The sequence below is a fragment of the Pygocentrus nattereri genome, chromosome 17 (genome assembly GCF_015220715.1).
Source record: "Pygocentrus nattereri isolate fPygNat1 chromosome 17, fPygNat1.pri, whole genome shotgun sequence".
Classification (NCBI taxonomy): Eukaryota; Metazoa; Chordata; class Actinopteri; order Characiformes; family Serrasalmidae; genus Pygocentrus; species Pygocentrus nattereri.
The window spans coordinates 9,394,314-9,466,402 of NC_051227.1; positions in this window are offsets into that span (position 1 = coordinate 9,394,314).

Genomic DNA, 72,089 nt, shown 5'->3' on the forward strand with positions numbered 1-72,089 from the left:
TGGGTCACCTGATTTACAAGCTCAGAAACACACACAACGTTGCCCCAATAAATCTCCTTGCTTCCCTTTTATTCCACTGGCTATCAGTTCTGCTCTTGGGTCCGCCTCCCCGCCATCCCGTAACACTTTTACGTTCACATGGCTGGAAGGGTTCAATTTAAATGACGCTTAGTTTCAACATGGCTAGCGGTGGTCAAGCATGGGTGTGTCTAGTTTAATTGATCCCCATTGTTAACTAAATTGGGCTAGTTGTTTGAGTTAATAAAGCGGTCCATTACTTTTTTACACAGGGCCAGCTGTTGTTGAGGAAACCTTATTTATTTATTTATTTATTTTAATATATAAAATGATCATTTAAGTACAGATTTTTTTTGGTTTACTCAGTTCGTCTTTCTCATTAAATTTGGCTGGAATATCTGAAGCAATGATCCAAAAACAGAAGAAATCAGGCAGAGAAAAATACTTTTTACAGCACAGTAATAGTAGAAGCAGTGGGTATAAGTAATTATACACTAATTTCAAAAAGGACATTTGAGGTATGATCAAAAACATTTTTTTTTCTTTTTTCTTCAGGTAAACAGTTGAAAACAGTAGGTCATTTGACAGGTAATAATAATATAGGTGCATAAAGAGCAAGGCCAAAAACTAATTTTGAATGACCTGGTCTCTGATCCATCGCACTGCATTAAAACTACACTCCTGTGAAGAATATAACCACATAAAACAGACCACATAAACCAGAAAGCCCTGCTCAGTAAACCCAGTTCAATACAAGTGTAAGGGTCCAGCCAACCATGCCTGCTGCCAGCAGAGGGTGATGGCAGCAAGGTGCCCAGCCTGCACCGCCTGTTGCCAGCAGAGGCCGATGGCGGCAAGGAGCCACGGACTAATTAGGCTCACTCGATACACCTGTGGCCTCCCCTACTTAAGGCTGTGGCAAACGGCACAGCCCTCCTTGCTGTGAGGCGACAGCGCTACCCACCACGCCACCGTGCCGCCCTCCCAAATCACTCACAACCAACCAAAAAAAAAATCCAAGCCATGTAAAAGTGTTTGCTTCTCAAAGAGCAAACCAGATAAATCTAAAGCTGACTTGTCTTCTCACAACCGCAGAGGAGGTGCATTGTTTTCTGTTTCTCTTATTTCACCTTTCTCTAACTCTGCCTTTGTTTGAACGCACTGCATTTGGCATTTCCTTCCCTGCTGCCTCATTTCTGCCTTCCTTGAGGTGCTTTGCCTGTGCACCCCAGAGGTGCAACGGTAGCACTGCAGACTGCTGGTCATTACAGCAGCGCTTCAAACCTGGGTCCGGGTCTCCTTACTCTTCTTTTTCCTGGGATTCAGTTCTGCACTTGGATCCACTGTCCAGTAACAACAAGTTTATACTCTACTATGCAAAGAGGAAGCCATACATCAACAACATCCAGAAACACTGCCACCTTCTCTGGGCCAAAGCTCGTCTGACATAAAAGACCAGCTTTTCCAATTGATTTGGAAATAATGGACGTCATGTTCTCCTGGACAAAGAGGAAAAGGGCCAACATATGCAACATTTTGGAGCAACATGTGCTGCCATCTAAATGCCATCTTTTTCAGGGACATCCCAGTTTGTTTGCAGGCGTGGCCAAGCCACTTCCATATGTGTTACAACAGTATGTCTTCATAGGAGTGCGACCCATTGCATATTATGAAGCACAATATACAACACTGGAGACCCTGGACTGTTGAGCAGCTGAAGTGTTATCAATGAAGAATGGCAAAAATCCACTTTCACAACATAATTGGTGCCCATGGTTCCTGAACGATTACTAAACATTGGAAGGGTGAAGTCACACTGATAAACATGCCCCCGTCCCAACTTTTGTGGAACATGTTGCAGGTATTAACTTGTATGTACAAACAAAACAGTTAATGAGTTGGAACACTAACTATCTTGTTTTTGCACTGTTTTCAACTGAATACGGGAGGGATTTGATCACCACTGCTGTCTGTTTTTTGCATTTTTCCTACCGTACCAGTGTTTCTGGAATTGGGTTTGTAGACGTACTGATGGCACTCTTGATATATTCAGAAAGGTACATTTTGTAATTTATCACAATGTCATTATATTGTCTGTATCTAATAGAGAAAGCAAGAGAAACAGGGGGACAGAGAGAAGGAAAGGCAGACAAAGAGACAAAGCGAGAGAGGGACCGAGAGATTAGGCAGCTGCCTGGCGTCTCTGCTGTCCTGTGATGCAATTTTACTGCAGGACATGATTCCAATAATCTCTCCATTTAGAGCCAGGTGTTGAGGGTGGTTACCGGACTACAATGCCTACAGACTCCTGCCATTTTGACTTTGCTGAAGGCTTATCCTATTTTTTTGTTCCTGTATTGTATCTCACTGCAGTGACACAGCAAGAAAAGTTAGTGTTTAAGTCTTGGAAATCTAGTTATTGTTTTGCTGTACCAGACTATATGATGTTTCAAGACAACCATTAAAAATTGCTTGTATGATCTTAATCTTCCAAGAAACAAAGACAAATATAATAAAATTCCAGTCCCACTTTATCGTGTGTCTCTAATAACTGTGTAGTTACATGTGATTCTTGGTTGGTGTATCCACTTTATTGTGTACCATAAAATTTGTCAGCACAGGCAACACTGAGCAAAGCCTAGTAAGGTTGATGCTAACTATCACTAGGGCAGTTGTGGGCTGCAGGTGAGGGAACCAGCCTTCAATCCCCTGAGCCAACAGTAAGTGACTGAAGTGCCCTTGGGCAAGGCACCTAACCCCCAACTGCTCCCTGGGCACTGTGGATAGGGCTGCCCACCACTCTGGACAATTGTGCTCACTGCCCCCTAGTGTGTCTTCACTAGTGTGTCTGTGGTGTTTCCCTTGGTGGTGTTCCTTGCTGAAAAATCCCAGACCAGTATACATTCCTATACATTCCATGTTAGTCTAAGTTGGTTTGTGTTGGGTCTGGTACTGGTTTATCTGGTCACCCAGTATGGTCACAATGGAGGATCAGCATCCGAAACACAATATATTGCTGTTGTCAGGGAAAAAAAAAAGTTTTTTAGTTTTTGGTATAATTTGAAAATGCCTGTGTCATGATGAATGGACGAAAAGAAATCACCCAAAGTGACTTGGAAAGACATCTGGTTCCATTGACTTACATTAAAATTAAAATTAAAGTAGATTTTTTTTTTCCTTTTCCTATAAAGTTAACGTTTTGGAGGTTTTCTTCCGACAACAGCGATATGTTGGCTTTGCTGGGGACCAGCTATGCTGGTTTTTCTGGCGAGGTTATCAACGCCGTTCGGACCACGATGGGCAGCAGAGTGACCATGATTAGAGGTCTAAATCCAAACCCAGCACATAATGGGTGATAGCATGACAGAAGTCGTTACCCACTCATGCTATTTATAAGCTGTGGTCACACCACGTCACAAAGCTGTTGACACTAACCGTACACAATCTCCTATCTGTCTCAACTGCCCACTAACAGCTACTCCCTGGTGACAAAGGGAAAAAAATCTCAATGCTAAACAGTGCGTAGGACAAGGCTGATTAGGGAGCAGGGCAAAACTCCTGTCCCACTGACAAGAAGGGGAGGTGTATGATGGGAGAGGCAGGCTATAGAGCAGTCATTAACCAGCGCCATCAGCTCGTCTCGGGCAGGTAATGAATGCGGACAGCAGCATATGGGTTTCTCTTTGATTTGTTTAGCTGAGGGGAAGAAGTCTGTGCAAGAAAGATGAGACGAGTCAGTGCTTGGCACAGTGCGGCCCAGGGCCAGATTGAGTCTGGGAAGCCGACACGTGTAATGACAAACAGGAGCCCAGGACAGCCACTACACTGGAGTCATTAAAGAAAGCGAGAGGCTTCACTGAGAGGCTCAAAATGATGAGGGATGAATAAGCTTAAACTAAACTTTAAAAAAAGTTGTTCTAGGCTGGTTTACAGGTGACTCTCACATTGCATTACATCTCAAAACCTGTGCAAACATTTGAAATTCAAACAAGCTTCACCTCTGGATTATTGTCTGCACTCTATTTCTTAAAAACTTTGAGTCATTGGTTGAGTATTTGTGACATAAAGCATGCTAGTGCAGCTACTAAACAATGAGTCTTTCCCACCCGCATTTACCCCAGAATTTCTTGTGGTTGTTCCCAGATCTTGCTATGAAATCAGATCTGGGCCCTCATGAGATTAGACGCCTCCAGTCATTCCAACCAACGCTGCATGTGATGAGTAGCCTTCGTGTGTGTGTCTGTTATCAATTTTAAACTACAGTTAATTTTCTGAAGAAAAGGCAGAAGTTTTCAGCTTAAGCAGTGGTTTTGTGGTTGTTACTATGTTTTACGTGGTTGCTATTGTGTCCCAGGTGGATGCCAGGGTGTTTCTAGGTGGTTGATATATTATAGGTGGTTTCAATGTTAAGTGGTTGCTATGGTATCCCAGGGGGTTGCTGGCCTTTTTTATAAGATGGGTTGCTATTATATCCCAGGTGGTTGCTAGGTTGTTGCTAGATGGTTGCTATCGTTTCCCACATGGTTAAGTTTTGCTACTGGTCTTGTATCAACATGACGTTGAAGTTAGATGCGCAAATGTTTCTTATGGGGGAAAAATGCATTTAACAATGATTTTCATACAGCCATACTTCTGATCAAAAAGTTTCATACAAGCACACCATTTCTGATCAGACCGAATATTTCAGAGTTGGAACAGTGTCATTATCTCAAACTGTGGGACAAGTGGACAAAAATTCGGCAGAAGAAGGAGACAAAGAAGAACAACATACTGCTGGATAACAATAGTGATAAAGCAGTCTTAACATTAAATTCATAAGCTTTTATAAAGGAATTCATTTCAAAACTGTCCACAACCAAACAGTGGCCTAGTAATTTCAGCAATGTTATAATTTAAGGCCAAAGGGTTTCTGATGTCTTCAAATAACTTTTTTAATTAACCCATGGCATGTGCTTGTGAGGTTTCATAAGCGTGAATATGACGGATAACCCCACCTCTGCAAATATTTGAAAAATTAAATACCATGACAGAGTACAGAAGGCCATTGACACCAGGAAATGATGAGTAAGTTTGACTTCTAAAGTATCACAGCTCAAATTGGAGTTTAGCCAGAGCCAGTGCCGTCTGCCTGGGAGCAGCCTCAGTCTGGTTGCAGGCAGCTCCTGTCGTGGACAATTCAGAAATGATTGGACTCCTTAATCAGGCTGAGACGTGTGGTTCAGCATAACAACTACAGTTCTTTTGTAGAGCTGCATACACGCTAAATGTCAGGTAAATCTAAAATAATTTCTGTTTGCCTGATGACATGATGACTTTTCACTTGCTAATTGCTTACTGACCAGCTGGTTCAGAGATGGGTGAGGAAGCAAGCAATTGATATCTACAAATAGCTTCAATTTCCACAGTGCCCAAAGGTGCTTATCCTTATTTGTAGAACTAACTACAAAATTATACTTACAAACACCCAGTGTACTGAAATGATGCACCAGATTATCTCAAGGAACTTCGAGCATTTTTCAGTTATCATAAAATATCCACCTGTTCTGGAGGCATCCTAACTTCTAACAGTTTTTAGGTGGTTGCTTGGCAGTTGCAAGGGTTGCCATATGGTTACTATAACATTAGGTGGCTGCAAAGGTGTTACTGAGTGGTTGCTATTGTATCCCAGGTGGTTGCCAGGATGTTGTGATAGCAACTTGCAATGGTGGCTGCTAGGGTGTTGCTGAACAGTTTCTATTATGGTTTATGTTGTTGCAAAGATGTTACTAAGTGTTTGCTATGGTGAAACCTTGAAGCCCAGTGTAGCCAAGCGCATGAGGACCAGTTTAGATGCCTCAGTGCACGTGGAGCTGTCAGGGGCCGAGATCAGAAGGTCATCTGCATACTGCAGGAGCACAGCACCCCCGGGGAGGGAAAGGTCAGAAATGAGGTCTCGGAGCGACGCGGCGATCGCCGCAGGCGAGTCGCAGAAACCTTGCGGCAAACGAGACCACGTGTATTGGCGTTGGCGATGAGTGAAAGCGAAAATCGGCTGGGTGTCGGGTTCAACAGGAATGCTGAAAAAAGCAGAACTAACGTCTAAAACAGTAAAAAATGCGTGTTGACACGGAATCGAGGTCAATATCGAAGAGACGTCAGGCACAATTGGGGCGATAGGCACGACGGCGTCATTAAGGCGTAGAAAATCTTGAGTGAATCGCCAAGAACCGTCCGGCTTGGGGACTGGGTTAATCGGTGTGTTATACGCACTTTGACATGGGACGACCACACCTAGAGAAAGAAGTTTCTGTAGAATAGAGTCTATACCACACAGTTTGTGCTCGGGCAAAGGGTATTGTTTAACATAAACAGGAGTGGGGCTTTTTAGAGTAGCCTCATATGGTTTACAATCAACCCTGCCAACATCATCCTTATGTGCAGCCCAAACAGTGTGTGGTATGGAACGCAGAGGCTCAGGAACCTCTGCGGGGTGGAGACAGACAACAGAGCAGACACGGGTGATTTAAAGGATTTATTGGCGATGTTGAGATTGCGATTGAAATCTCCCGTGGACACGGTCATGCGCGAACCAGAAAAGGACAGGGATAGACCAAGTTTACTCATTAAATCCCGCCCCATAAGGTTAAAGGGACAATCTGGCATGAACACGAAAGAATGAGTAAATCGCACTGCGTCGCATACAACCTGAAGTGGGGGCGTATACGGAGATGAGAAGGGCTGTCCTGTAATACCCACAGAGCTAGTGATTCTAGATGATAAAGGCCCCTCATAGCTGGGTGCGAGCGAAGAGAGTGTGGCGCCGGTATCAATGAGAAAATTATAATCAACACCAGATACATTGAGAGACACAACAGGAAGGTCATGATTCAGATGGTTGGCAAGGTGAAGAGCACATTTTGGTAACAACAATACCATCCTAGGTGGTCGCTAGTGTTGCTGTATGGTTGCTATGGTTTCCCATGTGGTTAGAGTGTTGCAATTTTTGGGTGGTTGCTTGGCAGTTGCTAGGGTGTTGCTGAATGGTTACTATAAGATTTTAAGGGGTTGTTAGTAAGTGTTTGCTGTAGTATCCCAAGTGGTTGATAGGGTGTTGCTAGATGGTTGCTATGGTTTCCTCCATGGTTAATAATGGTCTTGTATCAACATGACTAAAGTTGAATGCACAAACTTTTCTTATGAAAAAGAAAATGTCAACAGTGATTACACAAAAACTGCTTCTGATCAAAGATTTATACACGGGCACATCATTCTTGACAAGATTTGAAATGACAAAGCTGAGATATCCCATTAAACAGCAGGGGGGCTTTCTCACAATTCTCCTACTTTGTGGTTAATCACACTCATTTTTAAATCAGTGATGTAAGTTAGTTAGCCAGACAGCTACATTTTTAACATTACTTTTGTTGTGTTTGTTTCAGCTGTGCATGTATCATTGGTTTCTTGGTAGCAGTCGGTTATCAACCCCAACCGAGCCGTTTAGGATGTTTTTAAACTGGCATGAGATTTTCTGTGATATAAATTTGTGCCATCGATAAAAATAATAAAATTGTGACCTGTCAGATCTTAAGAAGTATAGGACATTTCTGTAGCACAGCCTCAAAGCAAACTGGATTTACATTTTCACAGGTGGGTGTGGACCCAAGCATAAGTGGAGGTCAGTAGGTCATCACCAAATAAGGTAGGTATATAGGTGCCCTTACTTAAATGAATAACAGAATTACAAGCAATTGCAGTATGTTGACCTGCATTTTTTACATGCTGTTTCTAATAAAGTGGTGGGCCAGTGGAGTACAAGGTGGGTGTTTCCAATACAGTGGCCAATGAGTGGAAGCACAAGGGGCGTTTCAGGTCACTTGCCACAGCTGACACTAATGTACTTTCCTCTACACCTGAATGCACTGACCTCGGGTGTGCATAAATAAGCGCACCCCTTGCATGCCTCCGTGCATACACAGACATGACGACATCATATCCATCACACACTACGAAACATCATGAGCATTATGCACTCGGTCTGCAGAGCGACCTGAATGTGATTTTGAAATAGAAGCTCATAAGATTACATGGATTTGGCTCTAATAAATGCGTACGATATTCACAAGTGCTAATGGAAATTTCAGGTTCATGCCACAGCCACGATGTAAAGGTGCAGAAAAGGAGTAAAGCTAACATAAATAGAATGTCAGGGTGGATAAGGTTAATCATGTTTTCTCTTGGTGAGAGATTAGTTTTCACCAGAACATTGGCATTGTACAGTATGTATATATTTGATAAGCTGTTCGATGCTTGTAATATTGGATTAGGGGGGCTTTTTTAGCTGTTGAAAGAAATAAATTCCACTGAAATGACTGAAAGCAGTTTGTGAGTCAAATTTGTGGTGGGATGTCTTCTTGATTGTTTATATGATGGTAATCCAATTCTATTTTGGGTCAAAACAGGATGATTGTAGATCCCACGCTATATCCATATCTATCAGGGTCATAAAGATTATCATACTCTGCCAAAATGAATGCGTAATCCAGAATAATCGCATTCTGTCTGGATTTGTTCTTGGATTTCTGTACAGCAGGGCTGTGAGATGTGAGGCCATGCAACCAGATGCAGCCTTCCTAGCATCCATTTATGGCTGAACTATAAGGAAAAATGAATTTTAGGCATGTTCTCAAGTCTACTACTCATATTTCCAACTCAGAATTGGTTGATTTGATAATCGTGATGTGATTTAGCATTGTACACTATAGGGCGAAAAGTACGTGGACACCTGAACATCACAACTCTATCACAACTATATGAGCTGGTTGGGCATCCCATTCCAATACAATGGCCCACTCCCCACCCCACCCACCACAATAGCCCTGACTCAACTGGGAAGGCTTTCCAAGAGTGTGTCTGTGGGAATTTGTGCCCATTCAGGCAAGAGCGTTTGTGAGATCAAGCACTGACCTTGGATGAGAAGGCCCGGCTGGAACCCTTCATTGGAAATAAGGGGCCTAAACTCTGAAAAACAGCCCCAGCTCCATTATCCCTCCTCCTCCAAACTTTACTGGTGGCAGTAATGCATTCTGGTTCAGCAATTATAGTTAAGAGCTAATCATAATGTTTTATGTTTTGAATCCTAAAACGTTGGGACAAAATAAAAACTCATAGCAATGACTGGTCAATCCACTTTGACCTACTTTGTCAGCTTCATTGATTTTTGATCAATATACGATCGTGCTGCATTAAAATCAGCATGATTCTATGATGGACATCACCATAAAGGCTTAGGAATATTTTAATTAACTGTTGTCATCAAACATTGTCACTGCAGCCACAAACAGCTACTAAGTGGATGTACAAGGTGGATGTTTTAGTAAGTTGGCCATTAGTGGAAATACAAGGATGGTATTTTTAATAGAGTGGGCAGTGACTAAAGTACAAGTACTAATAAAGTGGCCGGTGAATGTAACTGCACAATAGATGTTTCTAATAATGTGGCCACTCAGTGGAAGCACAAAGTGTGTGTAACTACTGATTTAGTCAGTGCCACAGATGGATTACAGCAGTACAGCATGTGTAATTACATAAGTGTATCATCTACAGAAGAATGAAGTGTAGTTTAGTGTTAGTTACATTTATAAGTGGGCAGTTCCTGTGTAGTTATTATGTAGGTACTGTGTAATAATGGAGTGGTAATGTAGACGTTGCTTTGGGGTGAATATAACACATTCATTAAATGTCATACAGGCTCTATTTTAAGATAAGGGGCTGTCTGTTGTTCTGTCACATTAGGGTAATTTTACCCCATCTGTGAAGTGAAACATCACAAACACATTAGTGAACACACACACACTAGGGGGCAGTGAGCACACATGCCCAGAGTGGTGGGCATCCCTATCCACGGCGCCCAGGTAGCAGTTGGGGGTTAGTTGTCTTGCTCAAGGACACCTCACTCATGGACTGTCGGTGCTGGGGATAAACCTGTCACCTTCTGGTCATAGGGCCGGTTCCCTAACTTGTTTAATTAGCATTTCACAATGTTTTGGAATTTGTTTGAGGGCCTACTTGATTTTCTTAGGCCCTCTTTTGAAATCAGCCAAATTTTTTGATGCACCACCAAACTCAAGCAAATCAAAACCATTTGCAAAACATGTAATTGATTCAGATTAGAGTGGACGATGGCCTTTGTCTGTTGACCGTTGGTGAAAAAGCTTTCTGTAAACCGCAGCCCTGGAGGGAGAAGTCGCATATGAGTGAATTGGTGGGAGGGGTGGAATTGGTCTCCAGCAGGTGAGTTGTGTGTGTTTTTTTTCGACCGGCTGCCGGAGGCACTATTAAGGAGATTAGGACAGAGCCAGTTATCTGTTCACGCCATGTTTACACCCGCACTGCCGCGGAATTTCAATTGCTGACCTGACAGTGTGGCCCTTTTCTTTTCCTATTCTCCACCTTTTCATTCTTTCATTCCAACACACACACAAACAAACTTGTTTACTTGTTTGCTCTCCTTCTCATTCTCTCTCTCTCACTATCTCTTTCTCCCCACTGGGACAAAAGAGAGCAGAAGAACTCAACAATGTTCTATTTTTTCAGAGGGATTTTGCCTTTGCTGGAAAGAACAAGCTCAAAGAAATGAGATCTAAAACCAAAGTTTAAATAAAAGTAAGAAATGTGTCCAATTTCCCGCTTTGAGGTTTAATACTGTTGTTTATTATACTCACAGACTCACTCTGCCATGCTTGGACCACATCTGTTATCCAGTACAAATGAATGTACTTCCAATTACACAAAGGATTTCATCAGCACAAGCTTGAAGGCAGCAAAAATGGTCCACCTTGGTAGTGGACAAGTCCAAAGCTACTTTATTCTGTACAAATTGGCCAGTCAAAAAAGAACCAGTCAGGTTCTTCCACATCAAACTTACTCAGTCAGGCCTTTATGGAGCTGGGGCTCAGTCATGCTGGAACAGGAAAGGTTCTTCCCCAAACTGTTGCCTCAAAGTTGGGAGCATATAATTGTTCAGAATGTCTTGGTGCTGAAGCATTGAGATTTCCCTTCACTCGAACTAAGAATTCTAGACCAACCCCTGAAAACAACCTCATATCATTATTCCTCCTCAGCCAAACTTTACAGCTGGCACAGTGCAGTCAGGCAGGTAATGTTGTCCTGGCATTCACCAAACCCAGACCCGTCCATCAGATTTCCAGATGGTCACTGAGCTCATCACTATGGCCCATTATACTACCAGTGTTTGTCTATCAAGACTGCTTGGCTTTGTGCTTCATTTTATCCACCTATAAGCAATAAATATGAGTAATTTTGTCTACACAGTGTATTTAAACTTTACACATATCAGTTTCTCTTTATGTTTAATGAGGATTAAAGTTTGCTCATGTTCTTATCCAACCCAGTGAAGTTTTAAATTTGTGGGAGGAGCATGACTAGGTCAATAACACTAGTTCAGTGATTCTGATGCCCTCTAAGCTTTCCCATTTTCCACATCCCATCACAGCCAAGCTCATTATCAGTCACTTAATGAGTTCAAAATAGGGGCAAGAAAAACAGCACTACAGCCAAACATTAGCACTGGGACTGGGAAACACTGCAAGATCTCATTCAAAGCTGAGATTTCATGGTCTCTATTCAGTGTTGGGGCTGGTTAAATGCTAAACACTCAGAATGCCATGAATTCTTCATGCTGCTTTTCCCTTATCCAGTTTGTTTGTAGTGCTTTGGGAGTTGGGAACGCAGCAAGTTTCCTCCCATTACCATTATATCTTCTAATGCTTAATTCATTACAAACGAGAGCTCATCGTTTTGACATAGTGTTGCTTTGTAAAGGCAAGGGCTCACATTGTTTGAGAAAGCATTTAAACTTTAATGCATGGCCTGTGATGAACACAGTGGACTGGACTTCTTAATTCTCGAAAGGGAAGTACTTGGGGTTGAGTTGAGTCCCTGCAAGCACTGTTAAAGCACTACTGCAATCATTCTTTCGTGTTTTTCTTTTTGAGTCAGCTCACAACCATCCTCTCCATTGCACTCCATGTACTATTAGGTACCCATTTGATAGGTCAGACCATGCTGTCAACACAGTAGAAAGAGAGGAGACTCTGGGACTGTAGGAGGGGAGGAAACTCAAGCTGGAGATTTACCTTCTTCCTGCAGGCCCCCTAGTGGCCACTACTGACAAATGTATTTTTTGCTTATATACTAAAATATTTTGTCCTTGTAATTCTCTCAGGTCAAAGTCTTGGGTTCACTACAGAACCTTTAAAGTCTTAACCAATCATAAAAGACTAGGCATCTCACACTATCAGACTGGATTCCTTGGGCGAGTAAAATATTAGGGATCAACACGTACTCAACTTTTAAGGTACTTCTCCTTATTCTCTTCCTTTTCTCCATTTTATCCTCTGTGTCCTTCTGTCCTCCTCTCTTCCTATGTCTTCTTTCCTATCTTACTTTCTACTTTCTATTTTCCTCTTCCTGCCTCCTTATTGTCCACTTGTTCTGTCTGTCCTCCTTTCTTTCTCTCCTTCTCTTCATTCTCTTCTTTCTTCATCTGTCCTGTTTTTACTCTTCTTCCTTCTTCGGTCATCCATTCTTTTTTTCTGTCCTCTTTTCCTCCTCCCTCTTCATCCTTCCTGTTTTTTCTTCTTCTTCCTTCTTCTGTCTCCTCATTCTCTTCATTCTCCTCCTTCTTCATTCATCCTTATTTTGCCTCTCCATTCTTCTTCTATCCTTCTATTCTTGTCTTCATGTCATCCTCTTTGTCCTATTCTTGTGTCTTCAATGCCATCAACACTTGGTTTTTCTTGTCTTCCTTTTTATCCTCTTCTTCCATCTTCTACATCTTTTATTCTCCAGTTTCTTCACAGCGGATCATCTGCCTCCATCTTGCCCTATCCACTGCCTCATCTACTTTTACACCAACCATCTCCATGTCCACCTTCACTACATCCATAAACCTTCTCTGAGGTCTACCTCTTCTCCTTCTACCCGGCAGCTCCATCTCCAACATTCTTTGACCAATATATCCACTATTCCTCCTCAATACATGTCCAAACCATCTCAACCTGGCCTCTCTGGCTTTATCTCCAAACTGCTCCACCTTCACTGTCCCTCTGATCTGCTCTTTTCTAATCTTGTCCAGCCTTGACACTCCCAACGAAAATCTCAGCATCTTCATCTCCGCCACCTCCAGCTCAGCCTCCTGTCTTTTAGACGGAGCCACAGTCTCCAAACCATACATCATAGCAGGACGCACTACTGTCTTGTAAACCTTCCCTTTCACTCTTGCTGCTATCCTTCTGTCACACATCAGCACTGAAACCCGTCTCAACTCACTCCATCCTGCCTGCACCCTCTTCTTCACCTCTTTTCTACAATGTCCATTGCTCTGGATGGTTGACCCAAGAGATTTGAAGTCACCTTTACAACCTCTACTCATTGCATCTTCACCTTTCCACCTTCCTCCCTCTCATTCACACATGTATTCCGTCTTGTCTCTACTGACCTTCATTCCTCTCCTCTGCAGTGCAAACCTCCACCTCTCCAGATTCTCTTCCACCTGCTCTCTACTCTCACCACAGATTACAATGTCATCTGCAAACGTCATGGTCCATGGAGCCTCCTGTCTGACCTCATCTGTCAACCTGTCCATCACCATTGCAAACAAGAAGGGGCTCAAAGCTGACCCCTGATGTAACTCTACCTTCACCTTGAAACCATTTGTCACTCCAACTGCACACCTCACCACTGTCTCACTATCCTCATACATGTCCTGCACCACTCTAACATACTTTTCAGCTACACCTGACTTCCTCATACTTTCTCTAGATCCACAAAGACACAATGTAGCTCCTTCTGACCTTCTCTGTATTTCTCTACCAACACTCTCAACGCAAAAATTGCATCTGTGGTACTCTTTCTGGGCATGAAACCAAACTGCTGCTCACTGATCTGGACCTCTTGCCTTAGCCTTGCTTCAACAACTCTTTCCCATACCTTCATGGTGTAGCTCATCGACTTTATCAACTTTATACCTCTGTATAAACTTCCAACTGTCAATTTAACTGACCCAAAAGTCTGCAGACTAGTGCCAACTAGCATAGACTAGGCCAGACTGAGAATCAGGGCTAAAATCAGGGTAAAATCCATACAGTGTGTCCTCAGCTTTACTACGACTTTGTTGGCTCTCTGTGTGAAATGTTCCAACTCTGTGTTGAGCTGCTAGCGAGCAAGGTTGGGCAGAAGAAGAAGAACCCCCTACTGTGACACTTCGCATCTCTCCACAAAGATGACCATGCCGAGATAAAACAAACTGCTACCTTTTTTGATATTAAAAAAAACTCCCACAAGAAAAAATGTTGCAGAGTTATGGAATAACTGAAGCTTGAGCATAGGACCATGTTTGAAACTTCATCCCTTTCCAATCTAATACCCAATGAATACCATTTCCCTGGACAAAGTTCTCAGTGTCCACCATCTATCTCCCTCCTGTTCCTCAGTCCTAGGTCATCCCTACATTCAAAGAGGTTCCAGGCTTGAAGCCACCTAGAACTCCAGCCCTAGTTCTCAGGTTTACCTCCCTTCCCTCAATCAATGCCCATTCATCCTACCGCCATGCAGAAGGCACGGTCCGAACTTGCAAAATGATGTTTGACCAGATTTCTAAACACCCATGTGCCCATTCTTGCAGACCATTGCAACAAAGAGGTTGATGGGAATCCCTCTAAGGCAAGTTGTCATGAGTAAATTACAGCCACTGCCATAATTTCAGCGTAAGGATCTGTGTTAATCCAACAGTGGAGCATCTTCATTATAATTACCGTATGATTGAGGGCCATGAATAATTGCAGGGGTCTTCCAGGGTTGACAGAAAGGAGATCCAAGATAGGAGAACCTGAGACAGTGACTGTCAGGCTTAGTTGTGTTGATGAGAAGCAAGAGATTAGAAGCAACTTTAACTTTGTTATAATGGCCATGATTTAAATGACCATAACAAGTTTAGGTCTAAACACTATCTTCAGTAACACGTCCAGCTGACTGTTTTGGTGATTGTTCTCTTTTACTTCTTTCTTCTGTCCTCCACTCTGTCCTCTTCTTCCTTCTTCTGTCTTTCTCTGCTGCTCTTCGGTCATCTCATCTGTGCCTTTTCATTTTCTTCAACTCTTCTGTCTTCTCCTCTTTATTATGTACATCTAAATCCTCTTCTTCTGTCCTTGTCTGCTTCATTCTTCTGTCTTCTCTCTTTCTCTTCCTTCCAATGTCTCCCTCTCCTCTTATTCTTCCTTTTCTCCTTTTCATTCCCTTCTTCCTCATTGTCTTCATCAGTCGTCCTCTCCTCCTCTATGTCCTTTTCTACCTTCTGCTGTCCTCCTTCCTCCTTCTGTCTTCATCTTTTCTCCTCCAGCTTCTGTCCTCTCCTTATTCTCGTCCTTTTCTCCACTTCATCCTCTTTTGTCTTCTCTTTTCTTCTGTTATGTCCCCATTTTTTACTCTTCTTTCTTCTGTCCTCTTATTCTCATGCTTGCCTTTCACCTTGTCTTCCATAACTCCTCCTCATTTGCTTCTGCCCACCTCATCTTTGTCCTCTCCTTCTCTTCCTTCCCTCCACTATATCTTCCTCTTCCTTCCCTCCACTATATCCTCTTCTTCTTTCTGTCCTGCTCACTTTCTTTTCATCTTCTTCTGTCTTCTCTGTCCTCTTGTTCTGTCCTCCTTGCTTTGTCTTATCTTCATCTTCCTTCTTGTTCTGCTCTTCATTCTCATCCTTCTTCTTCAGTCCTTTTCTTTTCATCCTTCTTTTTCCTCTTTATTCTTCTTCTGTCCTTTTGATTCTTGTCTTTCTCTTTGTCCTTGTCCTTCTGTCTTCTATATCATCAATTCTCCTTTTTTTATTCATCTTCCTTTTTATCCTCTTCTTCTGTCTTCCACTTATGTTGTTTACTCTCCTCCCTTTATTATCTTTGTCCTTCTGTCATCTTATTGTCTTTCACTTCTGTTTTCCTCTTGTCCTCTGGTTTCATCCAGCCCATCATAGATAAGCATCGAGTCACACCACATCAAAGCTAATACAATGACTGCAACACATGCACAGACGCACACACACACACAGAGACGCACAGACGCAGACACACGTGCACACAGACACAGACGCACGTAGACACACACAGACGCAGACAGACAGACACACCCGCACACACACACGCACACAGACGCACGCGCACACACAGACACACACACACGCGTAAACACACAGACACACACACACAGACGTACACACAGATGCACACACACATGCGTGCGCACACACACACACACACCAAACTCTCACACTCATACTTTCAGGATTGTTGTGAACAAAAAAGGCGACTCTTATAAATGAACCCATGCATAATGAAGGGCCTACATTTTCTCTCTCTTTCATATTTTGTTTCCTAATGATCTGTTTATGATGTTTTACCAAAAATAACCATAATTAATTTTTTAACATCTCTCTGTATCCCTTAAAATGAAAGTACTTTTGATACTGTGCCTTTAAGACATATATATGTAAATGAGCTCTGCTCTGATTGCCCTGTCTTGTGCCTCATTCAATCATTTCAGGGTTGAAACACTCCTTATAACTTCAGTCTAAATGGGCGGGGCTAAAGTGTTGTACTCTAATTAGGTGGTGGATCGTTTTTTTTTTGTGACATCACAGAAACAGTGCTTTTCAAACAGCCTAATTTTGCAGTGTTTGCAGCTCAGAACCCTGAGCACCACCGAGGGATGTGAGTGACGGCAGGGCAGACGACAATGATGGCCAAGAGAGGCACAAAGACGAGTCCCAAACTCATTAAAGGTGTAGTATGTTTTACTGACATCTGGCACTGAAGAAGAACCGTCAGGTTTTCTGCTACTGCTTGCCCCAGTTTTGTTTTGATTTTTCATGATTTCACTCATTTGGTGTCGAGGATTCATCCTTCCTTGCCTTTTCTTGTGCTAAATTTGGGTTCTCAAACGTAGAATGGTAAGCCAGCACTGGCAGCAACCAGTGATTCTTCTTCTTTCTGCATCTTCTAACCAGCTGTAGTGCCACCAAATTCAAGCTGGAGCTTCAACTTAAAATGCGAAAGGCGTCCTCTAGTGCCAGTGTTTGGCTTGTCCATTCTGGGCTACTATAGAAACATGGCAGCACAGCATAATGGCCTGTTGGAAGAGAACCCGGTCCTTAAATAGATATGAAGGGCTCATTCTAAGCTAACAAACACACACCATTTTATAGTTATAGGTCATTATACACTAATCAAAACATCTTATACTATATTCCATTTCTGCTAATAGGTCCTGCTAATCTTACACAGTGCACCTTTAATGCTGCTTTTCACATAGAAAGGCTGGGAATGTTGAGCAGCTTAGTACAACACGACACTCGTTTATAGCCATTTTTTGTATTCCTTTTGAGTTCTTGTGTTCTAGCCAGGTTTTTATTGTGAAGTGGGGTGTATGTTTTAGCTGTGGTGCTTAAAAATAAAAATGACAAATTCATAGTTGCTACTACTTGAGGAGTTCATCTTTCCTTCTAAAATAGCAAAAATAAGAAGGTACTTGGTGTGACTTGGCCATAACCCAGACTGTTATTCTCTCCAGTGATATTCGAATGGCGCCAATCTTTCCCCCCTTTTGTACACGATAAATACAACTGCATACCCTCTCTCTCTCTCTCTCTCTCTCTCTCTCTCTCTCTCTCTCTCACCCCACCATAAACTCTTCATTGTTGGGGAATTGACAGGTCTTTCCCTGGGGATTTCAATTACCCCCAGTTTAACCTTAAGCTAGCACTCCGGCCTTATTGTATTCTAATTAAAGTTTGCCCACCATGAGCCGTATATCACGCTTGCCTCCTCCGTCCAGCTGCTAATAACACCACCACTTTTATCAGCCCCCGAACCCCCCGCCGCCTCTCCTGCCTCTGCAATTATTTACTGCTTTATATTTGCTTCTGAGGGGGAAACTTTCCTCACCTCTAACAGAGATATCTATTTAATTACAGCCTGATCATGGCCCTGAGAAACAAAACTCAGCTGGTGGTTGGTTAGTGTAGTGGTTAACATCTCTGCCTTCCACCCTGTAGACTGGGTTTCAATCCCCACCAGGGCAAACACCCTACACTATACCAATAAAAGTCCTTGGGCAAGACTCCTAACACCGCCTTGGCCTACCTGTGTAAAATGATCAAATTGTAAGTCGCTCTGGATAAGAGTGTCTGCCAAATGCTGTAAATGGCTACATTTTTCTATATAGTACTTTCACCGATATATTTTTTTCAATAAATTTTCTTTGCTAATGAACAGTAATCACTGTAAGATTCGAAACAGCATGGCTCACTTTTTAGGCCATTTGCTTGGTTTGATATTCTGTACTGTTGTGATGTCACAACTAACAACACATTTACATATGACCACTCATTCAACCCACAGCCACCCCATTCAACTCCACTCATTGGCACTGAAGTGTTGTTCAATGTCTTCAGCTCCTGCTTATTCTTATTCATCTGCACCGTCCAATGACTTTTGAAGCGTTTGACTGACTCTGAGCAGATAATACAGCTCTATACACTTCAGAGCACACCTAGCTGCTTTGGTCAGCAGTCGAGTCATAAATAAACACCAGGGAAAAAGTTACACTGGCAGCTATATATGCCCATGGCATGGCACTACCTCCACCATGCTCGACAGATGAGGCGGTATGCTTTGAATCATGAGCATATCATTTCTTTTGCCTTATTCTTTTCTTCCCATAATTCGGGTACAAGTTGGCGTTTGTATAATCTGTGCAAAAGATGTCATTCCAGAATTGTACAGGCTTTTTTGATGTTTTTTGGAAAGCTAATAATTGGTCTTGTTTTTTTAGGCTTACCAATGGTTTAAATCTTGTGGTAAACCCTCCTGTATTTACTCTGGTGAAGTTTTCTCTTGGTTGCTGTCTTTGACTGAGATACTTCTACGTCATAGAGTGTGTTTTAGATCTGGCCGACTATTCTGAAGAGGTTTTTCACTACCTGGGAAAGAATTGATCTGAAATCCAACACCATTGTTTTCTGAAGTCTTTTGGGCCCTTTGATGCTTCTGAACTCAACAGGGTGTTCTTTCTTTTTAAAAACGTCCCAGGTAGTCTGGCCACACCTAATGTTTTTGCCATCATTCTGATGGGTTTAGATTTTAATCACGTGAATCAAATGTAAATACCCTCAAATGAATTGACTTTGTTGATGTCTAAATATTTCTGAAAATTACGGTCTTTACTTTTGTGTTTTTACTGTTTATGTTTGCCGACTTCACTGGTCGTACTCTTCTCTGGGGTCTCCTCCTCCTCCTCAGCACAGTAACGGCATCTACGTCTAAAAAATTACATTGCAAATTACCTCCTCATTTGACTACTCATGTCTGTCGTTCAGGGCTCCACCATTTTCATTCAACAACATTGCCTCACTACAGTACCCAGCATGCATCATGTACATACGCAATGTAATCTTTGGGAATCCTTGTGGTGTCAATCTTGACTACTAGCACTGTAATGTGGGCTAATAAATACAACCAGGCCAGACTTTTACCTCAGTAATTGGACAACATTGTAAAGGTGGAACAGTCAAGTAGTCATCTGTCCAATTACTTTTGAGACCCTAAAATGGGGGCGCTATGTATGAAAGTGGTTGCAATTCTTACACTATTCATCCAATTCAAATGTAAATGCCCTAAAATGTAATGACTTTGTTGGTGTCCAAATATTTATGGACCTCTGTGTTTTTACTCTTCATGTTTGGTGAGTTCACTAGACAAACTCTTCTCCTCATTCTCGGCACAATATCGCTGGCTACAGCTAAAATGCACCAAACCGGAGGACGAAATTGTTTACTGACTTATTTACTGAGTTATTTATGAGTCATTTATTAATGATTTTATTCATGTGTCTTTTAGGCAGACCCCTTGAAATATATGATGAAATTAATATTAATTATGCAGCCCTAGTTCTGACTCCTGCAGATTGTTTGCGGATGATCCTAATATATTGTGAAGTGTGTGGTTTCGGAGGGAACTCCTGTGCAGAAATGGGCCACTCATCCTTTCTAATCCACCAACGCAGCCTCGGATTATAATTCCCACAGCCATTTAGGGACATTGAGGCAGTGAAGTGGAGTGAAGTTGTAGGTTCAGCGAGCTTGTTCAGATGAGCTACAGCTGAAGAGAATCTCCCTCTGAAAATGTAATGCAGCACTTAAAACCTTTTAAGGTCAACAAGCTTGAGTGGAAAAAGGAAAAAGGGGGCAAAACAATGAAGTCTGAGGGGAAATTAAGAAAATGTCAATGTCGTTGCACCGCCTAACGTTTTTTCAATTATCAGTGTTCTCTTACTACAATACCCAGCATGCACTGGGCAAGTATGTCATACAACCACTGGAAAGCACTGTGGTGCCAACGATTCCTGACTGCTGTGTTAGAGATCCAGGTACCTATAACTAACTTGAGGTAACTTTAGGGCTCCACCTAATATGTTTCATTCATCAACACTACAATACCCAGCATGCATCATGTACGTAAATACGCCATGTAACCTTTGGGAATCCCTGTGGTGTCGACCAATCCTGACTGTTAGCACTGATGTGGGCTAATAGCATTGGTGTAACTTACCTCAGGAATGGAACAAAATTGTAAAGGTGGAACAGCTGAGCAGTCAACTGTCCAATTACTTTTGACACCCTAAAAATGGGAGCTCTATGTACCAAAATGGTTGCAATCCTTATACTGTTCACCCAATTTAAATATAAACATCCTCAAATGAAATGACTGGTGTCCAAATATTTATGGACACAACCATGTGTGTTTTTACTCTTCATGTTTGGCGAGTTCCCTCATTCTCAGCCTAGCTACAGCTAAAATACTACCTGCGCCAACATGAAGTATCAATTCAATTACTGATGTATTTATTTGAAGGAGCCAAACTGAGGCGAGTACCTAAATACTCAATGCTTTTATCTTGTAGTCTTCCATATATTATGATTCATTTGTGTTATTTGAGTAACTCATTCTCTCCAAAGTCATGGTAGTTTTGAAGACTGCACAGTTTCCTAGTTAACGTTAGCCATCTGCTTTGCTTTTTGTAGTCGTCGGCTACCGAATAACACAGCCAACCCTTGAAAATCTACCCCAAAAGCAGATGCAGTTTTCAAAAAGATACTCCCACCTTCAAGATGCATCCAAGCCTTTACACCAGAAGATCTCATTCTAGGCGCCATTGTAGGAGGTGAGTAGGCATGTTTGCAATAGACATAGGAATGGCTATTTTTTTTATTCATGTGTCCATTTGTTAGTCAGAGTTTTAACGAAATAGTTTGGTCAGAAATCTAATTTATACAAATGTTCCCTTATGGTCAAAGTAGTGGTTCAAGCAAGACATGTTTGGTGTGACGGTGCGACAGAATTCAGACGCTCGCGGACGAAAAATGCAAACAGGGTTTTATTAACGCTCAGCAAAGGTGTGGTCAAAACACACCTGGGCTGTAACCAAAGAATCACTGAAGTGATCATAACACTAGGCAGCCAAAACCAAGGGAGTGAGCAGAAATCGTGGTTGAAGAAACTAAAAAAGTCAAAAAGACAGATCCAAAAACCAGCTGGCAAAGGTACGATAAGGGACGAGCATAAGACAAGGTCAGAAAAACGAAGAATGGGCCAAGAACCGGCAGAAACAGGCAAACAAACAGATCAGTAAATGCTCAGCAATACCTCACAATGACTATGACTAAAGCCCAGGCTTATATACTAGGCTAAATGAGTCATATGACAACAAACACTCGTGCACAGCATTAATAATCAGGGGATTGCGAGAACTGCTAGGTGCGTGAGCGATTGTCCAAAGTCATGTGATCTCCCGAGGGATTGTAAGTTCCTCGTGCACGTAATCTCCTGACGCCTTCTGGGAAATGCAGTCCGAATCCGTCTGAGGCGTGACATTTGGACTCTTAAGTTAGCTTCTTTCAATTTTACAAAAAGACTAAGGTGCTATGAGGCTAATGTAGCTGGCCTGGGAATATGGAGAAAATATGTTGAATTGCTAAAAACAGTGAAACCTAAATTTTGTCCATATTTGGCCATGTCAACCACATGAGGAACTCTATTTTGTAGCTGCATCAATACCAATACTTCCACCATATCACGGTATCAGCAGTCGATATTGGTGACGGGACACTGATACCTATGACAGACACCAAGAAGCAATTCCTAATGCTAATAGATGTAACTTAACAACATGTTGGCGGTACAAGTTGATACACATCAGCAAAAATGTTCATGGCAAAATCTGTTACAGTAGTAGTAGTAGTAGTAGTAGTAGTAGTAGAATTCCAGTTTAGAATTCCAGTTGGAATTCTACCTAAGCAATTGATTTGCACTGATAATGCAACAAACAAAGAGTGTAAACATCAACGTCCCTGCCAGACTTCTTTCAGTAATCACTCCTCTCCCACTGGGTAGCCAGTTACAGTCTGAGATTGTTAGTCCAGGTTATTGAGGGAGTGACTGCTAGAGGTACTACCTCCCTTTCCTCCTCTATCTCACCCTCACTCTGTCCATTTTTCACTCCTCCGCCCCCTTTTCTTGCTCATTTTCTTCATCTTTCTTTTTGTCTTGGCTCCAGAAGATTGGTTCACTCTGCTCTCCCACACTAACAACAATTGGCACCATTACTGCCTCCTCAGTTGGGGTCAAGAAATAAAAGCAGGTATCACTGAGATCAAACCTCTAATGAGATTCTAGTAAATAAACGTATTAAAAATGACCTTTTCCAGGCCACGCTTGATCCAGCTCTTCACCCCGTGAACCTTCATATTGTGTCACGGAATTGAAATAGAAATTGAAGTACTTGTAGAGGGAGCCACTGGATTCTTGGGGTAATGATAGCTTTTAGCCTTGGTTTAGCCTTTAGCGTATAGTGGCCTGCTAACCAGGCCTATACATCTCTGTCTCCGTCAGTCAGCTGCATTATGCAGCGACGTGGTCTCATGGCCTATTGCTTCAACAAAGCAAAGAAATCTGCTTAGTAAATACTATTTTTAAAAAAGTAAGTCTTAAAATTGTTGGATGCTTAAGACTACCCTATTAAGCTTTGACCACCAAAATAAACTATTTGAAAAGTGGAAGGGTATACACTCACTGGCCATTTTATTAGGTACAGTTGCTTGTTAACACAAATAGCTCATCAATCAGCCAATCACACGGCCGCAACTCACTGCATTTAGACATGTAGAGGTGGTCAAGACAACTTGCTGAAGTGCAGACCGAGCATCAGAATGGGGAAGAAAGGGGATTTAAGGGGCTTTGAACGTGGCGTGGTTGTTGGTGCCAGACGGGCTGGTCTGAGTATTTCAGAAACTGCTGATCTCCTGGGATTTTCATGCACAACCATCTCTAGGGCTTACAGAGAACGGTCCGGAAAAGAGGAAATATCCAGTGAGCGGTCAGTTGTGTGGACGAAAATGCCTTGTTGATGTGAGAGGTCAGAGGAGAATGGGCAGACTGGTTCCAGATGATAGAAAGACAACAGGAACTCAAATAACCAACCAGAATCTCTGAGGAATGTTTCCAACACCTTGTTGAAAGTCTGCCATGAAGAATTAAGGCAGTTCTGAAGGCAAAAGGGGGTCCAACCTTTTACTAGCAAGTATTCAGTAAACGCAGGCAGTTTGCATGATGCAAATTGCTAATAAGCCTCTATCACTTGTTTGCTACATTAGCCAGGATTCTTATTGATAAAGGAGCACATGAATAGAAAGAAGCCATTGCTATAGCTGTTGTAAACAAGCCTATTGACCTCCCATAGTGGCACCCAGAGTGCGACTTGTCTAGGAAATTTCCCTCTTGGTGTACCTTGAAGGTGGGAGGGAACTTTTGAAAAACTACTACTGCTTTGTGACAGATTGCTTTTCTCTCTTTATTTATGAAATATTAATAATTACATGGCTAAAAACAGTAGCTGCAACTACTCAAAGACCAAATTTCATCCATATTTTTTGGTATGTCAACCATATAAGCAAGTCTAGACTACTTAACAGTTCAACACTGTTTGACGCAAGTGTTAAATGATAAATACCTAGTTTGCATAATGCTCATGGCTAAGCTTTGATTATTTGTTAGCTACTCTAGCTTTCTAGCTCCCGTACAAAACTAAAGAAGCAGACCTCATGTATTTGCTGATCCCTTACATTTGGGATGAAGAGAAATCTGTATATAGTTGTCTTTCCACCAAACTTTTCCTTTAAGCCTGCAAAAAGACAGAAATATAAAGATAACAAAGGCACAGCACCAACTTCTTCTCCTCCACATGCTGAGTGCTGTTATTCACATCCCTCTTCCCTCCAGTGGAGCTAATGGAACATTTGCAGAGAGAAAATGCAGACCCTCGGCTGATGGCTCTCCCCATAGATGACTATGGCCACTCTTGCTGAGGGAGCAGCATGATGGTTTCGCTATCATTTTCACCCTGCACACTATCCCTTAATGCGCCGGAGCCTTGGGGGCCCCCATGGCGCTCCACTCAGACTCAGAGTAAAAAAGCTGCCTTCTAAAATCTGCCACAGCACAGAATAATCAGAGGACAAGAGGAAAAATAATGGCAAAAACAACAAGTGCGGCGCAATCAAAGCACACACAGTGACCCAGAACAACTTGTCAGAATCAGAGTCAGAGGCTTTTTGGAAAAACTTATCACGAACCCTAAGTTCTCTTAAAGAGAGTTTTCTGCATGGTCAACGGTTGAGATGTAAACAAAGTCATTCAGAAAGGAATGCGATGGAATAGTTAATTGTAGAGAAACTTCCAGACTCTAGAATTTTTTACAACCTTCCTGGTGGTGATAAGAACCAGGGCTCATTTGAGTCTACAACACAGATATAGCCATTTTTGTTGACTTTACACAATCACCAGTGAACAAACACGCGTTCTTTGTTGATGTAACATTTAGAGGCATTGATGCATTGATGTAACATTTTAGAGGCATTAAACTCTTCAGGCATCTGGTTTCACCACTCTGAACAATTCCCAGTTCCAAAGGATTTCTAGAATAAAGAATTTCACATTCAGAATGAATTTCTACATCTCAATGATTGAATTTTTAAAGTTCGGTTTTGAAAGACCCTCTCAAATATCTTTTAAAGATGGACAGAAATGCAAGGAATCAACCAAACCTTTGACAAACAAGTAACAGAAGAGACTGTAGGGTAGTAATAAGTGTAGAAAGTCAACATTATCTCCAAACACAACTTTGTCAGCTGGCTAGTACAGCATTAATTGCAGAGCAGGACTGTTGACTGAAAATGGAACCGGGTTTATAGTTTATAGTATGTTGCACTTTGTCCAAAACCACACAAACAAGTCTAATAGAGATTGCAATACAATTTCAGGCCAGTGTGATTGTACAGGTGCACAATGCTTATAGTTAAAAATCAGCTTGCATTACTTGTTAGGTACATTAGTCTCAAAGCCCTAGAAGAAATCCAAAAAGTCAGCTTATTGCTGTGCAGTTGGCTCTCAGTCTGATCTCCTGCAGTTTCTTTTGTTCCCAATCCTCCTTTATCTCACCCTCACTCTGTCCATTTTTCACTCCTCCGCCCCCTTTTCTTGCTCATTTTCTTCATCTTTCTTTTCATCTTGGCTCCAGAAGATTGACTCACACTGCTCTCCCACACCAACAACAATTGGCACCATTACTGCCTTCTCACTTGGGGTCAGGAAATAAAAGCAGGTATCACTGATATCAAACCTCTAATGAGATTCTAACAAATACACTGACGCCCTTTTCCCAGGCAATGCTTGATCCAGCTGTTCACCTCATGAACTTTCATTTTGTGTCACAGAATTGAAATACTGGCCACTGGATTTACCGCTTCTTATCCATTTTCCACTCATTTAAAAGTAGCCTAGGCTTCCTCTGAAAGACATGAAGGGCCAACGCATGAATTCAAAGTGCTACCAACACAATGTCATCAGAAAGTAAGAGTGAAGGCCATTACACTTCCAAATTTAATGTTTTATATTGTGGAATGTTCAAAGAAACATCCTAAATGTGTACAAAAGAAGCATCCAAGAAAAGCATTGTCCTGTACGAGTAGGAATGGGTTGAGTCTAGTCACTTTGCCTAGCAATGCATCAGGGAAAACAGTATCCTTCTAAAGGTTTTACACACAGTATCCTTCAGTAAGTAATTATAATGATTTGGTATATTTCATCATCTATTATACAAATTATCAAAAGATTCAGGGAGTCTGGGGAAACCTTGGACAAAGGACAAAGCTAAAACCACAAGTGAATATTCATGACTTCTGATTTGTCATATGGCACTGAATTAAAAACTGGCCTCCTTCTGTGATGAACATCACCAATGGGTTTGGGAATACTTTATCAATAGACATCTTCATTGCTGCATCCACAAATGCAAGTTAAGACTATGCACAGAGGAAGCCATATGCCGGCAAGGCCCTGAAACGCTGCTGATTTCTCTGGGCTCGAGCTCTGAAATGGACTACTGCTGAGTGGAAACTTGAGTTAACCTTTCTGATAGTTTATGGAAATAATGGACGTTGTGCTCTCAGAGCCAAAGAAGAGAAGGACCATCCAGATTGGCTCCAGGACAAAATTTAAAAGCCAAGGGCTGTCATGGTGTGGGGGCATATTAATGGGTAACAAACCCAACTGTGAGGTAAGCAGTATTCTCAGAGATATATGCACATTTTGGAGCAAAATGCTGCCTTCTAGACATCATTTTTCCCCAGGAAAGTATGTATTTATTTCTACATTACACTGCCAAACCTCATTCTGTACATTCTGTACACACAGCACCACTGCTGCGAGTGTGAGGGCTAGTTTGGCCTGTCTCAAGAAGACTTATGTAACAGAAGAATGGTATGAAATTCCACTTTCAAATCAGAAACAATTGGTGTCATCAGTCCCCAAATGACCATTAAGTATTGATAAAAGGAAAAGTGATGTAATACAGTGGTTAACATGCACCTTTGCCAACTTTTTTAGAAGATATTCCAGGCATCAAATTTGGAATGAGCTTATAAATTCATGAGGTAAAACTCAAATATCAAACATTGGGGTTTTGTATTATTTTCAGTCGAGTACAGGTTTCTGCTTTCATTAGCATTTCACATACTGTCCCAACTTGTGAAATTGGAAACATTGACCAATCACTGACCAATGTTGAATTGGGTACAGGGTGGTAGATCAACTGTGCGTCAACAAATGGGCAACATTCTGTGATTGTCCACCTACGTATATAAGAGAGGTGAGTTTTATAAATTGGGCCAACACTGAACTTTGTTTTCAATAACTTATAACCATTTGTTTGTGTCCACGCTTAGACTGATCCACTGTCCTGAACGGATGTGGTAGACTGTTTCAGCAGTTTTGTCACGTCGCACAAAAGTAGCCAGGAGTCATGCCTCTGCAGCTCTGAGCTGTGGTATCATTCATGCTCTAGGCTAAGGGGCCTGTGCGATGCTGTCTTTTGAGTGGCAGCAGAACTAGCAGGGTGCTATCCGGCTGCCGCTCAAGAGTCAGTAACTGCTGCATGAAGGGCTGCTGTCAGAACATCTCAAAATATCAGCACAGCTAGTTCTTCACCAGCTGTTCTCAAGTTCTCAAATGCTGAATTAGAAGTTTTTGGCCAGGTAGTTCAAACTTGTCACAGTGACTATTTGTGCCCATTAAAAATCTCTTGAGCTTGAGCACTTATATTCCCTATTGTGTGAGCTGGCAGAAGATTTGGAAGCTTCACCTGCCAAACTAGACAGAGAGAAAGTGCCGCTAAGTCTAGAAATAAAGCCTACTCTTATTTGTTGTGGCATGTTAGCATTAGCTATTTAGCAAGCAACTCAATTAGGTTAGAGCATCAGCCCAAGCACAAACAGTGTAGCATGCATTTACTAAGTAGGCCTTTTAAGCATGGAAAGAAGTAGTCAAATGGCTAATGGCTAACAAATGGCTAACATGTCCTAAATGGTTAACAGTTGGTAGGGGATCCTCAGGGTCTTCTAGGTCTTCAAAGAAGACCTAATGATTTCTGTAAACCTAAAGGTTCATTATGTTTAACAGAAACGTTGCTCTTGTTGTATTTAAACTCTTTGTCTTGGATACAGAGCCTAACCAGTTGGCTATTCGTCACCACACATAGACCATTATTTTGACTAAGACATCTGGTCTTGGAAGTTATTTCTTATTTTTTTTCAGCATTTTATGTCTCCCGTGCATTTTAATGTATCTGGTTCTAACTTTCAAGTCAAATGCATCCAATACAGCCAATACACCAATTAGCATCAAAGACAATGATTTAAACAAATCCAGCCAATCAACAGTCACGATCAACACTTAGTAATGCTGGTTCTTGTACATTAGAGAGGAAGCTCTGTTGTAGCCTTATTGGAAAAACTACCTGCCCACAGGTCACACAGATTTACAGTTTGTGGTCATTTTGCATGTCAGTCACACGGCCCTTTCCTGTCAAAGTAGGCAAGCAACATCGTGGCTTGTGAAATTCCAAGATAATTCCCCTAAATGTCTCAGTTAACCCTTGCATGACAATTTTCATTCATGGCTCACTGAAACTTTGATTAGATAGATAGATAGATAGATAGATAGATAGATAGATAGATAGATAGATAGATAGATAGATAGATAGATAGATAGATAGACAGATTCTCCTGGGATGCCATAGCAACTGTCTACCAATACCCTAGCAACCACTTGAAATTACCAAAGCAACCACCGAGCAACACTCTAGCAACCATGTGGAACACCATAGCAACCACCAAGCAACACTCTAGCAATCTGCAACACCATAGCAATTGCCTAGCAATGCCCTAGAGATCATCTGGGATGCCATAGCAAACACCTTGCAACACCTTAGCAACCACACTGGATACTACAGCAACTACTTGGCACATTGATAGCAACCATTTGGGATACCACAGCAATGGCCTAGCAATAATCTAGCAACAAACTGGGATACTATATGAACCACCTAGCAACCACACTGGATACTATAGCAACCATCTAGCAACGTAACAGCAACCATTTTGGATAACAACCTAGCAACACCCTAGCTACCACCTGGGATACCACAAAAACCATCAGGCAACACACTAGCAACCAGATAGCAGTGGAAGCAACCATATTCAGTACCATGGCAACCATCTAGAAACACCTTAGCATCCACATAGGATACCATAGGAAACCACATAGCAACACCCTAGCAAACCTGCTGACTGCACATTTTGTCTGTCTTTTGTCTTTGCTGTTTACTATGCATCTTTTATTACTGCACTGGAAAAGTAGCCCGATAGTGTTTCGTTATACTGTACTACCCTGTATTGTATAATGACAAAATTGAATTGAATTGAAACATCTGGGACACCATAGCAACCACCAAAGCAACACCCCACCAATCACCTGGAATACCATAGCAGCAACTTATCTACACTTTTGGCACCACATAAAAAACCAAAGTTGCTGAAACTGTATCATCATTCTATATTTTCCTAAGAAAATGCATTTTTCTATTTACATAATTACAGTTTAACAAGAAGGCAAAACAAAAATAATAACTCAACTTTCAAAGGCTAAAATGCTCATAAAAAGTCCACAGTTACAGGATCTGTTTCAGGGCTCCTTCTAAATGGCCACCTCACGGATCACTGGCTAGCTCATGGTATCTTTTTTGGCACAGCAGCTGTTTCCCCATTACCTCTTCACAGCTGGATTCCTCTCCAAACCTCTCAGCGACAAGTCTCCACATCACTGACTACTTTGTTTTGTCACTGACTCTCTCTGTTGTCCCCAATCGACCGTTCAGGCAGACAGACACCAGTGTGACATTTCTTTAGGCTTTTAGTTCCCAGCTGTCCGTCCAGCAACAATATGACCAGGCGTGTGGTTCCAGAGAGGAAAGCAGTGGTCTTCCCTTATTTATCCCCTCGGACACGCAAAGAGCCTGTGTGCCAGAAGCTGTGATGAACAGCCATGGTTTCCTTGCAACTCCAGGCCAGCCCAATGATGGGGGAGGAAAAGAGACATCATCAGAACTCTGTCTGAAATATAGCTGATGACTCGATCGTCTCTGCATGCTCAGTAACATCTTTATAACTAAATTTAGCTCTCCTGTTTAATTACACTGCCTGGATTTCCATTCAAACATTCTGTAGTAGTGCATTTATGAATTTTCTGCAGAAAATTAGGTTGTGTTTCCATCCACTATAATTATGCAAATAAGCCTTAGATGATGATCTAAACATGCACGGAGGTTATTTGTTATTTGCAGCTCAGAGACACTGGGCAGGACAAGCCGAGCAGTGGCCCATCTAATCAGGGCTGAATTCTACCTCCCACCCCGATGACATTCACTTATCACCTGGGAACGCAAAAAACACAACACATAGTGCCAAGCAATTTTTCAAACGAGCCTTGGATGAGACATTTCAGAGTTGTTCGAAAAGCTGTGCGGTATGATTGGACCGTCTGTAGGGCCAATAGCATAGCAGCTGCCTAGCAACACCCTAGCAACCGCTTTGGACACTATAGTAACCAGTTAGCAACACGCTAGCAACCACTTGAGATACCAAAGCAACCACCTAGCAACACCCTAGATACAACCTAGATGCCATAGCAACCATCTAGCAACCACCTGGGATACCATATCAACTGCATAGCAACACTATAACATCCACCTAGGATAGTATAGCAACTGCCTAACAACACTCATGGCTTGATACATCATTGTTTATTTAAAAAAACCTTTTTTCACATTTCAGCTTTATCAATATTCAAACTTTTCCACCCTATCCTAGCGTTAAACTCTTTTGGCAATATTTGTTTTTTTTGTTTGTTTTTTTTCCATTCAGGTTTTTTGTGCATTATGAGAAATTGCAAAAACTGGTGGATGTAAAACCTGCTATTGTAATGCAGAGACATCAGAACTCTGCCTGAAGAAGACTGTCAGCTTTTCAGAGACATCTCAATATAAACAACCCCATAGCAGTATAAGCAGTAAACGTTTATTAGGCTTTTATTTTCTGGCAGGAATCAAGCCTAATATATTTGCAACATGCCATTGCCTCTCTTTTAGAAAGTCTCTGCTTCACCTTAATTTTCTGTATTCTGTGTGGTAGGCATGCTCACAATGATCTTCTTGAGGTGTTTGACATCAAATTACATGGTGGATTATCACCCCCTACTGGGCTGGCATACTCCTGTGAGCATGCTCCTGTGGACAAAGAGATTTTGAAAAATTCTATTCATATCGACAAAGTTTTTTTTAATCTTATTTTAAAGATAGTGATTATTAGTCAAATTAAAAAAAATCCTATCTCCAAAATTCAGTTCAAAAATGCCTTTGCCTGATTAAGTCTGTGTCAGCATGGCATTATGAGCAGTGCGTTTTTATTAAGCTTTTATTTCCTGGTAGGAATCAGGCTTCAGATCTTTGAGATCTTGGATTGCGCAGGTCCTTGTTAAATCGAACAAACCACTTTGTTGGCTTTTTGTTTTTGACCATCTTTGTCAAAAAAAAATCTTGTACCCGCTGGGCTGGCATGCTCCTATGAGCATTTTCGAGTTGTTTTTGCATTTTTTTTTTTTTTGCAAACATGTCATTTGAGTGTGTTGTTGTTGTTGTTGTTGTTGTTTTTTAAATGGGAATAACTAAATGTTCAGTAATATCTGGATATGTGTTGACAATTCCTGAATCTGAAGCTCCAAATGGTAAGAATTAGATCATGTTTATTATGTTCTCAGCATGGTTAAAAATGTATTAGACATCACTTTTAAGTCACAGTTATCGCAAGCAATAACAAATATATGGTAACATTTTATGTTAGTTCATTTGCACTAACAGCTCATTAGAACTCCAGTCTAAATTCGAATTCTTCAACCCATTTCACATTTTTTGTCACATGTTATCTTTTCTTGATCAACCTGATTCTACAGTATGTAAATGTAATTTATTATGTGTAAAATATTTACATATTTACTTGTTTTTACTACATTTTGATTAATATTTCCAGTCTTAGTATGAGCACTTGCCAGAACGAATTTCTTGTATGTGAAAATGTAAATTGTGAATGTAAGAAAAGATTCTGATCAAACAATTTTCGCTTTGTCCAAATCAAAGAGTTTTACTTTGTTCTATTTATATCCTTATTATTTTTAAACATAGAGAGAACTGGGTGGTCTGTCAATCTCCTACAGTAAAAATGTTATCTTTCCAAGCTCAGAGGCTTTTTTCTCTCTGTGTAGCATTACAGGCTTATAGTGCCAGCAGCTTTAACTTTATTATCGGCCTGTGATTTATATCCCAGTGCTAAATTAGCAGAAAATGCTGCTACCCTGCTCTTAAAATCAGATCATGATGCGCACATTCAGATAAAAATTGTAGGTTTTGTGTAATAAAGACTCAAAAAATGATGATCCACAGCTGGGGAGGGGAGCTATCGTTAGCAGAGGCCAGCAGATGAACGGCTGGTCCAATCGGACACCCATTATCATTCAATTTAAATTCTGCAGCCCTATCGACAGTATGAGAATTTTATCTTAGGGAGGAAGGGTAATAATCGGCTTCCTTTGAAAGCCGCACCATTTGAAGCAGATAAAATCTCACCAGGCATTGTAAGATGCACTGCTCTGAGGCTGCGCCATGTGTTCTGAAAGTCATCTCCAGAAACTTATTAAAAAGCGCTTCAACCGATAGGCGAGATTTTCAATTTCAGATTAACGCTTCTGATGGGGAATGAGGCTGTGATGTGAGGGGGTTATGAGATGATCCGGCCTGGGCCATTTACATAAGTCAACATTATGAGCTAGGACAGTGTACAGTGAAAAGCTCCAACTGTGACAAAAACTGAGTGAATATTGTTGGAATTGCTCTTGCAGGGAACTCGCTTTCCATTTCATGAAGTATTAGGAGAAAGAAGAGAGCGTAATGACGATCGTTCACTGGGCTGACGGCGAAGACAAGCTAAAACTAACTGCGCGCTAACTGCTAAGTCAGCTTGCTGGCGAACAGTCGACTCAGGTGACTAGTTCGCTGGCCAATCCGAGGATGTAGCTTTCACCTATCTGCTACATATTCAGTTCTAGGCCAACAACCAACTCGGCTGTTACCTGGCTAATCTAAGAGTGCAGCTTTTCTGTGATTGTGGGTGGAAAACTGAGTGAAGATTCTTCTAATGGCTTTACCAGGGAATCAATTTTGGTCATAATTTATTTGGATGGTCCCCTATAGATTCTCTACTGCTGCGTACATCATTACCAGACATTATGGTTATGGTTAGGGTTAGGAGTAGATGTTAGTTTAGCCTTGAGGTTAAGGTCGGGGCTAGGTTCAGGGTCTAGGAATATATTTAATAAACTCTTTCACACTGGATTTAAAGTTCAGTTGAATTTAATGAGCATTTAGTTGAATGTTATTGAATGTAGCGATGAGGCAGACGCATACGCTGAGATAAGCAACCTTTATTATAGGCAAATCCAGGGTCATGGTCAAAATGGTCCAGGTTCAAACAGCCAATACAGAGAGCAGGAGGGACAGACATGACGAAATTAACACAAAACCTCAAACAGGAATCAAACACCAATACAATACAATACAATACAATACAATACAATACAATACAGCCAACACATCAAACATCAAAGACCAGCACTAGACTAGAGGCAAACACAGGACTTAAATACAAGAGGGCTAATGATGGTCAGGTGGGAAACAGGTGGTAACAATCAGGGGTGGAGTCAGACAACAAGGGGGCTGGACTGAACCAATAAAGTAAACAAAAAGCACATGGACAGGACTGGGAGGGGCCAATCGTGACATTGAAAGGCAGACCGAGCATTTACAAAGCATCTATAGTGAACCATTCAACTTCAAGTTCAGGGGCATTTAATGACTGTTTAGTTGAATGTTACTAAAAAAAAATACTCAACATTTACAAACAATCTACAGCGGACCGTCCAAATAAAGTGCTACCTCAATTTTCCATCTAAAGCTAATATTTGCTAGATACTCTTTGAAGGAGGGTAGAAAACTGAGCGACTATTCTTGAAATTGCTCATTTTCCATTTCAAGCAGTATTGGTAGAAAGAAGAGAGTGTAATGATAATGAAGAAAGGCTAAAACCATTGAGTGCCAACTGTTAAGTTAACTACCTTCCAGCCATCTAATGAAGTATTAATAGATTTCATATGTTAGTAGAGTATTTATTTTTTTGAACTGAAGACTTGAAGTCACACTGTTGACCCTAGCTACCCAAACAGCAAGCATATATCAGTCCACTGGCTTGATAAGGTCTGCACCCCACCAACTACTAGCCACTGGTAGTCCACCCTCGGACCACCCAGATTACTGTCCTACACACAAGCTCTAATGAGCTTTTAATCTCCTGAGACAGACTTTAAAGGCACAGAGCTTTCCATGTTAGATAAATAAATTAAGACAAATAATACAACCAACTAAGAAAAAAACAAAGACTAATGTGAAATGATGAGAAAATGAGCAATAAGTGGAATTTTGTCTATTACTCTGCTTAAGCACCGGTGGGCCGCGTAGAAAACGCTGAGCAAGATGCCAGTGGACCACCAGCTTTGCCATCAGTGGGCCAACAGTGGTTCACTATCCTTTTCCTATCAGGGTAGCTAATCCAAGAGACCTGCTTTACCATATTTGCTACATGTTTTGTGGATATAGGTAGAAAAGTGAGAGAATATTCTTGTATTTGCTCTTCCACTGAGCTCAATTTCCAATTTTAATGGAGTACTAGAAGAAAGTGGAGACTGTAGTGATGTCCTCTCACTGGCCTGAAGAACTAGAAAGGTAGCAGGCTAATCCAAGCATTCATCTTTGATATATCTCCTTCATATTACGTAAGTGTATGTCAAAAACTAAGCAAATATTCTTATAATTGGTCTCCCAGGGAATTTTGGGGAACTGTGACAATATAATTTCACTAGACTGAAGAGACAAGACTGCTAAGACTGCTATGTGCCAACTGCCACATGTGAGATCCCTTCCAGTTAAACTTCAGCTAATCCCACTTTCCATTTGATGAAGTTTTACTAGAAACTGACATTTTTCGGGGCTGAATACCAAAAATATATATAGTATGTTAAGCGAAGTATGTAGTAGCTCAACTTTAACTTTGGGGATCCTGGAGTTTATTTCCATTTTTTTTCATGATATATTGGTGATTTTCTCCCTCTTCCCCTGAGAAAATGGAAGCTACATTCAAAAAGCATTACGTTATATTCGCAGATACACAATATAATTTAATTTATATATAATAATAACTACGATCATATGATGCTGTGTATACAGTACCGTGCGAAAGTTTTAGGCATCTAAGGAAATGTTTAAACAGTTTCCCTCGGCAGTGAGTTTATCACAATATACATTAGAATACAGTCGTATTCATAATTCAAATAAACAGAAAAACAATAAAAAGTAACAAGAATTTCTTGGGTTCATATTTTTCCTTGACACCTTCACAGCCGCCACAGAGACTAGGCTTGGAAATGGGTAAACAAACACAATGACATCCAGAAAATCACTATATATATATTCTATAAATTTTGTTTATTCAAATATTAATACTTTTCTCAGCCAATAAACACAAACTACACAAATAACTAGATTTTCAAAATGTGTCTTGGGGGCCTCAGACTTTCAGACAGCACTGTATGTGTGACGCAGACGTCTGGGTTTGTAGAAAATACAACCCACTAGAAGCTTGAACATTGTGCTATTCTTTGTTTGTTTGTTTGTTGTTCTGTTATTGCTCTCTGGTTTTATTATATAGGAGATGTGGCGTTTTACTACATTATTAGTCTTTCTTTGCCATATTTGCTACACATTCTGTGAAGATCGAAGCAGAAACCCGAGTGAATAAACCTGTTGTTGCTCTTCCGGGGAACCCATTTTCCATCTGAAGAAGTAGTAATAGAAACTGCAACATACATTAGCTCTCTGTACCGAAGACATAAGAAAAGTTACAGCTATTGCATGTTAACCGCTAAGTGAGCTGGTGTTCTGCTTCAACTTCAGTCAACCGCGTTTTCCATCTCATAAAGTATTAGTGAGAGCTGTGATGTGATGTGAGTGAAGACACAAGAAAAGATAAAGCCATTTTCTGCTAAGTGAGCTTCATTCCTGTCAACGTGAAATTGTGCTGACTTAAGTGAGCATGTTAAGTGTCACACATCCTGCACGTACCCTCCTAGATTCAGACTCGATCTCCCAGAATCCTCTGGGAGATCACCTCACTGCCACACAGACTACAGACTACGATACTAATCTGGACTCAACTTCCCAGAGCTCTCTGGGAGGTCACCTGACTCCTCATGTGACTGAGCGCTCCTATCAATGATCTCGCTCTCCTGAATATTAATTCTTATCACCTGTGTTTATGTTCACATGACAAACTTTGCTCAGTAATTAAGCCCAGGCTTTAGTCAGGGTCTCTGTGAAGTATTGGCTCCGTTCTGTGAGCTACTGAGCGGTTATTTGGTTCTGATTATCTAGTGTGTGATCTTTGCCTTGCCCTTTTGGATTGTTGGCCTGATTGTTGTTTTTTGGGTCTTGACCCTCTGCCTGTATTTTTGACCACGTTTTTTTTTTTGTTTTTTTTTTGCCTTTCCCATTTTGGACTGTTCGCCAATGTGGTGTGATTGTGTTTTTCTTATTCTTGCGCTTTCTGGAACTGACCCATGCCTGCTTTTTGATGATGACCTTGGATTGTTACTATCAGTATCTTGTTTTTACATTGTTTTACAAACAGGCTCATCCAACAGTCTATATTCGCCATATTTGCTATATATTTTGTGACTGTAGGTAGAAAAAGGTGGTAAGTATTTTCTCAGGAATTGCATCTCTTTGCCAATAAAATGTTTCTAAGAGGTCAGTGAATGAGTTTTAAGCTGCCAGTTCATTAAAAAGTTTGAATGTACTGTACAAATGCTATAGTTGACCTATTTGGTCATCTGTTTATGTCATTCTCTTGGATGGCAAGGCTTCTTTATATCCTCAGGTACAATTATGTTCCTTGCTTTACATTGGTCAAGCATTATTGAGGGAAATTTACCAACAAGATTTGAGGGGCCAATATCAGATTGGAATCTAATTGACCAATCCAAGATCTTCCATTGCCAGCATGACTAATTATTGGGATATGAAGAAGCAGTTCCTGTGTAGGGTTATATGGATGAGAAAAAATATGAAATAAAAATAAATTAATAAGTACTGTGCTGTAAATAAAGGAATTTCAGATCTTTATGACAAAGACAACCTGGGGAAACATGGACAGTTTTTAATAAAGGATAAATAAAGGATTATTTTATCTCTATTTTGCAAAGAAAAATAGTTATACAACATTAAATGTAACTGTCCCCTTAGTTACTCAGTCAACACATTCACAACATTTAGTTAACAGTTGGAGTGAATCATGCTAGACACATTCAGGCTTGATCACTGCCAGCCCTGTTGGATCTAAACATCATTTAAATAGAACCTTTCCAGCAATATAAAATATGCTAACATGTCTCAGCAAGCAGTACACTTTGCTGGAAAAAAGGAAAACCCTAAGTGATGAAAAAAAAAAAATGTTGATGAAATATATCAGTCTGGAAAGGGTTGCAAAGCCCAGTGAACCACATTCAGATCTTTAAGTGGAGAATACTTGGAACAGTAGAGAATCTTCCCAGATGTGGCCTAACCAAATTCCTGCAAGAGCACAGGGATGAGTATTCCAAGAGGTCACAAAAGAAAATCTAAGGAATTGCAGGCCTCACAATTTGCCACTAGAAAAAGAATGGGCAAAAATGGTATCCATGGAAGATTTGCATGGCAAAACCTGCTGCTAACCATGAGGAGAATAAATTCTTGCTTCACATTTGCCATAAAACATCTGGATGGTCTCTAGAATATTTTGGGATAATGTTCTGTGAGGTAAAAGTGGAACTATTTGGAAGACACAGCCCTATTTCATCTTGCATGAAGCAAATAAAGCATTCAGTAATAGGAACATCATGCCTACAGTCTAACATGGTGGTGGTAGTGTGAAGATTTACTGCTTCAAGGCCTGGGGCAACTTGCCATAACTGACTGACCATGAATTCTACTTTCTCTCCTTAAAAGTCCTGTTGATAAATATCTGTGATCTTAAGCTCAAGTGCACATGGCCAAATCCACCTTTGAGTGGCTCAAAAGAAACAAAACTAAGGCTCTAGAGTCACCCAATCAAAGTCCTGACTTCAACCCCACTGAGATGCCTTGGCAGGACCCTTAACAGGCAGTTCGTGTAACCCCTGAAAAGCCCTTCAAATGTGGCAGAATTAAAGTAATGGGGCCATTGCAGGGTAGGCTAAGCCATTCCATATCCCTCTTCCCATTGGCTGACACTGAGCCTGTGGAAAAGATTTCATCAGAATCTTTGATCAGAATCAAAAAAAAAAAAAAACATATGTGCCAAGTGCTTGGACCCCTAGTTGCATAACTGAAGACACTGTTTGTCAAAGAAGTGACAGTTTTTCAGAAGTGAGGACAAAGATAAGCTGCCTTGAGCTGACAGGGTTCAGGGTTCGGTTTGTTTGGAGTAATGTAGCTAAAGGGCTATAAAATTGAAACACGTTTAATTAACTAGCTGGCAGAGCTTAAGAGGTGTCCCTCATCTTGTCGCTTGTAGCTTCAAATTCTTGTACATCTCCTCTGTTCCCTTGAAGTCCTGTTTTCATCACCATCAAGCTTCTATTCCCTTCCTGTTAATTGATTCATGATTAAGGGTTATGATGGATGCTCACATAGTTCTCAGTTTCAGAAATTAACCATCCTGTCCATGACTTGCCATAGTCTTTAATATTATTTCATTCAGTAATTGAACTTTTTTAATTGCTCGCACTTACGTGCAATATATAATTATAGTTTAATACAGTGTGGAGTTGATGATATGTGCATATCACATTACTGCATAAATCATTTGTTCAGTAATGACTATCTAATTGGACTGGAATGAAAGTGTGATTGCATGTTAACTCTAGAGTTACTATAGTACTGTGCACCCTTCATTTATTTAAACACAGCCATCAGGTACAAGTTATTCATATTTCAGGAGAGATTTCTATTAGATATAAGGTAATCCACTTGCATAAGGAAAATAAATTAAACAAGGGTTTCCAAAATTGGAAAATGGGATACCGAACAATCACCTGCAAGACTTGGTGAACCACAAAACTGTTCTTTTCAGACAAACAGTATCTAAAGGTTTCATCTTTAAGTGAAAATCAAGATCTGTCCATCCTTCCACAGTAAGAACGCAGCTTAACACTATGGGTCTGAAAGGATGTGTAGCAAGAGGCTATATATATATATATATATATATATATATATATATATATATATATATATATATATATATATATATATATATATCCCATGCCTTCTCGTCTGACATCAGCAACTGAACTCACAAATGTGCTTCTGGAAGAACGGTCAAAAATTCCCATGAACACACTCCTAACCCTTGTGCAAAGCCTTCCCAGAAGAGTTGAAGCTATTACAGCTGCAAAGGGTGGGCCGACATCATATTAAACCCTATGGATTAAGAATGGGATGTCACTCAAGTTCATATGCGTGTGAAGCCAGACGACCGAATACTTTTGGAAATATAATGTATGTCCCTTATATAATTAGTGGTCTGGCAGTCAAAAACATCCAAAGAATGGCTCTGTGTCCATAGAGGGACCATTGAGGAAGGACTGGAGCAGTGGTCTCCAACCCTGGTCCTTGAGAGCTATTTTCCTGCTGAGTTAAGTTCCAACCTGCATTTAACAAGCTGCTCCTCCCCTCATGTACGACTAATGTATCTGATCCAGCCCATCATAAAATTCTAAGTATGTTAATTAGCTGGAGCTGGCGTGGCAGATTGTGGTTGGAACTAGACCCTGCAGGAAGGTAGCTCCCCAGGACCAAGGTTGGAGACCACTATACTAGAAGATGGCTTGCAAAAATTGTGCATCAGCACAAACTAGTGGACTTGTCGACCTGTCAGCTTTACTGCTCGGCAATAACACTTTAAGCTTGAAGTCGACTAGTAGCTGATCATGTGATTATGTCACTAACAACGTAGACGCCACTGAGACGACAGTAAGTGAGGAGCTTGGTGATTTCAGGGTCTACATCTCTGGTTTCCTGAAAGCTAGCAATGTGATCGTGGTCTTGCTGGAAAGAGCATTCTACCACTGTGAAGTTTGGATCTATAGCGGTACAAAGATCAGAAATTGAACATCGTTATCTCTGGTTTCCTGAAGACTACAATAATAAGTAATGTCATTTGAGAGGGGGCAAAATGACCTATAATCCTGTTAAGTTTAAAGTATCTTCACTGAGTTACGGCACCCTAAATTTCTCTGGCGCTCCGGACCTTTCAGTAAGGCTGCCTAGGGTGCAGGTAAAATTGTGCAAGATTCCAAGGTCCTTATATCCGGTTCCCTGAAGGCTGGCAATGTAATTCTTAGAAAAGACCTGTCATGTCTTGAGTGTGGCCTTCTGGGGGGCGACGAACATGCTGGTGCCTCAAGTTAGAAGTTTCTCTGTTTCTATTATCATCTTTTCGAAAAATACTGTGCACAAATACAGTTCAAACAGTTAATGAATCTGTAGGTTCTACCCATTCGATTCATTCACATCACGAGATCGGACGTGACTCACATCCGGAGATATGAGCCAACAAAGAGAAGCCGAGACTTGCCGCCTGCCTCTCCCTGTGTGTAATTGGTGGATTTGTATGTGTGTCATCTGCCTCTCATCTGTAAATGGTGGATTTGTGTATCTGTCCATATTTTGTATGAAATTGACCAATGAACCCTGGACATTATTTAGAACTGACCCGTGACATTGAAAACATTTTACATTCATTCACCTCTGAGACAGAAGCGAGAGGCATGTGAAAAGTTCACTGTTGCTGAAGTTGCTGCAGCAGTTCTATAAAATAGTGATGAGGAGAATATTTAATCTACTATTTTATTCATACATCGCACTGGACATTGCTAAACCCATTTCAAGCTGTTTTCACAAGTGATATTAAGAATTTCAGTTTTTTGAACCCAATTATCTCTAAGATCTTTTTGGTCCTACCAGGTCGAAAGGATATAAAGCAAATACAGAGAGCTGAGATTGTTTAGAACATATAATAAGTGGGTATCATGTCATATGCAAGTGATTTAATATTTAAATATAAAGGCAAAAATCAAGAAAATGCCCCAGAAAAAAGTCACTTGTCACAAAGTATTCCCTTCTCCTGCAGTGTTCTTCATGACATCCTCAGTGATGAGCTGCTGTTGACATATGTTGTCACATAACTGTAGGATTTTAAAAATTCTAATCAACACCAGCAAGAGCTTTCTCATGAAGAGGCCTCAGTTGAATATTTTGGGTTCATTTTGTGGATTAAATGATGGATTGACAGATAGATAGTGAGAAAAATTTAATCAGGTTTGTTGTCTTCAAAGGGATTAAAAGTAAACAAATGCAAAAAAAACGAACAAAAACAGCCTTTAGCTTCTGGTTTAAGGCCCTTCTGCTAATACCCAGTACAACCATTGTGTTCAAAAACCGATAAAAATCACTTACAAACAAAAACGACACTTGGGGCTCATCATCTGTGCTATGTATGCATCCATTGCTCTGACACATCTGGTACGGGCTTTCACGCAATCATTTTCTCTCAAAAGTGGCCCACAAATGAGATATAATCAATTAGAATGATAATTACTATTATTTTTAATGCTGTCAGTGTCCGTCTAAAATGAGTGATATTCAGTCTGTTAGCTGCCTGGTTGGGATCGACTCTGCATAATGAACGCAATTATAATCCATTATTGACAAGTCACTCGGCATCTCTCTCTACGCTAGGCCATCTCCTAAATGCCTGACTCATTTCCCTTACGGTGTTCGCTGATCCTGGGCCGCTAGAGCTTTGAATTAACGTCGGGGGAAAAACAGCCATGAAAGTGGTACCTGTGTTACATTAGGGAGGGCCACCCACTGGAGGATGACTGACGTCCACAGCCAAGAAGCCAACATACTCACTGGAAGAATCAAGCCAATGTTTCAGTCCCTTTTCCAACAAGTAACACTAAAATGTAAGATGTAGATTTGGTCATGCAGTAACCTGTCATTTAACCTATCATACCTAGGAGAATAAGTCTCAGGAATGCTGCATGTTAGAGGCTTTTATTTTGCCTGGTAGAGTAGTATTGTACTTGAAATGAGGGCAGCTATGTGATCGTATCCCTTTAAGAATCAGAGGCCATGTTCCTGACTTGCAGACCAATCGCAGGGCGTGTTCCTGACTTGTAGACCAATCACAGGCCGTGTTCCTGACTTGTAGACCAATCACTGGCCGTGTTCCTGACTTGTAGGACCAATCAGCGGCCGTGTTCCTGACTTGTAGACCAATCAGCGGCCATGTTCCTGACTTGTCGACCAATCAGAGGCTGTGTTCCTGATTTGTAGACCAATCAGAGGCCGTGTTCCTGACTTGTCGACCAATCAGAGGCCGTGTTCCTGACTTAATGACCAATTAATGGCAGTGTTCCTGACTTGTCTATAAATCAGAGGTTATGTACCGTATTTATCGATGACACAACACGACCCTTCCATGCAAAATAAAAGCAAGTCCCCATCATGCTGCATTTCCCAGATTTATTTGTTCATGGACAGCGTCCTTTGATGTCCCTTATGACACCATCAACTTGCAAAGGTAAATATCATTAATTTATTAATCTATTAATATCTAAAACATGCTTACTTGCATCCTACAGCTGTGCCACGGTAGAGTATAGAGCAAGGGTGCCCAAACTTTTGTCTTGGGGATGAAACTGCAGTGTTTGTGAAAGGCCAAACATTATACAGTCCAATACAAAAATTTGGGTGACCCTGGTCAAATCACTGTTTTTAATTTATTTATTCATTTTCATCCCTGTGGCACTGAGAGAGAGGCGGCTTAGAAATTGTGTGTGTGTATTAATTTTCATTCAAATCTTAATGAATTTTTTATTGTTTATTTGCTGAGTATAAAATACTGGAGGTGTTTTCTCAGTAGATGAGTCGTTTACTTAATAATGTCACTTGGAAAATCGAAAAAACAGGAAATTTCACAGGGAGCGTTTGACTGGGGAAGAATGAAGGTGGTCCATGTGAAGAACATACTCAGGTTTAATATACCAATAAGAATTGTTTAAATATGTATTTCATATCATTACATTTTCCTCGCTTAAATACCTCAAATTTCATTTTTAAGAGGAAAATAGGAACGAAAACACTTTATATATGGAATACAAATGTTTTCTCTCTCACTGGGTGAGGGGCAAGGGTTGAGGTAACTTTGGGCAGCCCTACTCTAGAGTCAGTTTTTCCAGTTTAAAGACTTTGGTGTATCTTAAAGATGGGTATAACCTGCTTTGGGAGGCTGCCTTGAAATGTTTCTTTAGAAGGAAAACTCATATCATATTGCACCCATATAACTCTAGTAGTAGTCTTCCTCATTACAGTGGAGGGAATGGTTTACTCGGACAACTGAAATGACTCATCAGATAAGGAGGACCACAAGCTTGTTAGTAAGATATCTGGCTAGAGACATTACTTCACTTGGACTTTTCTTTGGCTGGAAGCAGGGGCGTAGTCAGAGCTTTTTTAATGGGGTGGCCAGCAATTTGATTGGGGTGGTAAACTACTAGGGTAGGGCAGCATGCGGCTCTTTTACTGCCCAGTTGCAGCTCCACAGCTGAATCAGATTTGTAGGTAATAATAAAATAAAGCTCTGCTGATCGTTCAACACAGTTTAACAGTAAATGGTCTTAAACGCTGGAGTTAATGTAGAACTGCTGATTCGAATGAATGAATGAATGAATGAATGAATGAATGAATTTTGTCATTGCACATTGTACATTCACCCTTTAACCCTGAAGATCAGCAGACTACTACAATCTTACCTAGAGAGGCTGAAGTCGCTTCTCCTTCGCCAGCTTATTGTTCAACTTTTCCCGTTCCACCTTAAATGGCGCCACAGTTACGTTCTGGCACCTCAGCCACCATTTAAGGTGGAACGGGAAAATTCAAACAAGAAGCCGTGAATGAGAAGCAACTTTAGCCTCAAAAAAAAAACGGTATGTTGAGACATTTTACAAGAAACTATTCTCCTTTTGCAGAAAGGTTTCCTGCTAGAGATGCGAGAAAAGGAGCTACAGCTGAGCTAAAGCTTAAAGCAGATCAAAGTAAGTCTGAGTTTTGGTTCATATTATATTATTTTAGCCTGTACTAGAACAGTAGTACATACTGAGACGCATTTACAGCCAAGATGGTAAAATGGACATAAAACGTTGCGGCTCCCAGGTGGTATGAACTTTACTGAAAGGACAAAATGACTCTTTTTAACATTTGGGTTGCCGCCCCTAACTTAGACAATCAAAGACCAGCTTAGACCATCAGAAACCAGCAAAAGCTGGAATTATCAGCTGGATTATGACGACTGGGAACTTGTCAGTTTACTACAGTGTGCAATAGGGACAGTTTTCAAATAACAGCATTCATTTGTCCCATACACAAAAACAGCTCAAACCCAAGGCTACAAGAAGATGACACGTCCTCAGAGCTCCATCTGCACCCACAGGAAGTGACCTCACAGCCAGCCGCCTTGCGAGGAGTCTCCTTAGGACCCATGCTGGATTGTGGTTGCCCTGATAGCACCCGATTCTTGCCGAGAACCAAGACTGAGCATAGCTTCAGCTGTTTTATTCATAGGGAGAATAGTCTAATGAGTCCCACTGCTTATGCCAAAACAACCCCAACTGTACTCAGCATGCTCGAATGAATTATAAACACGGCTTCATATAACACGGCAGTGAGGAAAAACCACCACACACTCGCACGTATCAGAATGGAAGTCAGTCTCTCTGAGCATTCAGAAGCAACTAGACAAAATATGTGAAATCTGAGTGGTTAGCGTAGTGCTAAGCTCCCATCCCAGCTCCTGACCTGAACATAACAAATTCATAACTTTTCATACAACACTAGGCCTCCAAGCACACGCAGAATGGAGTGTCCACTTTAATAGAAGCACCTACATTAAATAACTACTCACTTCATGGGTTCACTAAGGCTTCAGACTATAGCTCATTATTCTGTAATTGGCTCTGTAGTCAGATTCAGTTCCAGACTACAAAGCCAATTAGAGAATAATGAGCTTTGTAGTCTGAAACTGACCGCTAATGGTGGTTAAAGCTGTGTTCTCCATTTGCTAGAATGTATTTGGACAAATGATTTGTTTTTCTGTTATTAAATTACTCTTTTGTGGTTCATGTTTAGATAAAACCAAATGATAAAATCCATGACAAGTTAGCACGCCACTGGCGATATGGTGTTCTTTAGAGCCTGAAGCTTTATCATTAGCTAGAAAAGTGTTATAGCAGCCTTAATCGATGCTGTTAGTGGGCTGGCAACTTGATTGCAAACATTAAAACTCTGGCTCCGGAGTGTTGGCCCTATCTTCAGGAGATTGGGTGTTCGCTCCCTGGTGATGCTACAGCCACTCGTGGCCAGGAGTCAAAAAGAGCACAATTAGCCCCCTTCTCCCCATCATCCAATGCGATAGTTGGATTGGAGAGAAAATTTGAGAAAAAAAAAACCCTCTAATTATTGACTTTGATTGTTTACCAATCTGTGTTTATTCTAGGCAATATCTCAAATGGAAAATATACTAAACCTGATAAAGGCTACATTGGCATCTCAGAATGCATGGCAATTGACGTTGACCCATCCACAGCAACATGGCGTCAGGGATTATTTTAGCTTTTATTTTCTGGTAGAAATCAGACTTTTAGTGGAGTTGGGAAATAAGTCTGAGAGAATGACCATGAGGAAAACTCCTCTTACTCCAGATTCGATGTCCTAGATTTTAGTTCTTCCTTCAGTTTCTCATGACAAAAAACCTTGCACCCTACCCAGTGTCCTCCCACTCTTCTCCGACTGTTCTTTCTTAATGAGGTGTCTAGAATTCTCAATCAAAGATGGCCAAAACTCCTGCCTAAGCTTCTCAAAGTCCCCACCTTTGTCTCAAGCTATAGTCTATAGACCAGGTATTTTATTTACTAGATATACAGTCTTTCTATATTGGACCTATATTGGGTTCTATACAGCTCCAGAAAGGGTTCCACTATTGTGGCAAGCCAAAGAACCCTTTTTGGTACTACAGAGTTAATCCATACCAAACTCGTCAAACCGTGTTTTTATGTAGCTCACTTTGTGTACTGGGGCTCAGTCATGCTGGAACAGGAACTGGATTTCATCAAACTGCTGCCACAAGGTTGGAAGAATATAAAATGCCTTTATATGCTGTAGCATTAACATCACCCTTCACTGGAAGAAAGCAGCCCGAGCCCTGAGAAACAGCCCCAGCCCATAATCCCACCTCCACCAAACTTTACTGTTGGCACTATGCAGTCCAATATGTAGGCCTGCTCTGTGACTCTGCATGGTCTATAGCACAATAAGTTAAGTGGCATCATCTGACTGTGCCACATTTAAAGTCACTGAGCTTCTTAGAACAGCCCATTTTACTGCCAGTGTTTGTCTATGTAGGCTGCATGGCTATGTGCTTGATTTTATACACCTGTTAGCAACGAGTGTGTCTGAAGCACCTTACCATAAATATGGCCATATTTTCTAGACGCCCAAACTGATTTGCCAAAAGAAAGGTAAGCTAAAATGAAATAGGTGAAGTTGAGTTTCATTTTACATGTTTAGCTTTGCTGCCTCCAGTACTTGAATCTATGTCTGTTATTGTGCAACATTTCTGTTCTATCACAGCTCTACAGCTTCCATTCAGTATGCTAATAAAAGTCTAACTGGCTTCAGCGAAATAAATGAGAATGAATCTGAGTCTGGCTGTGGGGTGCTGTGGTTTATGTTAATAGTCTGCATGCTACGTTCTCCTACATAATGTTCCGATCTGATCTCGTGTTATTAGTTTTCGTTAATGGAACATTAGGCCGGCCTGAAAATATATTGGAAAATTTATAGTATTTGCATAACCAAGTGTATGCTTGATTGCTCACTCTTTGAGCTCATTTCTTTTCTTCAGCAGTTAGATCCTTGGGGTTTTTATCTCTTCCTTTGTGCATTATGTATAATAGATTGTATATACGCTGCGGTTTATTTTCCTATAGGTCGAATGCATATGTATGCAAACGCATGCAGATTGGGATTTATTGTGTTAATTACAATGAGTGCAAATGTTTCTCTCTCTCTCTCTCTCTCTCTCACACACTCACACACACACTCACACACACACTCACACACACACACACACACACATCCAGAGACAAAAGACAGATTATAGGGAAATCCTCCGTTCAATTGTGGGTTATTCTCCATCTTCATCCTCATGGACGCCGGCCCATCAAAACAAGCCAGTGTGTCAAGAGGCTCCGAGAGGGAGCCTGTCACACTGATCCAAAATGAGGAGTGTGAGCTGTCAGCCTCTTCTGATAGAAGCTGTAAAGACTGCTCCTCTCCTGCAAGAAAACCAGACCCATGCTGAGCTCAGTTCCCCAGGTCCCACCCCCACAAAACCACGCGCATGTATATACACGCAAACATGCCCATACATTATTCATAGCATGCTTTACTAGTTCTTTACTGTCAAACGTTGAAATGCATTCTAGCTAACGCACTCACTCTCTTCCAACTCCTCAAAAACTCCTATTGATTTGTGCATGACTACTCCATCGAGTCGGTCACTTTTTTGTTTGTTTATTTGTTTGTTTACCTACTTAAAGTATAGTTTTTCCCGAAACGAATCACAATGCACTTCTGCTGTGTTCTGGGAATTGAGCCCTCACCATATCCCTGGGCAGGCTTCCAAAGTACAGCTGAAAGAAAGCAGCACAGGGAGGCCTCCTCTGTGGTGTTTTCAGACTTTATATAGACTACCAATGCATAATGAGTCTCAATTTCTAGGAACTATGTCATGTGGATGTCGTACAACTGAATGAGCGGCATTGGGGGTACAGTCCCTCCCAATGTTGAAAAGAACACCCCAACACATTCAATGAGAGGCTACAAAGTAAAGCTGAAAAACCCTTCATTGGGACACATCATATGTATTGGTAAAAAACAGGTGTAATAGCAGCGTTAGATGGTAATGTTTGTTTATTTGAGCTCAAGCTAGAAGTTCGTATCTATCTTAGTTAACACTTTGAAACTGTCACGATTGGCCCCTTCCAGTCCTCTATGTGCTTGTGTTTACCTCTGGTCTTGTCCATGTGCTTCCTTGTTCTGATTCTTCCCTGCTCTGCCCCCTTGTTTCTGGACTCCGCCCTTGATTGTTTTCGCGTGTGTCTTGTTAACCCTTGTTGTTTTTGTATTTAAGCCCTGTGTTTTCCCTTGTTAGTTGCTGGTCTTTGTATGGTGTTGTTTCTGTCTAGTCTGTGATCCATTTCGTAATGCCTGTCCCTCGATCTCTCCGGCTCTTTGACCCTGGACTGTTTAGACCCTTATGGATTATGGATTTGCCCCTAATATTAGTGTGTCTGCCCCATCATCGCTCCCCCGCGTTACAGAAATATTTAGACTTTCAGACTGCTTATCCTTCTGGGTCATGGGGGATGCTATAGCTTATCCCAGCAGTCATTGGGCAGAAGGCAGGAAACACTCTGAGCAGGTCACCAGTCCATCGCAAGGCCAGACTTAACATGACTGAACAAGTTCACTCCTCTTTCCTGTGAGGATAAAGTCACCAAACACTATGACATGACCAATAAGTACATCAATATAGCATGTTAATGTGTTGATTAGGGTGGTGTTTGCTAAGGTAATGTTAGCTAGATTGGAAGCTAAAATGAACACTATTAACCCCATTTCCATCCTCCATCATAAAATAACAGATACAGTACTGTGCGAATACGAGGACCTCCCTTCATTTGTTTCCTTTTTCTCTGAAGTTAGTTACATTTTATGAATTTTATTTCTGGGGAGATGAGATACAAGGTAACCCACTTGCACAATAAAGGAGAAAGTCAAAGGTTAATAAGTGAAAAATCAGGACTTTCAAAAAAGTTCCTGTATAAAGAAAATGAAACAGTGCAAAAATGTCTTGTCAAGTAAAATTTAAATACAGGCAAAAAAATCTAATATTTCTCCTGTTGAGTTAAATGTAAGCTCTATTTAAGATTTACCTTATTTCTAGACATTTAGTTCTAGTTTTATCATGTAAAATTATCTCACTATATTGGCAGATCCTCTTTCTTGTTTTGAGAAATGTGCTTGAAATTCAATAATAAAATGGCCTAACACAAATGGGACATTCTGGAAATAAGCATGATACTCTTATAATGAGTGCAAGACCATTCACTTGACCATCAAAATGGTCACCAACAGATGAACAAGCAGTACTTAAACTTGTATATTTAGTCATTGAGGTTCTGTGTAATTTTCTGTGGAACTTGGATTGTGTTGCTGATTTGACTGAAGATTAAATAAATAAAGGGTGATCTCTGACTTTTACACAATACTGCTTGCCCTTGGAAAGCTACAGATATGTCCATTTAACAGGAGGGTCCATGCATACTACTGACCTTTTTTTTTTCCTGCAAAGCTACTGATTGCATAAGGAATTCAGAGTTGATTGCATTTTATCAATGTTTTATTGCTACCAGTGTGACAATGTGTGGCTGAAAGTCCACGAGAGCCCAACGAGCCCTGCTTCTCTCTGGCTTATGGAGCGTTCGGATAGTAAAAAATGAACTTTTGTGATCTTTTTCACACGAGAGAGCTGTGAAAACAAAAGCGTCATAGCAACATTTGACCTCACTAGTTATGCCACAATCCTACTGCAACGACACAAGATTGCATTACCCTAATTTGCGCTGTTGATATTTCATGTACTGTGGTGCAGGCTTGTGTACAGGTTTAAGGTTTGAGCCTGCAGTTTGCATATGTTTGTTTAATAAAAAATCATTGCTAACTGCCATGAGTTGCGCAGTGGGTGACATTCAGCAGAAATGCAGGCCAATAGTGAACATTTTTGATTAATAAGAGCCTAATATGGTGTGCTTTAAAGCCTTATCACACCTAAATGGGTTGGCGCCATGTTTCGGTGGCAGCAGGTGATAATTGAAGGCAGCACTGGGGAGATAATTGGGCAAAAAATCCCCAAACTAAAAAGGTGTAGCAGCTAACTCCACTCCAACCTTAACTACTTGTGACTTTGTGTCGGAGTTGGTTTGTGTGAAATCCTGTGAATTTGCAATGATATGATCCTGTTTTCATGCAAACACTTGGTAAGAGAAGATCCTGACACTGTCTGATCCGCTTCATCCGTATGCCGTGACGTAGACACAAAGGCCGCAAGACGTTTCTGTGCCATCTTTAGGAAGCCAAAGCGCCATCGTTAATGTGCTGAGACAGAATAGTAAACGTGAAGAATGTGTTGGTATCAGATTTAACGGAACGCTTTCAGGCTGCTTGTGAGTATCATCTCAGCTTTCAGGCGGCATGACAGTCGCTGGAGAGATGTGGCAGTTGTTAAAGAAGCAGGCAGCAGAGTCGGTCTCAGTGTTGCTAAATGAAAAGCCTCTCAGTGCGAGAGATACAGCAGGGAACAGAGCGCGTGTGCATGTGTGGTGACTGTGATGGTCGGGGGTGGGTTAGAGTGAGTCTGCTTGGGTGGGATGGTGTGGGGGGCTTTCTATGATCTCTCCGAGTTCAGTCTTCTACTCTGGCGTGAAACATCTCCCAATCATTCATTCAAACATCACTCTATAAAGACCAGCATGGCAATGGAGACATGTTCACAGCTTCGGTTTCTATTCTCGGCATTTCATGTTTTCCAGAAAGGCCGAGATGGACATCATGGTGTCATTGCAAGTGGTTTCTACGTCACCTCCTACTGAAATGCACTTGGGTGCTATTGTAGACTTTCTTCTAAGGATAGCTTTCTTTTTTCCTCGTTGCAATTTTCCGTGGGTGACAAGGCGACAAGGATGCAAATCAAGAAACAAAAAAGTGATTATCTCTTTCCAAATCCTCCTGTAATAATCCAGCACAAATACGAAAAAGGCAGTTATCTTCACTGCGAGCAAAAGCAGGTTACGTGGCTATATGCAATGCTTAAAATGGCATCATGCTGAATGCTGAAAGGCAGCTTGAGTTCATTTCCTTGGTGATTTGGAACGTTGATTGATGATGATTAAGATGAGGTCAGTTGCCAAGATTCCAAGGTCCACTACTCCAGTGGTTAGAACAGTTTGTTCAGTGTGCTTCTATCAAGGTCATTCCGACAATCCCAAGATCGTATGTTCTCAGGCCTTGTGAACCCAGGGTCCTTAATTGCTCGTTTAATGAGTACAAACTCATCTATGCGTCAAATTCAAGGTTTGGATATATGTTTCTTTTTCTTTGGAATAGTACAGTGCAGAAATGCAGTTCAAACATGTCCTGAATCCACAGAGTCGCCCTTTGAATTTAATTTTCACATCTCACATCCAGAGTCATGAGGCTATGAGGAGGGGTTGCAATGCACATCATCTGCTGCTCACCATGTGTCTCATGTGGCATCTACATTTTGTGTGAAACTGACCAACAGACACTCAGGAAATCACTAAGAACTGCAACGTCATGTTAGAAAACCCTTTATTCTTCATTCTGTCAACATCAGAGGCACATGTAAATTTTCATGTAAAAGGCTTACAGCTGCTGAAGCTGCGACAGTGGTTTGGAAAGTAGCAATGACGATAACGGAACATTTTGATGTAAAACAATCTTTAATTTAAATCTCTATTCCTTAATGGTGAATTAAAGAATATATTCAAAGGTCAAGAAAATGCCCCAGAAGGTTAAATATCTAGGAAGTCCTATGTTCCCAGGGATCTGGTTCGATCCCATTGACTGACAGTCCATGACTGAAGTGCCCTTGAGCAAGACACCTAACCCCCTGTTGCTCCCAGGGCACCGTGGATAGGGTTGCCCACTGCTCCCGGCAAATGTCCTCACTGCCCCCAAGTGTGTATGTTCACTAGTGTGTATGTGGTGTTTCACTGGATGGCTGGTCCTAAATTAAATGTCTAGTGTTATATTCCAGGGCCCTACATTCCCAGCTTCTTTTGTTCCCAAGGGCCATTACTTGCTCACTGAAATGTTTAGGAAATGGTCTTATATTCCCTGGACCCTATGTTCTCAGGTGTCCCATATCCCCAAAGCCCTGTATTTGCTCACTGTAATGTCTAGTAGACAATGTTACATTCCCAATGTCCCAGGGCGCTATGCTCTTAGGATGTTATGTTTCCAGGGTCCTTTAATTTCCTCATTTAAATATCTAGAAGACAGCCCTGTGTTTCCAGGTTGTCACTTATCCAAGGTCTTAGAAATGTCTTGGAAATAGTTTTATGTTTCCAGGGCTCCATGTTCTCTTGGCCCTATATTCCCATAACCTTTATTAGAACATTGCCAATCTTGGAAAAATCTGTATGTTATTAGGGTCCTATGTACCCAGGGTCCTATCTTCCTAAGGTCCTTTTTAGGTCAGTGAAATGCCAATCTTCTCAAGATCCTGTGTTCTCTGGGTTTTTATTTGCGCAATTACATATAAAGGAAACAGTCCCATGTTCTCAACATCCATGTTTTAAGGGCCTCATATTCCCAGTCTTTGTAATTTGAAAAAGCCCCTATATTCCGAGGGCGCTAAGTTCCCATAGCCCTACTTTTCATCCTCTTTATATATCCGTAACATGAAAACAAGATCAGATTCCTTTATTAAAACACTCACTTGTTGTACATTTTAATGAAAGATAATGAGAATCTATCCAGCATCAACATTACCAGTCATAACTTTATTGGAATTTGTGAATTATTATCACTAATAACTGCATTGTGCGGTCCTTTTGAAGAATCGGCTCCTCGTTGTTTCCTGTATGACCTTTGGCGACTCCCAGGACCCTTTCAAATGTCCCTTTAATGTATCACATTGAGGTTTGCTGTACCATATAAAGAGCTGAGGGCTCTGTATATGCTTCTAGAGTGTCTAACTAGCATACAGTGTGTGTACTTTGCTAGAGAGCTCACTGTGACATCACACAGCTCGGATCTGAGCGCACTGGCAGCTAGCTTGGGGTCAGGTCTTTGAACAACAGCATCAAAAGAAGAAGTTTACAGAACTCCGAGATGCTGTATAAGATACAACACATATTTGGCTTGTTTTGCCTTGTTAGCATAAAGGAACAGAGCTAATTTGTGTGGTAAAATGACAGTGTTACGTTGTAAATGTCACTTTCTTCGTTTCCCATGATGTTTGATCTCTTCTTTTCCAGACATAATTACAATGCTACAGCTGCTTAGGCTGGGAAACTTGGAACGGTGTTTGGACAGTCAGAAAGTAGTGTTATTTTAAGAAAAAGAGAAAAAAAAAATTATTTCTCGACATTCTAGATACAGCACTTTCCACAAATATCAGTCCCCTTGGTAACAAATAACAGGCTGATGATTTATTTTTTTAAATTTGTCATTTAAAATATTAACAAAAATATTTTATTTGAAGTACAATAAGACAGAATGTACATCTTATACTTTTCTCAAATCTATGTGTGCCATAAATGTTTGCACCGCTTAATTTAATACTTTGTAAACAGCTCTGAGTTTTCTCTTCTAATGCTTAATGAGACTGGAGAACACAGGGAAATGTATCTAAGACCATTCCAGCCCCATATAGAACCTCTCCAGATTTCAAAGTCCACATTTGTGGACCGTCCTCTTCAGGTTTTCAGTGGGCTTTAGGTCCGGGGACTGGAAAGGCCTTGGCAAAACTTTTGATTCTGTGGCAGTGAACCATTGAGGTGTGTTTGGGATCACTGTCCTGCTGGAAGATCCACCCATGGCCTAGTTTAAACTTTCTAACTGAGACAGTCAGGTTTTGATTTAATATCTGCCAGTACTTGGAGTCCATGATATCAAGTATCCAAACACAATGTCCAGGGTTGTGACAGAAGAACAGTCCCATAACATCATGGGTCCACCACCATACTTCACAGTGGGGATGAGGTACTATTCTGCATGTCTATCTTTGTATCCACACCAAATCTACGTCTGGTGTTTGTTGCCAAACACTGCTATTTTGGTCTTATTTGACCTTGTCATTGACACAGGTCTCACTGAACGTTCCAGTAACACCTGGCAAGCTACAGTGCTTGAGAAGTTTTGTCCTTGAGAGCAGATGCTTTGTTCTTGTGGTTATTTAGGTAGCATCTGACTGTAGTTTGGGAGACGTTCTGACCCCAAAACCTAATTAGTGCTTGCAATTCCTCATCTGTGATCCATGGAGATTCACTGACCACTTGAAACATCCACCTCACTGTGTGTGGGGTCAATATAGACAAATGTCCTCCTCACAGCAGATTCTTAACATCTCCAGTTGGTTTAATTACTTCTCAATTATTATGCTGATAGTGGAAATGGTCATTTTCATCCATTTCCTGACTTGTGCAGCTCAACAACTTTTTGTTGTACATCATTTCTGTCTTTTGCAGTCTTTGTTATAGCAGTTCATCAGGGAATTTGGCCTGTGTGTCACCTCATATTTATACCTCAGTGAAACAGTAAGTCAATCGTGGCACACATGCCAGTCAATATCGATTACTGTGATTTCACACCCTGTCTCAGAGTGGAGGTATACCTTCAGACTGTTTCTGAAGCTGAATCGCATGGCTTATTAGCCAGTATCACTGGCCTCCCTGAAAATCTCAGGAATCAATATCAAGTCTTGAATGAATAATGATCATTCCAGAGTGGAACAAACAAATTAAACATGCTGGTGCTGCCAACAGAGTGGCTACTATGGTCTTTTTATAAGAAATGTAAAAATGATTGGCCACCTGAGCTGATCAGATTAGAATCTCTTCTCAAAGGTCTTCATCTAGGTTTAATATTGTTTTAAGAACAAAAATGTCAAGAAGAAGTGGAAATCAAATAAAAACATCATCAGTGTCATGATAAGACCTCATGTCCGAAATGGAAACTTTGCAAGAGAAGAAAAACTTGCACTTGCATTCCAGTTGGCCACTAATTTAAGCCAACATCTACTTGTCCACAGAAGTCCCTTATTGTGTTCCCTTATATAGGGGTTGATGATTGGGCCAAAGTGGACTACAGGCATGGTCCTTATGGGCAAGATGGCAAACAGAACCCATGGCCCACACATAGACAGGAATGGGCAGCTTAAGTGGAACCCACACCTGCAACCCAATCTGTTGCCCATGACTGTAGCTTAACTGGGACCCATGGCTATAATCCAATTGGAGCCCACATATAAGCCATCAGTTGAAACCCACGTGGGCCCACTTGGACATGTTAGCTGAGAATAAGCCAAAAACAAAAGTTAAAATGAACCCAATGGAATATTCAAAATTCCATTTTGGATACTGACCAATCAGAATTCCACTATAAAGCTATGCATATGGAGTCAAAGCATTAGCAAACCACAGAAATAGAGCAGACAATCCATAATATTAGATAAATACCATAACTACAAACAGTCATCCAAATTTGAAAGGGTATCATTAAACCTGAGCCAGAATAATTGAGATAAATTGTTGGACATTATTGTTTACAGCGAGTTCAATCTTCTTTTTCTGTTATGGGCTCAAACATTACGGCATCTGTCATTACAGTTACCAGTCATGGTAACACGACACTGTTTATGGAGTGAAGTGTTACAAAAATCGCTTTACGTTACATTAGAAGTTAAGAATTTTTATGACTTCACCTGAAAAGTTACCAATTTGGAGATCATCCTCACACGTTATGCAAACTATGAATTGGGTGTGTGTGTAAAGAAAAGGTAATTGCATCTTACTGTAGGAGAGTAATACTGTAATCAACGTAATGTACTGTAAGAGCAGGATCACCTTGGTAATAAAAATGTGCTTTAGAGTTCAGTTCTCTTTGTATTTCAGGTTATGCCAGATCGTGTTATTATTCATTTCATGAGAGAAAGTACACACACGCTTTTTTCACGGTCGAGTGTCAATAGAGGAAAACTGGAACCTTTTTAGCGTGAAGAAAGAATTCTTAGGTGGCCAGGGCCACTGCATTGCGTCCTTCCAACATAAGCCATGTGATGTTCTTCTTTCACGAAGCTGAATGGGGTCTCTCTTCTCCAGTGAGTCACCTTCTGCATCCCAAAGCCGGAGATTTACCGGATAAAGCCCACAAGGACCTAAGTCCTCCATTAGCCCACCCAATCAAATCAATCTCAACCTCCAGCTATCTCCTTCGCTGAAACCAAGGCAATAGGGTTTTTGAAGGCTGAAAATTCCTCAATGGCTTGGCTGAGAGAGAGATTAATCCCCATTATGACAGACTCTGCCTGTTCGTCAGAAGCATCTCTGGTCTTTTTAACACTACAGGAGCTCTGTTTAGCACTGGAGGGAAAGGGTTTTTGTATTTATGCGAAACGAGGACATAAAAGCGGGAAGAGAATGTGAATACGTTTGTTTTGCACCGACTCAAAGTCTTGCCACGTGTGGGCGGGTGAAATCGATCCAAGATGCGGAAAGCTCGCTGACATTTGATCCGAGACGCTGTAGCTGTTGCCCTTAACTTTTAAGCAAGATGTAAGACGGGAAAAACATTTACTACTGATGACACATTTTCATGAGTTGATGAGTTCTAGTTGGAGGCAGGTTTGCCAACATGCTGCCACAACACATCATTGCTAATTCGACAAAACATCACAGCAATAAGGTGAGCGGATGACGAGACGTCAAGGCGTCCTTTAGAATCATTGTTGCATGAACGTGTGCCTGGAGAAAGTTTAGCTTATTCCTCTACGAGTTTAACTCTTCATAAAGCTGTCTGTTGACAAGCAGGTGGTGGTTGGATGGAAGGACTGAGTGTGTTTATCAAAGCTTTCCCAAGAATCAAGGTTGACGCAAGCTGATGTGGACAGATGTAGACATCTTTAAGCTGCAAGAGGATCAGTAGCAAGACTTTGAGAGGTACACATACTGTACCTTGCACTTCCACTCACTGGCCACTTTATTAGAAACCCCGACCCTATATTTTCTATCACTGTCCACTTACTGTCCACTTTAACAAAACCCCTCCCTGTACTTCCTCCACTGGCCACTAATTAGAACCCCCAACTCGGTTCTTCCACTAACTGGCCACTTACAAAACCCCTACTCTGCACTTGCCTTCACTGGCCATTTTATTTGAAACCCTAACCTTGTATTTCCTTTTACTGGCCAAATTAATAGAAGCATCTACCTTGAACTTTCTTTACTGGCTACTTTACTAGAAACGCCTACCTTGTATGTCCACTCACTGGCCACTTTGTTAAAAACACCTAAATTATAGGTCCATTATAGTCTATCTGTTGCCCCATACATCATTGACCAGATATAATTTGGGTTGTAGTTCATTCTCAGCACCGCAGTGACACTGCTCAGAAACTGACCACTGATGAAGGACTAGAGGATAACTCACACATACTGTATCCAAATAGAAAGGGAGGGGTTAATTAAGCAGGAAATAACCAGGCAGGAGTAGGATAGCTGACCGTCCCTCACTGGCTTCAACAGAAGAAAATTCTGCCTCTGAGGTTTTTGTTGCGGCACGAGTAAAAAAAACTGACCAATTTATTTGAAAAATGTCAGCATTTACCTCATCACTCAACTGCCTGCTCTGAAGCATTCGCCGTTCTTTGGTTGGTAGTACATCTGCACCTCAGGCAAAAGAAACCCTCTTTTTTTTTTTAGCGAGCCCACGAAAATCTGTCTCGTTGGTGTTATCTGAGCTTTTAGAGATATCACTTATAACACGCTGTCCTGCACGAATGTGCATAGCCGCACTTTATGTAACGATGATTCACGCTGTTCTGAAGCGGCCTGCTCATCTCTCATTATCTCCCATTTGTCAGAGGAACAGGAACTACTGTGTAAATGAAGCAGTTAGCTCTTTCTCTCAGAAGAAAATCATGGCCTTTTTGTGTGGGGAAGGGGGGGAGGGTCACTGGTCAGTTTGGTTAACTCTTGTGAATAAGAAAGTTTTCAGCAGAACTGTGCCATTAAAAAGCCAAGCATTTAGTTACTTGTTTATTTATTCACTTATTTCCTTTGCTGAGCCAAATTGGAATTTGAAAGTAAGCTTGGTAACACTTTCTATGAATGTCGTGTTTGTAAGAATCTATAACACACGTGTGTTATATACATGTTATAACATGTTATAATGCATTCATAAGGCATCATAAACATGGCTATAAATATTTATAAAAATGCATTACACATTGAAGTCATGTTTATTGCATTTATGCATTATGAATTGTCAACATAATATATTATAAGTACTGTTCATAACCAATTGTAAGAGCTCATAAGCTGTATTAGTCCGCTCTAAGTAAAGTGAAGCGTACTGGACTAAAGCCTCCTCCAGGGTTCAGAGTGAGGCTTCAAGTTGAAGTGTTTACTGAAGGATTTACTGAAACACTAAAACACAATAAAGCTCATTACAGGCTTCAGATGTCAGAGTTTAAACTAGAGCTGCCCTCAGTGTTTCCCAATGAGGGAAAGTCAATGTTCCCCACTGTTAATGTTCACCACCGTTAGCCTGGCACTGACTTAACGCTGCATATCCAATAGAACGCCAGCAGAAACTGGTTTTACTGTACTGTAGTGTAGCGATACAGAGTGAAGGGTTCTAGCACTGGACATTGATACATTATATTAACCATTTATAATATGTAATAAACATAGCAGTAAAGTGTTTAGTTTAGTGTCTTTCATTTTTATAAATATTTCTAACCATGTTTATAATGCCTTGTTAATGCATTATAACATGTTATAATTGTGTTTATAGATGCTTACAAACATGGTGTTCATAGAAAGTGTTACTGTTAAGCTCTTTTATTCTTGTTTGTTAAACATTCTTCCGTTCAACTAACTTACATTTTGGCTACATTTGGAACTTTAACTTGCTAAATCAACCTAAAAGTGGAATAGAATGAACTATCATTAGCATTAGCTTTAGGTTTACCACTCAAAAATTTTTTGTGTGTAAATGAATATTAATTGCAACCAAAACAGTCAGTTAAAGCTGAAATTGACGCAGTTTTTAAAACAATACATTGATTTCTATGGACTGTTGTGACCAATGTGCTGTTAAGTGGCCATCCATCAACTACAGCTACAAGTGGTAATTACCAGGGTCCAAGAACCTTTTCCAATGTGGGCTTTAAATCAGATCGAACATAAACAATGGGCATTCAGAGTGTTTAGAATGACCTCCAATTATAATCATTCTTATTAGGGCTCTTAAAAATCGATATCCACCAAATTATCTCTTTTCTCCATTGATGCTTTGAAAGGGTAAGCAGCCAATTTTTAAACTAACACATGTGGAAATCACACCTCTGGACACTGGATTCTGATCTCATCTCTTGAATTTTCTGCCAACCCCCTTATGATTTGGGATGGAGGGGTAGTTGGGTGATTTATGACCATTTGACCTTTTCATGCCATATGTGTTTGCATGCCTGTTCTCCTTAACCCTTAGAATTAAGCAGTAACAATTATTCATACTGTGCCTTTCAGGCTAGCATATGTAAATCATTTCTCTCTTTTTTTTGGCACCCTGTAATCCTTAAGGACATCAATGGGCAGATCCTTTGGAAGGCTGCAAAGATCTCTTTGTTTCCTGACAGCCATGAACAGAACATGAACATTCAATCGTTTTCCCCATATCTTCTACTCCGATGACTGTGCCACAGACCGTCTGCAGAAATAACACTTCATATCACTTTAACAGGAACAGGTGGGGCTAATCTGCAATAGGTTCAATGCGCGGTCATGTATAAATATGTTCATGGTTGTGACATCACAACCATTATGGACACAAAAATGTATTTTTTATTTTTTTGGGAAGTTCAGTTCCCATATATGGGCTGGGGAGCAAACAGAAAGCAATGTTTTCCAATATAGGGGTCCATTAAGTCCTTTAAGAGATAGTAATACATTTGAAGAAATGGAACAACTTATTACTTATTTCACAGCTTTCAACTTCTATGGATTGCTTTTACTCTCAAGCATACAGAATTCTTCTTCCAGTGATTTCACTGCTGTGGAAGGTGATGTAATGGCTCTTTTTCAAAGCTTTAGTACCAAGATGCCAGCCTCTGTGATGATTTATCCTGTTTGCTTTGAACCAGTGACTACAGAAATAACTAGGGAAGGTAATTCATAATGGTGTCTAGATTTTAAAGGAAAAGTTCTTTGGTTTTTAAACTAAACTCTGTGTGTCACAGTTGTTGCATGTAGTCAATTACTACAGACAATGAGTTGAAGGCATTTCCTACTGACTTGAAATTCTTCACAATGGAAGCTAATGGGCAGTTGCTGAATGCTGTTAGTAACACATATTATTGAGGAATTCATTTATGAATTGTTCAGTAAAAGGTGTTCATAAATGAATTCTACCTGGGTAAAAAATACTAGATTTCCAGAGAAAAGAATCATAATATTTTACCAGCATGGTGTTGTTAGTGGAGTTTTCACAGGCCAGGATACTTGGGAAAAGTGAAAGCAACCATCTGGGATACCAAATAAATGGCCTAGTAACACATTAGCAACTACCTGGGATAACAGCAATAGCCCAGCAGCACTATAACAACCACCTGTGATTCCACAGCAATTGCCTAGCAATATCTTAGCTACCCCCTACTATAAAATAGGGACAGCCTAGCAACAACTTAGCAATCACCTGGGATACTGTTGCAACAGCCTAGCAGCAACGTAACAATCACCTGGACTACTGTACCCATAGCATAGTAACATCTTAGCACTCACCTGGGATTTTGTGGCATTTAAAGTTTGTACCTTCTAGTTATCAACATGAACAGAACTTGACAAGATATAAATGTCCCTGTAAAGCTGCTCCAGATCTACCAATTGTTTGGTGCTAATATAATGCCATCAAATAATGGGTGCTAATGCAGTACTGTGCAAAAGTCTTAGGCACCCAAGAAACATTTTCAAAATCTATTTATCTGTGTAGTTTGTGTTTATTTGCTGAGAATAGTGTTAATATTTGAATAAGCAAAATGTAAAGAATATTAATTATTAATGATTTTATATATATATATATATATATATATATATATATATATATATATATATATATATATATATATATATATATATATATATATATAATATATATATATATAATATATATATATATATATATATATATATATATATATATATATATATATATATATATATATTAATATAATATAATATAATGTATGTATGTGATTTTCTGGATGTGTGTTTGTTTACCCATTTCCAGGCCTCTCCTCGAGGAAGCCCCAGTATTATATGTAGTTATAAAGCAGCTCCTGGTTTGACCAATCAGTGCTCAGTAAATTGAGCTCATGATGCCATTGATGATATTAACGAGTCTCTGTGGCGGCTGTGAAGGTGTCAAGGAAAAATATGGACCCAAGAAAAGTTACTTTTTATTGTTTTTCTGTTTATTTGAATTATGAATACGACTTTATTCTAATGTATATTGTGATAAACTCACTGCTGAGGTCAATTATTTAAACATTTGCTTAGATGCCTAAAACCTTTGCACAGTATAATGTATATACAAGCATTATTGCTGTGGTGAAAGTGAGACCAATACAGGTTTCTTATCCATCTGGCCCTGAATGTCAGTAACTGGTGAAAACTCATTTCTGACTAGTAAACAAAAATTTCAGAATTTAACACTTAGAAGTGGAATTTTAATTTTCACGTGGGAAATCAAATTCCTGATATAAAGAGAAATTTTCTAGTTGAAGTTAATTTTCACATGTGTGAACTTAGACTCAACAATAGACTCAAACAAACAAAGACCAATAAATCCAACAAAGATTCAAACAGGGCAAGGACATCAAACAAAGACCGATACCATGAAACAGGGCAAGGACAAACACCAGCAAACACAATGTGCAATCATAGGGCTTAAATACAACAGGGATAACGAGGGACAGGTGGACAACAGGTGGGGACAATCAGGGGAGGAGTTACAAAACAAGGGGCTGGACTAAACCAAAACAAAAACACACATGGGCAAAACCAAAACATGAACACATGCACTGGGAGGGGCCGATCGTGACGGAACTGAATTCCTGAGATGACAGAAGGAATTTAAAGCTAAAACAGCTTCCCAGAATTTCACCATATTAATTTCATTGTAGGTTGTAATAAAAAAGCATGTACTGCATTTATGATGAATTTCAAAAAGGCTTCAATTATTACTCCTGAGAAATGCTAAAATATAACTTCTATAATTAAAAGTTTAAAGTTTAATGTAAAACTTTTAACTTTTTATGTCATTTTTCTACTATAAACAACATTTTGTTTCTTGATTAAAAGTTTAAAACAACTTTTCCAGAGTTTTTTTTTTCAGCATTTTGTAATCATTTCTCTCAACATTAGCAGATCCGTTTCTGAGAATTTTGGTTTTCCTTTTTTCTTTGTCTTTTTTATTTTTATTTTTTTTAATACATGTCCATTTTAAATGGTAACTAAACCTGCTTACCGGTAGATTTTGATTGGTTCTTGTTTGGGATGCTGCAGTATTAAATGCTGACTTCATGAGCAGCTCTTATCTATAATTTTGCTTGATGTAGCTCTGTTACTGTTGACTTTTATGAATCTTCCACTGTTTGCAGTGGAAGTGCATAATGTGCATGGATGCCTGGTGGGGGTGACTTCAGTGGCAGCAGGAAGTAAGGGGGGCCTTACAGCATCAACATCCGGAGGGTCTTAAGATGGTTCTTAATCCAACCTCACCAACGAAGTCCAAAATAATGAGCTTCTAGTCATTTATTAACAGCAAGTAAACAATGTGGATGCCAAAAAATGTGAACTTTTATTTATTACTTTTTCTCTGAAAGAGAGGGAGGGCTTAGCCGCCCTAGCCTATTTAAACCAGCCGGCCTCGGTTATAAGCAGGTTACAGGTAAGTCAACAAATTCACTGTCAGAAGTGATCAGCTCCACACGAGAGACGTGTCAGATAGAGATTAGATTAAAAACAGCTGAGGAACCATTTTAATATAAACTTACTCAGTCTTGGCTTTGTGTGTGTGTGTGTGTGTGTGTGTGTGTGTGTGTGTGTGTGTGTGTGTGTGTGTGTGTGTGTCAGTGGGGATTGTTTTGCTTGCATTGTTCCTGCTCTAAGTGTGTGATTTGAGAGGCGCTGTGCTTCTCTCTGCTGTTTGCTGTTTCCGTGCCGTTTTACAGATGGTTGAAATGTGATAGCTTGATACTGTAGAGGCATCTCTCAGAGAGAGGACACACTCAGAGGATGAATGAGTCAATCTCTGATCTCTTCTGCTCTACAAGCTCGTTCTTACACGCTACACACACCCACTATATGCAGACACACACACTGTGTACACACATACATATACACAAACACCACACACACACACACACACACACACACACACACATAATTATACACACACAATACACACACTCACAGCACACACACACACACACACACACAGGCCTATCTATTAAAACACACTGCACGCATACACATGCATATACACGCACACATATGAGCACATGCACGTAAGCGCATAGACACACACTTTACACACACACACACACACACACACATAATTATACACACACAATACACACCATATATATCCATACGCACACACACACAGGCATATCTATTCAAACACACTGTTCACATGCATATACATGCAAACAGGCGCATAGACACACACACACATTATACACACAGGCATATAGATACACACTATGCGCACACACACACACACACACACACACACACACACACACACACACACACACACAAATGATTCAGTGTATCATTAAACATAAAATTCCAACCATATTCAATTTGTTTGTTTCTTACTTGAAACGTAAATATATTTAAAATGTTCTTAATACACAAACAACACTAAAGGAAATATTTGCACAGTACTGGAACTTTTTCTCATTTTCACATTTGAAAAAACTTATTTTGGCTTAAAAATGACTTTGTTCCAACAATGATGCGGTTTAAACCGCTGCATCACAATGTATCTCACGTGTATCACCAGTCTCTGGAAGGACCACCCTTGCGCTTTGAAGGAGCAGCATGTTTTTATTAAGCCCTCACTATTTCCTCTTCGGCTTAAGCTCCACTATCTAAGATTGTTGATGGAACAATCTAAAGCGTTACCTTCTAGTCAGTGACCTTACGACCTCTGCAGAACTCTTATAGACAGGGCATTGCTCTCCTGGGAATAATGCAAAATCCATGCATTTGAGCCCTTATTGTGATAGAAATGTTTTGCACTTAATTGTTGCACTTAATTGTTTCAGAAAACTTTCAGCAATGAGACGCAGGCGAAAAAAAAGAACATTTTAACAGTGGTCATACGGTCAGAAACTGACCAAGGACGAAAAAAGTAGAGGGGTGATGCAAAAAAAGTCAATTGTTTAATTTTTCCTGCAAATATTAATACACAGTTACTTTATATTTGATTAATTTAAAAATGAAAAGTATTTAAAAAGTTTGAACACCTTTCCAGTAAAGTTTCAGAATTTAAGTGACTCTTAATTGAAGAAGGTCAAGAATTGGCATTTAGAATGTTTTGTTCAACCATGGGCTCCTCTAAGCAATTGGCTGAGGATCTGAAAGTGAGCCTGATGTCTACAAAGCAGTAAACAATATCACAGATACCACAGATAAAAACAAAGATTTCATTAAGAAGAGGTAGTTAATACTGTGGAAGTCAAAGCAAATTGTAAAAGACGAAGAAAACGGCATAGAACTGCACACATACGGATCAAAAAGGCAAAGCAAAACATTGCAAAGCATTGTTCGCACATGTAAATGGAATTTATCACAAGGAGAATTTACCTGTAACCCCATCACATAAGTCAACATCTGACGTATGCAAAACAATGTCTAGATAAGCCCAGAGGCATTTTGGCAACACTTGCTTTGGACTGGTGAAGTAAAAGTGGAACTCTGGTCATAGTCACCAAAAACCTGCTTGGAGAGAAAAATGAGCAGCATTTGATGAAGGGAACACCTTGTCAACTGTTATGCATAGGAATGCATGTTATGCTTTGGGGTTGTTTGGCAGCTAATAGCCCACGAAATAGGCATATGGAAGAATGGATTTTACTTGGTGTCGTCAAATTCTGAAACTTGTGGAATGCCATAGTTCAATCACTGAGATGTAAACAAAATCATTCAGAGTGGTTTGATGTGAAATGGTTAATTGTAGGGAAATGTACCAACTAACCTGTCCTTAATGTGGTGGTGATGGAAACCAGGTGCGGCACTGTCTACAACACAAATATAGATATTTCATTTACTATCCAAAACTGAGCTTTGTACCACAAATGGAATTTTAATATATGTTTAGCCAAATCTTATAGTCCCGTACTCAAAAATGAAAGTCTCCGGCTTCAGGCATCGCATTCATAACCACCGCTGCCAACACTTCTGACTCTGTAGAATAGATCATTCCACATCAAACCACTCTGGACAACTTTATTTACATCATAACCATTTAATTTTGCAGATGGTTTAAAAAAAATCAGTGGAATTCCCATTCAAGCAGTCCATTTTTCCAAGAGAAACAAAGCTGGCAGCTGGATCAGACACTGAATATGGTGAAACAAGAAGTCTCACAGAGTTGACAGTGAAACCTGTATCTTCTCGGTTTACCTCATTGCAGCATTGTGGGTGCTGATAATGAACTGAGCAATAAACAAAGCAGGGCAGGTTTCATTCACACTAAATCTGACTGATTAGAAACATAAATCCCTCCCGCTGTGCTCACTATCCACCCTCTTCATCACAGCATGCCTCACTGAGCGCTGTTCTATTACTGAAGAGAGAGAGAGAGAGAGAGAGAGAGACAGACAGGCCTGGAGTGAAAAGGCTTCCATACTCTTGGGGAACTTTATTTGCCAACATTTTACCCACTGGAACTGTGCCAGAGCTGAGCTGTCATCCCGCCGGGGGGGCATGATCAACAGTGCTCAGTAACTCCCCGTCCCATTCCCTTCCAACTTTCAGCTAATCTCCATTTGTATCCAGTTGACGCATGGTATCCTTTGCCTTCCTGATGCCTGCAAAGGCCTTTTCCTTTGTGCTGGAAAGCCCACAATCTTTGCTTCCTTTCTGTCCTTTTTTAACCCCTTAAATGGCCAAATTCCAGCAGCAGGCCCAACTTTTATTGCACACTACTACAACCTAAGAATGGCTCAACCAGTTCGCATGTCCCTGTAGTTACTGAATAATAAGCTTTTGTATGTAATAAGCTTGGGATGTGAAAGATTCATAAGATTTTGGCATTAAAATAATGGTAAATCCAACCAAAGTAACTTCTATTTGCTCATTTGATTTATCTGCTTCCTGTATGGAGAATAGCAGGAGGTGTGAATATATACATTCATGGTGGAGAAATACATGCAGAGGGCATGTATTCCCCAGGCCCTAATGACGACCGCAAGAGCAGGTAGGAAGGCCATGTCCGAACTGAGAGCAAGGACAAAGCCCAGTGAGAGCTGCAGGGAAAAACTGCGAGTGAGGGAGGACACTAGCAAATCCCGAACACTGCCTCCCTGTCACCATCCCCGCTCCACAGCTTTGCCGGCTGGGTTTGAAAGTAAAGCAAATTATAGTGACCTTACTGTCGAACTGGAGGTGGTGCCCAGGAGGCAAGGCTCAGCATTTGCTTGCCGTCGCCCAATCACTTGTGATTCTCCTCTTGCACTGTCCTCGCTGGGCTTCATCCTTTGGGCCCAACCCTCCTGCCACCTTTCATGGCCATCGTCAGGGCCCGGGGCCTTCTCACTGGGTGGTACTTCATTGGTACTTTTACTTAGGGAACATTGATGTACCGTGTTCCATTGCACTTACACACTTGGCCTTGGATCAAAGTTGGACCACTGTTGTACTTTCAAGGGTAACATAATTTGATTTGGATGTCCAACAAACTCATATAGGTCTGGTAGACAGATGTCTGCATACTACCGGCCATATAGTGCACCAGTTGCTGTGAATGAAGACTGCTCGTCCACCTGTTAATTTGTAGAGTTAGTATCTGCACTGCAGGGAGTTTGACATTAGTGAGTCACCATCTGTTCACCATGAGTCTGCAAAGAGAACATGGAAGTGGAAATCTCAGGTGCAGAAAAATAAACACATACAAACAGTGCTGGCAACGTGGAAGCAGAGGAGTGCATGAGTCATTCACCAGTGCCAACACTAACTTCAGCTACACACTGTGATCCAAAAGAGCAACTGCCTGGACCAATGTTTCACTCCCTACCTTGGGAATAAAGCGAAAAAAGTCACATATTTCATACTGTCATGTGCAGCGGTTTGAAAACCCCTAGTTAAATGACATGTTTTGTTTATTTTCCAAGTGAAAAATAAGTTAAAATATAAAAAAGGTCTATAAAAGAGACCAGGCAGTATTTCATAATTTACTGATTTATTTTTTGTTGTCCAGTATGTTGAATTGAGCAGAAAAAACATCTCATTTGACTTCCCAAAAATTCCCCAATTTTGGCTTCCCAAAATTGTGCATATTACCTCAGCTGTAACAAAGTGCACTGTTTTTTTAACGCCTTAACATATTACAGCTTATTACATACTAATTACTTAATATTAACTTAATACCTTGTTAACTACTAGTTACTCTAAAGAAGCATAAGTGTTTCTCAAGTTGGTGGTCAGGAAACCGGGAAGCAACAGCGTGTAACTCTCTCTTCCATCTGGTTGTAATCCAGCCTTTATAGGTTGAGCCCCCTACTGGACTGTAGCTGTCATGACACTGTGATACATAGAAAAACAGAAAGAAACAAAAAAAACCCAAAGAAAACTGCAAAGAACACATCATGACCCATAGGGTCATAACACCACCCCCCGAACATTCCTCAGATATCTGCCCCAATATATAGTAGTTCTTCACACCTTCAAAATACATCAGCAGAACTGAGATTTTCTTGGTATATAAACCAAAAACATCACTCCCTGGGCTATTGTGCATAGGTGCGTAGATTAGCAACCACCTGGGATACCAGAGCAATTGCCTAGCTATGCCTTAGCATCAAAGATAGAGCAAAAACGGCATGACAACACTTTAGCAACCACAGAGATGTCATACAACTATTAGAAATCTACCACCACTGTGGGAGGCAAGTAGGTGTGTTTCCAGCAGATTAGTTATATTTTTTATTTTTATTATTTTGATTTGATTATTTTGCTCTTTAAAATTGTTTGCTTGTTGGCCAAAGCACTGAACTGTAAAAGCAGCTCAAACTGCTAGTGATACCTGAATGAACACACAAATGCAATGTCCTCTCAATGCCTTAGCAACCACCAGGGATAACATAGCAATCACCCCCTTAAGAACTGCTACGGCTAATGTAACAACAGCCTAGAAGTATCCTAACAACCACCTGGGATACCAGAGCAATTGCTTATGCCATCTTGTTGCTCATGCTTATGCCAAGAGATGCACAGAAATGGCACGGCAACACCTAAGCAACCACATAGGATATCATAGCAACAGCCTATGCTAGTGATACCTTAATAAACACACAAATGCTGCCTAGAGATAATCTATTTATCCTTGTTGTTGTTGTTGTTGTTGTTGTTGTTTCCTCCCACTCAGACCCCACAGGGCTGTAGTATCTCTGAGTCATGAGCGAGGATGGACAGTCTAATGAGCAGCTTTGGTACCTAAACAGCTAATTCAGCTGGGAAACAGTCTATCTCTCTCTATAAATAGGCACAGTAGTGAAATAGATGCCATTTGTTCCACAAAGATACAGTGATGTGATGTGTTGTAATATGTGTTGACCCTTAATTATTATTTCTCACTTGCAGCTTATTTAAAAAAATAGTCGAGAACGAAACATTCACTTATTTAATCTCTAGTCAAAACAGCCATTAAGGATAAATTACTCATTTTTCAGGAGATATAAAGTTGGGACTCCTAATAGCTTTGGCATAATACATATTGATATAGACCAAATCAGAATGACTGGTTGTACTTCTAGTCGATAGCCTGCATTTGTCTGAATGGAAGCATCTCAATTAATGGTACAATTTACAATAAATTCAAACATAACAGACAAAATATTAATAAAAACTCTCATTCTGCCAGAAAGACTGAGGAGGCAAGAGTGTTTTATAATCTCTAAGGAATTTTACAAGTTGAAAGATAACAATTCAGTAGAAATTAAGGAGTCTTTGGCGTAGGCCCCGTCCTTGGTCCAGGTCTTGGAGCGTCGAGACCCTCGCTAATCCTGCCAGATAGAGATGTGGGGGGTGAAGCCTAACCCCAGACAACCAGACAGGGAACCAAATAGTGCCGTTGGGGAGGAAGGAAGGTAACATCAAAACATAGACACTTGAACGCAAGTCATAAATCAAGTCATTTTAAAGACAGGTGTAGGCCCATGATTGGTCAGGAGGAATGAATGAATGCATGACGTAGTTCTTCCTGGCAGAACTTTCGCTAAAGCTTCCATAACTTGTAAGAATGAATAGGCGCCAACTACGGAGGGGCATTGGGTTATTTGTCCCCAGAGACTTAATAAATGGGGGCAACGCCCTCCCAATCTCAGCTCAAAGCTGGACAAAAGTTTTGGTAAAGAAACTGCATAGTATAGTCTCCAAAAAGCAGCTGCTGTAGTGAAACCACATTTAACAGCAGGGACTTTAAGCATGAAGGGTTGACCAGAAAAAAGTGCTTCACGCTGGGTTCACCAGATTCACAGCTTTCCCGATGAATCTGGTTGGTTTGAAAGTGCAACATGGATAGAATCCACCCATGTTGCACTTTCAAACCAACCAGATTCTATCTAGAGGGGTATGCTTTTTGTTTGGGCTGCTTTCTACATGTACTATGGCTGTGAAAAGGTTTAACAATGAAAACCAAAACAGTTCTGAATATATATTGATCCAAGCATTGAACAGCTGGCAGCCCAAGGACATACAAGCAAGTAACAATAAGAGGCAGAAAGAAGAGTATGGCCCGTACAGTAGCGATGCTGACCACTGTAAATCTGAAGAAGGTCAATGGTGCATGTAGAGATCTCTGCAACTAGTAATATCTTTGTAAAGTAATATTACTTTAATAAATATATTGTGTGTTTTTTTTCCCCCTTTTTTGTTGATTAACATTTGGACACATTTTGGGTCAGTTTCAGAATCTGGTGGGTTTTAGGTAAACCTTTCGCTCTGCGTTCGGTTTTGCATCTTCGTCATCAACAGAGTGTATGATAACAAAAACTAAATAAATTAATAAGTTTCATGTATTCACCCATGATTCCTCCTCAAAAGATTAGCACAGATATTTAACCCAAGTTAGCAACCATGCAAGTATGTAATGGACTACTTAAATTTTTTTTCCATTTTCTGCCTTTCAAATGCAAGTAGAACTTGTCACAATTGCCCTCCCATGTGCTTTTGTTTACTTGTCCATGTGCTTTTTGTTTTGATTCTTCCCTGTCCTGCCCACTTTTTTCTAGACTCCAGACTTGATTGTAATCACCTGTGTCTTGTTGTCCTTCGTCATCCCTGTTGTATGTAAGCCCTGTGTTTTCCCATGTTGCTGGTTTTTGTATTGTTTGAGATGTTAGTATTGTTCGTGCTGTTCGTTTATATTTTTTGGTTTTTGTTTAGTCCGGCCTCTGCTGTGTTTTCCTGTTTTCCTGTTAAGTTAGATCTGTCCCTCAGTTGGCTCATTGACCCTGGACTGCCTAGACCCTGATTTTGGATTTGCCCTTAATAAATCTCACTTACCTTCGCATATGCGTCCACCTCCTCATCACTACTTATCAGAAGTACTATTTTATCTGTACTGACACTTGTAGCTGAAGCTAACAACAATTTAGCGAAACTTTGCCTCCCAGATGAAGTTGCCAAGCACTATTACATGACTAGTAAGACACCAGCATGTAAACTAGGATGATATGTTGATGAGCCGATGGCTATTTTAAGATTTAAGACTTTGTAGAGGGCTCAGCATAAGCTAGTTAAGAAGCTAATGCTATTAGCATTATAAGGCAATAAGGCAATAAAAATGCTATTAGCCAATAAGGTGCACTAACTGTTAAGATGGGTAGCTAACTGGCCAAATTAGATGCTTTAGAGTGACAAAAATTAACTACAAAGTCCACGAAATCATTAATTGTGGTTATTGTAATGGTTCCATCTGAGGTGGGAAATTAATTTAAACTAGAACCGTAAGTTTAGTTGGTTCATGTTTGGGTTCCCTGCTGAAAAAAAACCTGTAAAATAACTAAGTGTTTCTGTTGGTTCCTGATAGTTTTATTATGTTTTGAGGCTTGATGTAATGGTGTGGAGCGATGAGGTGGATGCACATGCGGAGAAAAGCAAGATTTATTCGGGGCAAATCCAGGGTCATGGTCATAACAGTCCAGGTTCAACGAGCCAACACAGAGAAATGGAGGGACAGACATAACAAAATAAACATGGACTGAAACGCAACGGAGGCTGGAATAACAAAACACTAGCGTTCAAAACAGCACAAACAACAAAGACCAGCCAATACAAGAGGCAAACACGGTGCCTAAATACCAACAGGGATAATGACAGAAAACAGGACACTGGTGTAAAACACAGGTGGAAACAATCAGGGGTGGAGTCAGAAAACAAGGGGGCTGGACTGGGAAGGAATCAAAACAAAGAAAGCATATGGACTAGACTGGAAGGTAAACAGACGCACATGGAAGTGTAAAGGATGTCGATGGTTTAACACGTGACGATTGGCTGGTTCTAAATGCATTTAGTGGTTTCCTAATGGGATCTAAAGTTGGTCAACACGTCACTGGTCAAGTGGTCTCCATTGGAAACCATAAAGGCCTATTCACATTAGAGATCTAAACCACTGAACAG